At 40.2% G+C, this 72,089-nt stretch overlaps 1 protein-coding gene and 2 long non-coding RNA genes across 6 annotated transcripts; 2 read left to right on the top strand and 1 right to left on the bottom strand.

The window, feature by feature from the left end:
- Positions 1–9,822: 9,822 nt before the first annotated feature.
- Positions 9,823–18,675, bottom strand: LOC122235047. 3 transcript variants are annotated; one of them, XR_006213139.1, is made up of 3 exons: positions 18,603–18,675; positions 14,448–14,723; positions 9,823–10,161 (listed from the first exon to the last, which is right to left on the bottom strand). It is a non-coding gene; the product is annotated as an uncharacterized LOC122235047 (long non-coding RNA). The 3 variants fall into 3 exon arrangements; XR_006213141.1 differs by having other exon boundaries at positions 14,442–14,723; XR_006213140.1 differs by lacking the exon at positions 18,603–18,675 and adding an exon at positions 18,246–18,529.
- A 47-nt stretch (positions 18,676–18,722) lies between these two features.
- LOC122235018 lies at positions 18,723–22,492 on the top strand. 2 transcript variants are annotated; one of them, XR_006213095.1, is made up of 2 exons: positions 18,723–18,764; positions 20,797–22,492. It is a non-coding gene; the product is annotated as an uncharacterized LOC122235018 (long non-coding RNA). The 2 variants fall into 2 exon arrangements; XR_006213096.1 differs by having other exon boundaries at positions 18,725–18,764; positions 20,801–22,492.
- Positions 22,493–28,673: 6,181 nt separating this feature from the next.
- On the top strand, positions 28,674–36,901 carry CCN3 (cellular communication network factor 3). Its single transcript, XM_042973030.1, has 5 exons — positions 28,674–28,822; positions 28,950–29,175; positions 30,216–30,467; positions 31,677–31,891; positions 35,238–36,901. Exons 1-5 carry the CDS (start codon positions 28,751–28,753, stop codon positions 35,532–35,534), a joined length of 1,062 nt encoding a protein of 353 aa, XP_042828964.1. The 5' UTR covers positions 28,674–28,750; the 3' UTR covers positions 35,535–36,901.
- The last annotated feature ends 35,188 nt before the right edge of the window (positions 36,902–72,089 follow it).

Below are 72,089 nucleotides of genomic sequence, written 5' to 3' on the forward strand. Positions count from 1 at the left end.
AGTTTCTTTATGAACACTAGAATCTGATTTTTGTATAATCTCCACACATCACTAAATATTATTCTTTTAAAAAATTTTAAAACTATTTACAAACCTAAAAACTATTCCTTGCTCATGGACCATCAATAGTCTACAAAAATGGGCAACAAGCCAGATTTGGCCCACGGGCCATCGCTTGCCCGTCCCTGCTCTACATTATTTCTCTCTCACTGCTTAAAAGACTATTGACAACTATTTTATATGCTCTGGTGTCTTATATTCTTAAAAACTTTTATCTTCTCTTGATTCGTCAAGTGTTTCTAGCCAGCATATTATTTCTCTGTTGATTTTGCAGCAAAACTGCTTAAATTTTTTTCTACACATTCTTCCACGTATTCATCTCTCAATTATTCTTCATACCATTCTAATGTAGTTTTCATTCTGCCACTATAAAAAAGAAATCTTCTCTTGTAAAGGTCACCAATTATCTCCATGGTTTCAAATCTAAGGATACTTTTCAGTCTACATTTTATTCCACTTCTCAGCAGTTTTCAACACAGCTGACCACTCCCTCCTTGAAACATTCTCTTCTTACATATGAAAATAGCTGTATGCTTAAATCATTGAAATTACACCGGGTGTAATGCATCGTTCAACTAACATGTTCTTTCATTAACATTTAAAAAAAAAGAAAAAGGAAAAAAGATCACCAGAGATATAATAATATCACAGTCTCAAACCAGGGAAACCTCTCCTCTTGCCACTGCCTGCTTCACTCCATCTAAAGATGCTTCAACCCTGATATCAAAAATCTTCTCAATTGGCTACACCCAGAACTCAGAAACTGGTTTATAATTTACTACACTCATTAACCATTGTTTTTCATTTACCTCTATAGAAATACCTGTAATTTAATACATGATTACTTGAACCAATGACCTAACTTTGGGAACACACCTGCATCACCACCTCCTGAAATAACTTTAACCAAACTGACCCATTGTCAGGACTAAGAACTGATTCCATGATATAGAACAAATTACCACCACAGCTTTCAGGATGGGAATCTTCCAGGAAAGTTTTAGAGAGGGAACTCTAGGGTCTTTGGGGGGGTCTACCACAAAATGTCCCACAGTGGTATATTGATTATTTTGAATTCAAGTTACTTAAGAAATGTAAGTACTTGCATTAAGAAATGCAAAAAGAACACTTACCCCTCCTTTGTCTCCAGAAAGAAGGAAGTTAATTTCCCATATGAAAGGTACCACTTCACACACCAGAAGGTAGAGAGACATTCCCATTGTCAAAGAATTCAGTTCCAAGAGTTTTGTATAAATAACTTTTGTTACTTTTATTAATTTACAACCCTAGACCCAATCGTTTCTAAAACTCCTTACTAATTTTAGCTCCCAAATATTAAAAACAAAAACATAATTGTCTCATAAATTATCAAAGATTTATACTTCTTTGTCTAGAAAATACAAAAGCTGCCTAACTTGGACATTTTTTTGTCTCAATTTCATCACTGAGAATTTGTGTTCAAATAATAAATCTTTGGTGTGTTTCTCCTGGAAGAAGAAGAAGAAGAAGAAGAAGAAGAAGAAGAAGAAAGAGAAGGAGAAGAGGAGAAGAGAAGGAGAAGGAAAAGAGAAGGAGAAGGAGAAGGAGAAGGAGAAGAAGGAAGGAGAGGAGAAGGAGAAGGAGAAGGAGAAGGAGAAGGAGAAGGAGAAGGAGAAGGAGAAGGAGAAGGAGAAGAAGGAGAAGGAGAAGAAGGAAGGGGAAGGAGAAGGAGAAACATTCTATTTTACTTTTAGCCAACTACCCCACTGGTCATCCCTTCTCAGTCTCTGCAGCTGACTCTTCCACTTAGGCCACAGTTCCTGGGTCTTCTTCTTCCCTGTTTTCACCCACTCTTTCAGCATCCCTGTAGCCTTAGCTATAACCTATATTTTGGCAATTCTGAAAACATATACCTCTTTTGCCCAGGCCATACCTTTGATCTCCAGACCCCTCTAACTAATTATCTAATTAGTATGTCCCTGCATGTGTCAAAGAGGTATCTCAAAGTTGACAAGGACAACCTGAGTCACTGTTTTCTGACTCCTCTTCTTCCTCCAACCTTTACCAATAAATGGCACCACGATCTCATCTCCTTGCTCAAATCATCTACCTTGATTTCTCTTCCCCCCATCCACCATATGCTAAATAAGTCCTGTCAATAAACCTGTAAAATAGAGATTTTTTTAATGTTTATTTATTTATTTATTTAGAGAGAGAGAGAGAGCAGGGGAGAGTCAGAGAGAGTGGGAGACAAAGAGGGAATCCCAAGCAGGCTCCACGCTGTCAGCACAGAGCCCTACACAGGGCTTGATCCCACCAACCATGAGATCATGACCTGATGAGATCTTGACCTGAGCAGAAATCCAGAGTCTGATGCTTAACTGACTGAGCCAGCCAGGTACCCCCTAAAACAGATCTTAAATCTACTCACTCTTTTTCATTTCCACTGTGTAACTCTCACCCAAGCCACCACATCACTTAACTAAATTTCTACAACTACCTTTTCCCAAACTCCCTTCTGTACCGTGGCCTCGCTACATTCTCTCTACACAGAATTGAGGGTAATTTTTTTAAGTTGATTTATTTATTTTGAGAGAGAAAGAGAGAGCATGAGCAGGGGAGGGGCAGAGAGACAGGGAGAGAGACAGGGAATCCCAAGCAGGCTCTGCACTGCCAGCGCAGATCCCAACATGAGGCTCGAGCCCATAAACTGCAAGATCATGACCTAAGCTGAAACTAAGAGTCAAAAGCTTAACCAACTGAGCTACCCAGGTGCCCTGAGGGTATTTTTTTTTTGTTTGTTACATGAATTAAAACATGACACTCATCTCTTTTAAAGCTTCTTATGGCTTCCCATTGCCTGTGGGATAAAATCCAAACTGCCTCCTGTAATCTGCAATATCTTGCAAGACCTGCTCTGCCCTTGTTTTATGCCTCTTTTCCTTTAATTACTATCTCCGAGCCACTCCCATCTTCTGTCAAGTCCTCAATTGTAGCAAACTCTTTCTGACCTCCGTGACTTTGCATATGCTACCTTCTCTGCTGGGCACATTGTTCCTATGTCTATTTAAATGTTTGTCTTGAGGCTTGAGGTCTTTGAGGATGAGACTCAAACGAGGCCTTCCATCCTTGACGTTTACTTTTTAATCCAGCTTAACTCCTATTACTAGTTGTATTATCTACTTATGGATAAAGTGTAATGAGTTATCTATTTAGTGTTTCCTGTTTACTTCTTGTCTCTCTGAGCTCCATGAGGTCAGGGATCATATTTGTCTTATTCACCGCCTTATGCACAACATCAGACCCAGTACCTGATGCATAGCAAGTAGTCAATAAATGAACATCTGTGCTCATTAAAACAAAAAAAAAAAAAGTTGTTTTAGAATGTTAAATTTGACAAAGACTGCCAGAGACCTCCATTTAATCTGTTCCCCTTTTTACAGATAAATAAACTGAATGCCAGAATGTTGTTGATGAATTGAATAAAGTCGTAGCTTAAACAGGATTAGACTCTAGTTCTGGCATTTCCAGCCCAGGCTGTTGGTTCTACATCACAGAGGGCAAGACCAAGAGATCATGGGAGTAATCTTTGTTCTATATTTCACTCTCTTTTCTTTATTAAGGTTAATGTTTGCAAGTTTTAAATAAGTTCCTTTATTAAGGTTAATGTTTTCAAGTTTTAAATAAGTTCCTAGAGGAGGGAGACAATCCTATTAATTTGCCTAATGCAGCAAAAAGAGAGATAGCTGCACAAATTTTTCCAGACATTTTCTTTATAGACCTTAAGTTGGTGTCCAATAGAATTTAAATCGAAGTTAACCTATTTTTAATATTTCAAACCATAGTTGGTTCATGTTTTCCATATAAAATCTGCAGTTGCATCTTCGCCTTTTGCGTTTCCATCCTCTTTTTCCACCGTCAAGTGGTCTGGCTCTTCCCTGAGTGTGGCAGCCAGATGACAGCTGCTCTTCCAAAAAACCCCAGGAGTGGTTTCTCCTTCTACACTGGGCTCGGGCCGCCGGCTCGGAGAGTGGAAAGAGGGGTTAGAAACTGGGCGCCCCACTTTACAATCCTGGCTCTGCTGCCAATTCCCTGTGTCACTCTGGACAGTTTGCTTAAACACCCTGGCCACGGGCCCCTGATTTATAGAATGAAGAATTCGGAATCAAATCTTCCCAAAGTTTCCAGTCGACTCGAGTGTCCTATGTGTAACTTTCTACATGTATTTCTATTCATAAAATAAAACTTTGCACCTTAAGATTAATGCCTCTCATTTGCCTCTTTCTCTCCCGTTTATATCTTGCTTATTTTAGTCCTTTATAGTGTGAACTTCTTAAGGAATCTTAGGATTCTTAAGACTCTTAGAAATCCCTAGAATCCTTAGAATTCTAAGATCCTAAGATTCTAATCTTAAGAACCTTCTTTTTAAAATCCAAACTATTTCTGAGAACATTCAATTCTTTTTCACAGTTTTGCTCCAGCTGCCTCAAGGTGATGCCTTAAGCAAGAAAATGCTTGATGCGTGGGAGGAATAGATTACCCAATAGGAAGCCTCCACACCTGCTCGGGGCAACATTGAGGTCAACCTTTCTCCCCAGGAATTGCAATTTCTAAATATTTCTGGAAAATGCCTAAGAAATGCCTTTGCAGACCTCTGAGGTCAGTTCTTCCACTGCCAATGGCAGTCAGATATATATTCAAACATCTAAGAAGAACGAACACTTTTTCCTAAAGTATTCCCCTCCCTCCTTAAACTGAAGGTACTAAAATTACATACTAATCATCCTTATCCATGTCAGGGGCCACTCTATAGACAGGCTGCCATAAAGTGAAGTCATTCATCCTTCCATTCATTTACATATTTAACAAATATTTTGGTAATTACTACGTGTCAAGCATTGTGTTAGGTGCTGGATAAAGTACTAATCAATGCCCTCAAAGAAACCTAACCTCCTGCCAAAGCTGGACAAATAAACATGCAACTAAGTTCGAAGTAAGAATTGCTATAATTTCCTTTTACAGATTTTATGGCTATTTTGAATGATGTATTGGGGGTCAGTGGGTCTGGATGGCAACCCAATCTTTTGTCCCATAAGAACTGCAAGAAGGGTCCAGATTGGGAAGATGGGGGGAGTGGTGATTCCCCCATGCTGCTAGAGAGTATCATTACTCCTTGATGAGATGTTTTCCTTTGTTTCAGCCCTCAATTTAATGCCCCTCCCCCAAAATATTTTGGGCATAAAATAATACTCAACACACCATAAAGCTGAGTAATGAGAGATGAAGAAGCAAAAAATTATTATTTATAGTTATTTAATTTCTTTAAATAAAAAAATGTTTTTTAGGTTCAGAACCAACAACTTGAAAGACTCACTTCTCTTTGAATTAAAAAAAAAAATTAATGGCACAAAAACAGACACATAGACCAATGGAATAGAATAGAAACCCCAGAACTAGACCCACAAACGTATGGCCAACTTATCTTTGACAAAGCAGGAAAGAACATCCAATGGAAAAACGACAGTCTCTTTAACAAATGGTGCTGGGAGAACTGGACAGCAACATGCAGAAGGTTGAAACTAGACCACTTTCTCACACCATTCACAAAAATAAACTCAAAATGGATAAAGGACCTGAATGTGAGACAGGAAACCATCAAAACCCTAGAGGAGAAAGCAGGAAAAGACCTCTCTGACCTCAGCCGTAGCAATTTCTTATTTGACACATCCCCAAAGGCAAGAGAATTAAAAGCAAAAATGAATTACTGGGACCTTATGAAGATAAAAAGCTTCTGCACAGCAAAGGAAACAACCAACAAAACTAAAAGGCAACCAACGGAATGGGAAAAGATATTTGCAAATGACATATCGGACAAAGGGCTAGTATCCAAAATCTATAAAGAGCTCACCAAACTCCACACCTGAAAAACAAATAACCCAGTGAAGAAATGGGCAGAAAACATGAATAGACACTTCTCTAAAGAAGACATCCGGATGGCCAACAGGCACATGAAAAGATGCTCAACGTCGCTCCTCATCAGGGAAATACAAATCAAAACCACACTCAAATATCACCTCACGCCAGTCAGAGTGGCCAAAATGAACAAATCAGGAGACTATAGATGCTGGAGAGGATGTGGAGAAACGGGAACCCTCTTGCACTGTTGGTGGGAATGCAAACTGGTGCAGCCGCTCTGGAAAACAGTGTGGAGGTTCCTCAAAAAATTAAAAATAGACCTACCCTATGGCCCAGCAATAGCACTGCTAGCAATTTACCCAAGGGATACAGGAGGACTGATGCATAGGGGCACTTGTACCCCAATGTTTATAGCAGCACTCTCAACAATAGCCAAATTATGGAAAGAGCCTAAATGTCCATCAACTGATGAATGGATAAAGAAATTGTGGTTTGTATACACAATGGAGTACTACATGGCAATGAGAAAGAATGAAATATGGCCCTTTGTAGCAACGTGGATGGAACTGGAGAGTGTGATGCTAAGTGAAATAAGCCATACAGAGAAAGACAGATACCATATGGTTTCACTCTTATGTGGATCCTGAGAAACGTAACAGAAACCCATGGGGGAGGGGAAGGGAAAAAAAAAAAAAGAGGTTAGAGTGGGAGAGAGCCAAAGCATAAGAGACTTTTAAAAACTGAGAACAAACTGAGGGTTGATGGGAGGTGGGAGGGAGGGGAGGGTGGGTGATGGGTATTGAGGAGGGCACCTTTTGGGATGAGCACTGGGTGTTGTATGGAAACCAATTTGACAATAAATTTCATATATTGAAGAAAAAAAAAAGAAATATGTAGCAGAGATGATCAGAAAAAAAAAAATTAATTGAAAAGGGTAGAGTCATGTGGCCATGCCCAGACCACTCAAATGCCAGGAAAGTTGTTATAGCCAGTCACTAACTAGCATACTTTTCCTGATTGCCCTGAGTATTGGTGCTCTCTCTCAGAGGAGAAGAGTATGACAAATCTAGATAATATTCAATGACTTTTAACCTACTCTGGTAGGTTCAATAATGGTTCCCCAAAAGTGTCTATCTACATCATACTTCCCAGAACCTTGCAAACGTATTATTTTACATATATGACAAAAGGGACTTTGGAGATATTTTTAAGTCAAGATGGGGAGATTATTTTGGATTTTCCAATAGGCCCAGTGTAATCACTATGGTCCTTACAATAACAAAGCAAGAAGTTGATAGGAGGTAACGTGACCACAGAAGCAGGGATTGGAGTGACGTGGCCATGAGCCAGGAAATTCTGGAAGCCTCTGGACGCTGGACCAGGCAAGGAATGGATTCTCCTTTAGAGACTTTAAAACCGAGCTGCCCAGCTGACACTTTGATTTCAACCCCATAAGATGCATTTTGAACTTCCGACTTCTAGAACTTTAAGAGAACACATGTGTTGAAATATCTGTTCATGCTCTTTTCCATTTTTCTGTTGATTTTTTTTGTTTTCCGTACTTGTTTATTGGAGTCTCTTTCATGTTGCGAATATGAACGCTAAGACATACCACTTGCAAATATCATTATATTATAATTTGTTTTTTCTTCTTTAGTTCATTAAGATTTTTAAATAGACCATTTTTCTTCTTATAAGATTAAATCTTCTATCAAATCTTCCTTTGGTGACATGCTTAGAAAATGTTACTCCAAGGTCTCATGTTCATTTCTACATATTTTCCCCCCAAATTTGATGGCTTTACTAGCTAAGCTTCTGAGGATGTAGGACTGAATCGGGCACAGATCCTATTTTCAAGAACTGTATAGTTTAATGGTGAGACACACAAAGTAGAAACCGCAAGAGATTTTAGGTGCAGTAATAATATTATTTACAAAGATTTATTGAGCAAATGCCTCTCACTAAACTTAGTATTTCATAAACATCTCATTTCACCCTCAAGATGATGTAGGAAATATGCTGATTCTCATTTTTCATCATTCATTTTCCATTTGCTAGTGATTAAAGGAACAAATGTTTCAGATATTGGAATTGACCAGCATGATGCCATTTTTTAGTCCAACCCAGGAGCCTGTAGAAAATAAGAAAACTGAGCCACACAGAGAAAGTTGCTGGAATAAACAGGGTGAGAGAAGAGACCTGTAGCTCATCACTGGTGATGAGCCCCAGCACTAGACGATCTGCAGAGGTTAAACACTCAACCATAGACAATCACAACATTCAGAGAATTGCAGAGCTCTGTGGGGCAGCTGTTTTGCTCCAAAGGTCAGCGTGGGTGCCAGGAGTCACTACATCCATGTGCACTGTGTCTAGCTGTTGCCCATCTTGTTGGCAGGGAACAGCAGGCAGGCCTACAACTCCTCCTTCAGCTACTCAGTCCAGTGGTAGGTGTGTGTGCAGCTCCACGGCAACAAGCACCGGCTCCTTCCATTTCACCATCATTGTCAAGGTTGGAGGCAGTGAGGGATGGATGTATGTTCCTGTTTGTCCTCATTTCATCCCACTTCACGTCTGGATTGTGTTCTTGACTGCAATTTCTACCAACCAACAATGACTTCAAGCCCAGATGCAGAGGCTTCCACTTCTTCCACACCTACAACCACGTAAAATCAAATCCTCATCATAAATCCCTTATTCCACATCACTTGTAGTTGTTCTGTTTCTCTGCTGGAGAAGTAATGACACAATATGTTTGAATCTTTGAATGTTGAATAGGGGCGCCTGGATGGCTCAGTTGGTTAAGTGTCTGACTCTTGATTTCAGCTCAGGTCACAATCTCAGTTTGTGAGTTCAAGCCTCACATCAGGCTCTGCACTGATAGCTCAGAGAGTGCTTGGGATTCTCTCTCTCTCCCTCTCTTTGCCCCTCCCCTGCTCATTTTCTCTCTGTCTCTCTCTCCCTCTCTCTCAAAATAAACAAGCATTTAAAAGAAAAAAGGGATGTTGGATAACAATTATACGTTAGTGATAGCTTGGGGGGAAAGAAGGAGAATGAGCTGGCTATAATTCACCAAGGTCTTCAGTGTTGTTTATCTAATAAACTATAAATTCCTTCATAATTTATTTGTTATAATAAATAGTAAATTGTGTTATATTAAGTTATAAAACTATGTTATTTTAAATTACAAAATTATAAGTTTATTAAGCTGGTAGCTAAGTACACAATGATCAAATGAACAAATGTGTTATGTGGGCATATAACTACTCAACCCCTCTTCTTTTTAATGTATTCATCTATAAAACAATAAGATTAAATCATATTCATGTGCCTTGTAGGTCTAAAAATTCTTGAGTTGCTTCATTATGATCTGTTAATTTATAACATAGTGGGAAGTAAAGCACCTGTTTGCAAATATTTGAAGGCTATCACAGAAGATGGTGATCCACTCTGTTGTTTTTCAGAGTAATGGTTTATATTCAACAGGAGAAATAGTTTCCCACCAATTATAATTGCCCACCAAGGCAAGAAAATGACCTTAGAATTAATGTATTCTGTTCTCCTGGAACAATTTAGGCAAAAGACGATTATTTATCCTGGGGGCTACTGAGGAACTTACCATCTTAGGAGAATGACCAAGCTGGATGGCCTCTAACAACTCCCTGAACTTGAATTGGCTTTGATTTTTGTATAAATATTTTCCACTTAAACTATTAGCTTAGATGGTTACAAAAGAATAGTCCAGTTCCAATTTTTTCAATTATGACAGCTATAGCATTACAGTTTGTAATAGTCGATCACGGCATTAGCAATTTCGTGCTTGTTAATTTGAACATGTAGCCAGGAATAAATAGCATACAGTATGTGTAATACAATCTTAAAAGTGTTTTATTGGAACAATTCTTAGACCTCATACAAGGAAACGAAAAAAGAAGAAATGTAAATGAACGTGATGTCAGACTGATGAAGCAAATCTCTAGAGATCTTAGGAAGTTAGAATGGATTTTAAAATTCATTATGATTCAATTATAAAGTAAATGAAAACCAGCAGGGTTAAATATGAGGTTGCTGAGAGCACAAAAAGGAAGTTCTTTGGATATCCATGACAGGGAGAAAGCAAGTTCAGGTTCACCTCTAGGGCAGGGAGGAATTTTCTTCCAGGTTCATGTCTTTCAGTGTTAACTTTGTATGAGGTACCATACCAGTCACCTGAAATGCCAAGACGAAGAAAACACAGTTTCAACCATTTAAAAGCTCATGCTTTCAAATAGGTGGTAGGCATATACTCTACGTGCACATAATAATAATAATAATAATAATAATACAGTAAAAACTAAAACTAACCATGTGCCATACTTTTACATTTTACACATTTTACATATATTAACTCATTTCATTCTCACACCAACCCCATGAGGTAGGTACTGGTATAATACCTGTTTTATAGATACTAAAAGTGAGGCACTGATGGGTTAAGTAGTTTACCCACATCACACTGCTTGTACGTGACAGAGCCAGGATTCAGACCTAACCAACTCCAGATTCAGAGTCTGTGCTCCTGACAATACACCTTATTGCCTCCTCCACATGATGAGGCTTCAGGGCTAAGATGTCTAGGGACTGCTACTTTAAATATCTTTACAATTATTCTTATGGTTGTTATAACAACATTTTGTGTAATAGCTCTGAAAAAAGAGATTTCTAGTGGTGGAAATAAGTAGACAGGGACATTCCACACAATTTAACGGAGATTAAGGCAAGTGCATGTATGTGTCTGATAGTCAAGGCCCCAAGAAATTTATCAATGATAAAATTCAGGCTCATAACCCATTTCAACTTTATGTTGCAAATATTTATTGAATACCAAAACTGTACCAAACATTGCCTGGGTGAAGGTGGAAGAATAAAAAAAAAAAAAAAAAGTGCTTGACCTTAAAAAACTTAAACTCTGATAGGTAAGATGAACCAAGTACACAAATAATCATAGTATACAGCAGGTTGTGGTAAGTGCCATCAAAAAGGTATAAAGTATTTAAGAAGTTAGGAGGAAAAAAGTTTTCATTTAGTGGAAGTATCAGAAAAGTCTTCCTGGAAGAGGAGACACCTTGAAGTGTCTTCAGTACTAGGTAGGATCTTGAGAGGAGAGAAAGAATAGAGGGTTAAAGGCATTCTGACAAAGGAAATAGTGGAGTAAAAAATAGAGTGGGAACTGAAGATGTGTTCTTAGTAATGAATTAATCACACTGAATGGTTGGAGGAAGTTGAAGATATGGATGAAAAAGTGGGTTGGGCCACTGCAGAATGACTGCCAGGGAGCTAACAACTCAGAACTTTCATTATAAAAGGTCTCATTTCCTGGAGCCAGGTCACATTTAGGCCCATGCTAGTCTATTATTTTTCTAGCATTTGTGCTTAATTAACATTTCTTTTTTTCCTTTCCTTTCCTTTCCTTTCCTTTCCCTTCTTTTCTTTTCTTTTCTTTTCTTTTCTTTTCTTCCCTTTCCGTTCCTTTTGTTTTCTCTTCTTTCTTTCCCTTCTTTTCTTTCTTTCTTTTTCTTCTCTCTCTCTCTTTCTCTTTCTTTCAAGAGCCTAATAAGACCACTAAATACTTCCATTGAAATCTTGTGAAATTATAGTGATTCCTTTTTTTCTGTAGAACATACATAAAAAATATCTCTTTCATCAAAGATTAGAACAAAACTTTAAAAATGCACCTGCACATGGTGTGTAAGACCTTAAGATATATCCATAGCTGAAAATAGAATGTCATCTTAGAATCTCATTATTCATTTAATAAATCTTTACTGGAGTAACTACATACACACTGCATAAGAAGCTCTGAGAATATTGAGGTGTCTACATCAAAATTCATGCCTTCCACGTGCTCATAAAGTGTGGGGTATATAGGCAAGAATGAGTTATTAGAATACCAAAAGGTATAATGGAGCCTTGTGAAGGTGGTGAGGATGGTGGGGGAAAGGCTAGCTGCCTGAGTGACCTGTGAACACAAAAGAAATTTGCAGGGTATCCACGAAGGGAGATGGGCTTCTTTGCAAAGGGAACAGCATGTGCAAAAACACAGGGAGGAGGGTGTAGCTTATTTGAGGAGCCACAAGAAGCAACAGGGGCATAGGATGTAGGAAGGAAAGTACAGGAATATGACTATAGGGGGAAAAATGGAGCCAACTGGTAAAAGGTCTGGACTGGCAAATGGACACTGAGCTTTGTACTTGAGGCTGTTGGAAGCCAGAAGAAGAAAGGACTTACTGACTTCAGTGTTCAGGCAGACAACTGTGCAGGCAACATGGAGGATAAGTTGAACTGGGGAAAAATGCTAGGGTTAGAAAGTCAAGGTAGAGGTTTATTGGAGTAGTCCACATCATAGATGACAATGTCTAGGATTTTGAAATGAGAATCAATAAAAAGTTATTTAAAAATAGTCAATGTCCAGGGGCACCTGGGTGACTCAGTCAGTTGAGCCTTCAACTCTTGATTTTGGCTCAGGTCATGATCTCACAGTTTGTGGAATCAAGCCCTGTATCAGGCTCTGCGCTCACAGCACAGAAACTGACTGGCATTTACTCTCTCCCTCTCTCTCTCTCTCTCTCTCTCTCTCTCTCTGCCCCTCACCCCTCTCAAAATAAATAAAAATAAAAAAACTAGTCAATGTCCAATAGAGCGCTAAAGATCCAAAATTAACTACACCTCTCAAGAAAATGAACGGTGAACTGGAACTAAGCTGTCGACAGTGGGGAATCAAGTGATCATTCTGGGATGGGAAAGGAGGAAAATTCTTGGGGTTTCAGAGTGAGAGAATGAGCATTTATGGGTACCACTTACCAAGAGAGGAAAAACAGAAAGAAGGATGGTTTGGGGGCAAGGTGATAGGTTTAGCTCTGTATCTGTGCATGCCAAATTTTTATTGCACTATTGACAAACCCTTCTGAAATGAATTAAAACTTTAAAAATGCACCTGTGCATGGTGCATTGACTGGCATGGCTGATCATTAGAGTAGACAATCCCTCAGTAGTCTTCAAATGCCACTTCACCCATAAACTATTATCTGACCTTCAGGATAACACGTCAGTGACAGTAGCTCGAGATTTCATCTTATTGCAAAATTTCTCAATCAAATGCCAACTACCCGCACCTTTTCTTCACTTTATATTAAAGGTTCTACTTATCTAGATTTCTCTTTCTCTGAAAATTCAATATTCTTCAGGTGTCTTTATGGTCTTTCCTTCCCCTTCAATGTAGGGGTTGTTGTAATAATGTAGGCAAACGATGAGGAAACCTGAAACCAAGTTATAGGACTATAAATATAAACAAAAGGATTGATAATTTAAAAGGTAAATGCCATTTGCCTTGGGGACCGATGGGAAATATTGGAAAATGCGAAGCAAACAGTCTAGTGTACTTTCAAGTATGTTGAGAGTAGAATCATTCATCTAAATAAGGATTAACGTAGAAGCAATTTTGGAGTTGGAAGAAAAATATTTAGTTTTAGTTGAGGTCACAGTGACCTTGAGATGTTTATGGGGCCCCCTGGTATCTAAGAGACTGAAATATAAACAACTGAAACAGAAATTGGGGAATATAAATTGGGACAATTCTAGGTGGCACCAGAAATTAGTCGCTTGGATCAAATCAACCAAGGAGAGTCTCACAGTGAGATGTCTGGGGTACAAATCCTAAGGAATATAATAATCGACAAAATTGCTGCAAAAATAAGTATCTGAGAAGATTAGGAAGTACAGAGAGATGGGGGGGGGGGGGTGGCGGGAATAGGCATAAGAAAGCCAAAGCAGAAGAGCCTCAAGAAGGAAAGAAAAGCAAACACTGTCTGATGTTTTGAAGCATCCATCAATAAAGACTAAAAAGGACCATTGCATTTGAGAAGTTCCAAATTTTCCAGTGGCTTCCGAAAAGACAGCTGCAGAGGAACAGCAAAGTGAGGTTATACTGGGGCCAGGAGAAAACTGCAGGTAATAAATTGCAGCCTCAAGTGGAGAGGATTCATTCAATAATTTTGGTTTAAGAAAGGAGGTAAGGCGAGAACTGGAATAGCTTAAAGAAGGTATCAGATTTGGTTTCCAGAAAAATAACAGAAACACTGCTAGGAAGTCAAAATGCTTTCGTCCCTTTTCGGCATTAGGGTCTGTTTGTAAAGTGCTACTTTTTGTGCTTATCAAGAGATTTCTGAAGCTTTCTGTAAAATTTATATGAGAGCCAATGGTCACCATTTTGATTGATGTAAATTAGTATAAAATATCATCTCCCTGATTCCCACATGACTGAATTTGCTGGAATCCTAAAATTATATTTGTATTTAGTCAGCATATATTATTTACTTATTTATGTGAAATTTCTGTTCAGAGTATTTTTGAATTAAATATCCAGAAACATAACAGTAACAACCAAAAGTAACATTTTTCTTGAGCATTTACAATATGCCAGGCACTGTTCTAAGTGTATGTATTTAATTTACCTTTACCTCTTCTCCGAGAATCCATGAGGTAGGTCCTGTGTTTTATCTCCATTTCACAGAAGCACACGGGAGGCTCCCTTCCCAACACCGCACGCTTACCAAGTGGCAGATCTGGGTTCACACCCAGCAGCACCAGAGCCCTTGCTTCTAACCATCGTACCATCTTGTATCTTGGTCCTAAATTGTATCATTACATATAAAGAGACATCTCTGGTATAGTGTCCTGTCCTGACTTCCGTCTTCACTATCTTTCAGGAGCTTATTTCTCCCTTCTGAATTCACCTTGAACAATAAAAAAGGATAGCTAAGTCATTCATGTAATTATACTAGTACTCAGACAAATTTAAACTTGGATATGTTTATCCCTCTGTTTAAGAAGGTTCCTTAGCTACTCCAGCTCACTCTCCAGCTGGGAACTGAGGAAGGATCCAATTGGCAGGAAAAGGTCATGGCCATTAGTCCATTGGGCAGGGTATGTAATTGGGAGATTCTAAAATGATTGTCAGAGTTAGGACTGAGGTCCAGGGGGAAAGCAAAATTTATTTCACATGAAAACCATTCAAGACATTTATACAAAAAACACTGTGAAGAACAAAACTCTTCCTTTGGACTTGAAATCCAAATGTCGAGAACGTTTGAATAATACAAATAAAATAAAGGGGGAGCTACTTCTCTCCCAGCTCATATTAAATGGATGGGTCATAGTGTGTAACATGATTGCACACATATTTTTTTAATTTCCTTATTATGAGCTACACAGCCAGCAACACAAAATAATATAAAGTTTAAAAATAAATGAAAAAACACGAAGCCAAAATTCTCCAGTGGAACTGGAACAATACACAGAAAAACTGATGTATGGACACTATGATAAGAGAGGGAGTTAACGGCTTTCTAAGCTCCCCATAATTCCAAACGTACACTGTGCTAAGAAATATGGGTATTCCTATCGTCATCCATAGATACACCACATCAAGTAATTCGTAAACCTGACATCAAATTAGCAATGAACAAGATCTAATCTGAATACACGTTAGTTTCTCACTAAGTATTTAGAAACTAGTAAATAAAGAAAAAACATTTAATACTTTTGATTCACAGAACAATATATTGGCTTGGCATGACTTCTCACTAAAATTTTTGGAGACAAAGCTAAATGTACTAATTAGAAAAGGGGAACTCATACTTGTTATGAGCCTTTAGGTATCATAGTATACACTAGGAGTATTATGTACTGTCTCAGTATTCCTCACTATTCCTCTGTCTCTGAAAGTTTGTATTGTCACTCCCAATTTGAAAACAAACAATTGAGGCTTAGAGTTAAATAATTAGTCTAAGTTCACTGAGCTAGCAAGTAGCAGAGCTGAGATTGGAACCCAGTTCTGTCTGAGTCCAAAATTCCTTCCACTTCAAATGTTCCCTCTGTGAGTAATAAAAACCATAGTCTCTCAAAATTTGGATATAATGGAAAGGTAGAAATTAAATAATGGATTTAAATAGCAAAAAGTTGAACTCAACTTTATAATAAGTGGACAATAACAAATTTCAGTAACTTTCTTATTTTACATTGAAAAGTGAAATAAGCCATAAAATAAAAACTAATCTGTATGTAGAAATGTCTTTACCCAGTTATAGCCCCTGAGAACCACAAAATAATTATTAAAACAGTCACTAATTTTCAAAAGACCATATTGTCCTAGAGTTTAAGTTATACTGGAAAAAATTAATGAATGTACTACTTAATGGCATAACATCAATTGATTATTGCACTAATGGAATTTTTAGATAAAGATTACTAAAAGAATATTCTACTTTTGTCTGCATATTTAACATAAGATGGACATATTGCATTCTTAATAAAAATCATGTGTAAGTTAAGATTGTATATTGTAAGGAACAAAATCCCAACTTAAACCAGTTTAAACAATAAATGAAATGTATTAGCTCATATAATGCAAAAAGATCAGAAATACAACTAGTTTCAGGCAGGGCTGAATCCAGGGGCTCAAAAAAATATTACCTAGAACTTCATTCTTAAGCCTCTCTCTGTTCTGTCCTTTGCTTGACCCTCAGGATCTCCTTTAGGACCCTCTCGGCCATCCTTCTAGCAGCAGTGGCTTCCATTGATACAGACCTCATGACCTCACCTCTTATTATTGTGGGAAAAAGTGATGATCTCACGGTTTCCACAGAGGAGAGACAAAAGTCCCAAATTATTGTACATTTCATTGGCTCTGGTTGGACTCCCAGACTCCCCATGATAAGGGGGATGAAATACAAATATTGACATTAAGCCTTTAGGGTGGCTCCCCTGTAACTGGGAGCAAATATCTCCCTCGAAACACTGTGGACTCAGAATTAGGAAGGGCTAGCATCTCAAAGGAAAAGTCAGGATATAATTAAGATGGGGAAGGGTGTTTGGTGTCCTTCAACTTAAAGTGTCCAGTAAAAATTGTAAGATTTTTGTTCAAGACAAGGACATGAACACAAATAGTCTCATAGGCTGAAATAATACCCATAACAACAGTAAAATTAATAATTACATTAGGTAATAGGTATTGATTGACTACCAAATCAAAAGCTACACACTTTTATGTTTTACTTGATTGAAACATCACAACTACCTATGAAGTTGGGGTTATTATTATACTTATGTTTTACAGATCAGGAAAATGAGACCCAAAATATTTAAGTAATTTTTCCAATATAAAAATGGATGAAAGCTTGCATTACCTCTGTAAATTATGGAAGGGTGCCATCTAGAGGACAGAGAATTTGAAGGAAAATTGCTAGATAGAGATAAGGCTACATTCATTCAACAAATATTTACTGAGTACCTACTACAAACAGATACTGGCTTGGACATTGGAATCACTCTGCTGAATGATGAAGAAAAGCTAACTTGTGACTCCAGCCTGCAAATAGTGTGCCCAGTCTATACTTCTCATGGTGCCTCAAACGCACCAAATCTCTCCTACCTCAGGGCCTTTATACATGCTGTTCTTTGAATTTTCTAGAAAGTCTCCTCTCTTTACATATGTCTTCATCCTTAATATGCATGGTCCATCAATGTCATTATCTAATACCTAAACTCTTTGTGCCTGTCAATTTTCAGATTTGTACCATCATATATTGAAGTTTATTCATCCCAGTGGGCTCTCAATGTTACCTAAGTTCATACTAAGTCTCTCTCCTCAGACTCTCTCTTTCTGCAATTGCAATTTCAAACCTTAACCAGGCTCTTAAAATCTTTGACTCTATCACTTTCTCTTACTCTCAACAGTTACCTCCTCTACCTCTTTAGGAGAAAATAAAAATCATTAGATTTTTAACCCTAACCTTAGCCCCATTCAATATGGTGGGTGCTCAGAATCTTATTTTTACCAAAGAACTTCTCCCTGAATCCACTTAAAAAGTTTCAAAGTGGACTAACCTGGTTCACATTCTTGAAGAATTAGCATTGAAACTAAAGAACTAAAAATACAGTTTTGCATGTTTTCTTTTGAATAGAGATATAAATGGGGGCAATGTGCTATGGCCATCTTTCACCCTATGTCCATGGGGTAGATTAAACCAGTGTGCATAGATAGAGAAGGTAGTGAAAACTTAGAAATAACACTGAGAGATAAAAACAAGTTGCTTCTACTCCTACAATCATTATTGTACTATATGCTAACTTGGAGGTAAATTTTAACAATTAATTAACTAATTAATTAATTAAAAAACAAAAAAAAAATACTGTATGAGTTTTCTAAGATTGTCCATTTCTTGGTTCCAAGCACTTTCTAATCCTCAGCTATATACCTTCATTTCTGTGGAGGCATCCCCATAATCGTACCATTAGGCTTATTCTTCTAGTTTTGGTTGGTTTCTGTCACTTCTACTAAAAATCATAAATCCAGAGCATTTACTTTGTAATTGTTTCTGAAACATTTTCTCTTATCCCCATCTCCACTGCCAAACTCTGGTCCAGGCCATCCATCATCTCTTAGCTGGACAATTGCAGTGGTCTAACTAGTCTCCCTACATGTCCTCTTGGTCCACCCAGTCAACTCTTGAATTGGATTACAATAGTCACCACCACCTACCCTCCCCACCCTCACCCTCTACCCACCCCACCCCCTACTTATCTCCAGTTTCACTTTCCACAGTTTCACTTACCCATGGTTAAGCACCATGGAAGCAGATGACCCTCCTTCTGATGTAGCATCGGAAGGTCAATAGTAGTCTAACACTAGGTCACAATGCTTACATCATTCCCCTCACTTGATTTCATCACATAGGTACATCATTCTATCATCTCACATCATCATAAGAAGAAGGGTGCGTACAGAATTGTCAGATATTTGGAGAGAGAGACGACATTCACATAACTTTTATTACAGAATGTTGTTACAATTGTTCTATTCTTATGGTTCTGTTCTTATTAGTTGTTGTTAATCTCTTACTGTGCCTAATTTATAAATTAAACTTTCTCATAGGTGCATATGTATTGTGTATAGGAAAAACACAGTATATGTTGGGTTCAGAACTATTAGCAGTTTCAGATATCCAATGGGGGTCTGGAAACATATACCCTGCAGACAAGGGGACTATTGTATTTGTGGATCATTTAATTCCACTGCTTAACAATTATCAATACAGCTTTACTTAAATATAAGTTATTATCTTAAGTGTAAAGTAATACCTAGGATTTGAAAAATAGAAGATCCAACACAGCAGTGTAGCAAAAGGAGGCCCCAGAGGTAAGGAGGTCTCAGTGCAACAACTAATAAGCAGATTTGGAAAGTACCACTCCGATCTGGAATAAAAGATTGCAGGGTCCCAGGTAAGATGTAACCAAGGGCAAAGAAAAGGCAACAGGTCATTTATCTGAAGTTCTTGGCCATTTTTTGAGGAATTTTATAAGTTTATCATAAAATTTGAAGCTTAATTACTAATGAATACAAAGAAAAGCAAAAAGATGAAATAGTAATTCCAGGGAAAACAAAGGGTTTTATAAGAAAGGAAATGTAGTTATAGTACATTGTCACCTGTAACTCATATTACAGTAGTAGATGGTGTAGATAGTATTTATTTAAACAGACATTAGGACAAAAAACTGGAAAAATGAAGAAAGAATCGACAGGGGAGAAGGAAGCATAGGAATATGTTGTGGTCGTGATGTAAGAAACCTAAAACCTTCATCTTCCAAACAAGAAAGTCAGTGGGTAATATGAAAATTTGAAAAAGCAAAAAATAGCAGTATAAGCTATATTATGACTAAATACATGGACAAATATTTGAAGATAAATGCAGCTAAAAGATTTGGGGGGGGGGACGCCTAGGTGCCTCAGTCAGTTAAGCGTCTGACTTGGGCTTAGGTCATGGTCTCACAGCTCGTGGGTTTGAGCCCCACGTTAGGCTCTGTGTTGAAAGCTCAGAGCCTGGAGCCTGCTTTGGATTCTGTGTCTCCCTCCCTCTCTCTGACCCTACCCCGCTCACTCTCACTCTTTCCCTCTCTCTCTCTCTCAAAAATAAATAAACATTAAAAAAAGATTTTTTTAAAATATATATATAATTTATTGTCAAGTTAGCTAATATACAGTGTATACAGTGTGCTCTTGGCTTCAGGAGTAGATTTCCATGATTCATCGCTTACATACAACCAGCTAAAAGATTTTTAAATGTTTGACTATAAAGAATGAAAATTAATGTAGGGGTAGGGCAGAAGACTATTGTCCCTTACAATTGCATAGCACTTGTCGATATCTTTAAACTAAGTACTGTTTTCATAAAAACTAACTTTTAAAGACCACAAGATTTTCTGATAAAAAATTGAAATTTTTAAAAACTAATTAAAATAACTACCTGAATGAAAAAACACAAAGGGAATATCTACAAGTTTGTTGACTTAAACTTATAAACCTCTGTATGTCAAAAATCATGAAAAATAAATTTAAGGGTACAGGACAAACTAGAAAATTATTCATAGTATACAGACAGTAGGTTTTTAATCTATTTTAATATTGAACCTTTCTATCCACCTGGGGGGAGAGTTCCCACTTTGTGTGGTATTGATGGGATAGCAGAGGATGAAGGGGCAATCTCTTAGCGAAGTCAAAAGAATCTCATCCCTTCTCCTCTCTTTCAGCTGCAAGGCTGAGATAAACAAAACAAAACCCAATTTTTTCACAGTGGAGAAATGTCAGTGGAGTCAATATCTAAGCCTTAGCAGTATCCTGGAGCTAAGGAAAGTGTTGGATGCTGATAAGAGGAATTGAAATGGGGCTACAGATCCCTCTAAGAATAGCTTAGCAACAGAAGGAGCTCCTCTTTCCTTGTCTAATAAAGATGTTTTCTCTCTTACTTAAAGGCAGGCCTCCTCTTTACCGGAGACTCTAACCTTGCCCAGGTGGTCCAATTCTCCTCCTGTCCTAACTTCCTGTTCCTCAGAATCCAGAAGAAGGGAGTACAGATTTACAACTCATAAAATAATTGTCAAGCTTTGGACAAAAATATGGGACTGTGTTCATGAAAATGGATGCCGGTAATATCCAAGGAGGAAGGAAACATCATTTCAGAGCAGGCTGAATTTATGGTTGTGGTTGAAGTTACCAGAGATTCTGAATTAAATATTCTAGCTTAGGTAACTGGTGGTGAGTTATGAATAGCTGGAATCAGGGCTAAGCTGTACCAACCAAACTGAAACTTCTTGATCCAAGAAAAAGGAAGACATTCTAAGACGGAGAAAACAGGAATGCAGGAAGAGATTTGTTATATGTCACCATTCCCCTCCCCTAACCAAGGAGACACTCCTCCATCACTAAGAAGCTAAAACATGAGTTTATAGAGGATCATGACAAGCTTTTTCTTTAAATAAAAGAGACTAGAATAGCAAATATCTGGACACAGGGGATGTAGTAAAGACACATTTGTTTTGTGAAACTTTTTTTCCAATTACACAGCTACGCGTGTGAAATGATTTATATAAACTGGTATGTGTGTATGTGAACATGCATTTCTGCATATCTGCCAATGATGTAAATTTTCAGTATGTCTTACCAAGTGTCACGGTCAGAAATATTTGAGAACCGCTGTTCTTGCTGGTTTACACGTGACCTGGTACATATAGGCGAGCACCAACAGGAGGAGTTTCTTCTGAAAGAAGACTTGTAGTGTCTGGCAGGATGCTGGAAAGTCCAGAAAGACCATGAAAAAGAGAAGTTTGCTTGGTGACATCTTTTGGTCCATTTAACCTGAAGGACACATGACTTGAAGGAATGAACTGTAGCAATTCCTGATTCGTGACATGGGGAGGACAAAATGGGCGGGAGTGGGTAACGAGAAAAAAAACGGTTCCCGGTGTTGGCTGGTATTGTTGATCTCAAGCAACAGGAAGGAAAGAGTCTGCTAATACAGGAAGGAGGGAAGAGTACTGGCAAGGAATGAATATGAATGAGTCCTCCTCATGTGAGCAGCAAATTCAGCAGTAAAACCTCAAGAAAGAGAACAGGTAGGAAGAACCATTAAAAGCATCACAAGTTTGGGTCATTCTAATAAATCACGCCAACTACCCAGGGACTGGCTTTTTGGTAACTGTCCAACTTTTATCCTACTTTCATACACTGTTAGCAGAAGAGTACATTGACATACTCCTAGAAAGCAAATTGGAAATTTGTATCCCAAACCATAAATTACTCAAACTTTTGCTTTGATAAGACTACTTCTACTCCTCTCAAAGGGGGGGTGGGGGGAGGAATCAAAGCTATGCACAAAAAGAAAAAGAAAAAAAAAAGAGCAGCCCTGACTACTTAAAACTGTTGCTACCAACTAGGTTATGAGTTTCTGCTGCTGCAAATAATTAACATTTGATGGGGCCTCTCCATGACAAGACTCTATAATCATGTGTGACAGAAATTAAAATAAAGATATGGTGCGAACACAAAAATGATCGAGCTTCCCCTCACCCAGCTAACCTGAGCAACTATCATTTCTTCCTCCAAAACAATTCTATCCATACTTCATTTATCCTACTTTTGCAATAAAGATTAAGATAACAAATTGTGAAACTGCTTCCACTTTCTGTCAGTGCCCAATCCAGAACAGAATCCAAGTTCTTTGAACTATCCTCCATATCGTCTAACCCAAGCCCGAGTATTATAATAAGTCACTCCTAAGTTCTTTCTGAGATGCCCTGTGATTCCCCAGTGTGCATTCCATGCTAATACTGTTCCAGATGTGGAAGGAGAAGTTAAGTCATTGAAAGGGCTGCCTCATGGTGTTAGGGCTTAATTCTTTCACAGAGCCCCATTGAGAAGGGCCCTAGGGCTTTCCATCTACCCCTTATTCATGCAATCAGCAATCCTGGAAAGAAAGACCTATTATTATCATTTCTATCTTACAAACAGAGAAAGAAACTGAGGCACAGACTAGCCAGGTAAATAGTCTAAGATCTAAGAATTTGAACCCAGGTTGTCTGTTGGTAGAGGTGTTTCATCACAGAAACTATTTGTTTTCCACCAAAATGCTATCACAGCTACTTAGTCATCTAGAGTCAAAACCTAGACTCATACTTATATAAACACTACCCCAGCCTTCCACAGCCATCCAGAGCTCCATGGAAAGCAAATACTCTTTTATCTCAACCTCCACTTTCCATTCCCAGTTCCTGTCTGCTAGGTCCAGTCCTCACTATCTCTCCCTGAACTGTTGCAAAAATATCATTACAGCATTATTCACCCCTAGTCACCTTCTCCTGTGATCAAGCATACAATTTCTGAAGAAAATGTTCCTAAATATGGCTCTGGTCATGTAATTCCTTGCTGACAGATGGCTCATAGATAGATAGATAGATAGATAGATAGATAGACAGATAGATAATATATGGAGAGATATTTTTTAAAAAACCAACTAAACTCTATAGTTTGGCATTTATATCCTTCCAAGGGTTGGTGGCTGTGGTCCACTTTTCCAACCTTATTTCTCATTACCTTTCTCTCTTCCAGATAAATTAAGCTGCTCTTCATTTCCTGAAGAAGTTCTGAGTTTTTCTATCCTTACACTTTTCTTCCATTGTCTCTCTTCAACCCACATTTCCAGGTTGCAAAATCCCACCCATGCATTATCCAGCTCAATGTTATTTAGTCTTCAAGGCAATGTGGCTTCATGAAAAGATAAACAATGAACATGGAGCGATTAGTTTTCCCAACACTCATTCCCCAGCCTCCACTACTCCCATGACCTCACAGCAATTAATTTCATCCTCCTCTATGCTCCTCTGTTACTTTGCCTATATTTGTTTACAGAAATTACCACATTCTGCCTTACGTGATAGCTAATTTTTTTTACCTCATTTTCATACTAGGCTATAAAATCCTTGAAAGCACAAAACATCCTATTCCTTTTTGATTCATGCCATGAAGTATAAAAAGCTATCACTTAATAAATTAGACATTATGAACATTCACATTGTCAAGTGCAACACAGTTCTGTGGTCACGCCTCTCCTAAAAGTCTATACATTATTTGTTGTTGTGAATTCATAAACTGGGTAGGAGAGGCTGTACAAACTTTTCTGGCTCTGAGATATCATTTGGGAATAGGGACTCTCCCAAAAAACAATCTACATTTTTTTTCTTTCTTCAGAAACAATCATTTAAATTTATTCAGGACTTTGCCTATATTTAAGTGATGCTACTTCCCTTCTCTATGCTCACTTGGCCACCAACATTTATGAGTTGGGCCCGTGTCATCTAATATGGAGCCCTCCCGAGAGGCTGCTGACTAACCTGATATCCAGTCCATATACATGTGCCTTTGTCTCTGACACAAATTCCTGGTCCAAAGGATTCTGGTCCATGGAGCAGAACTGGTTATACTCTAGCTGGCTATTATAAGCCATAGAGGAGTCACATGGAAAGAACTGCTCATGGCCACTTTCCTCAGCTGGGGCTGGACATGGGTAGTGTTAGTGCCAGGGGGCAGGGAGTATGACATGTATATAAGTTTGATTGACTCCATTCCAGTTCAAAAACTTTAAAAAAAATTATTTCCTTTTCAAAGAGCTCGTTTCCCTATGAGGAGGTCATTTAACAGTGGGAGAAATTAACATATTTCTCACATTTCTAATTAATTTCTAGCTTGAGTTTCTTTCTACTCAATCTTCTGGACTTCTGTTTTCTTTAAGAAATACACTAAAAATTTTTTTTTACTAAAAAGCAAATTTTAAAAATGTGGGCAATAGCAAGATGTTTCCAAAAGGGATAGCATTAAACATTATATGCTTGCTATTTCACTTCCCATCACTGCCTCTCCTCTGCCCCTCATTGTTTCCAGAAAAGCAAGAACTCAAAAGATCTGTCAGAAAAGCAAGAGGGTGTGATTGAAATTAGCCATGTCACACTGTACACCATGTAGAGCTGGACTGCCTAACACATAATGGGCATTACCTTGTGTTCTACCAACTCCCGAGGGCCCCAGAAAAGGGACATATGAAGGAAATTCAGAAAAGAGCAACCAAATTATTAAAGAGCTGTGAGGGTGATTTACGAGGCACATTACAAGAGCTAAGGACATGTGGCTTCACTAAACAATGACTGAACGAAGATGCAATAAATGTCTATGAGTTTATGGAGAATGTAATCACTGAGGAAAGAAGAGGGATAGAGTTGTCCTGGAGGTGATAACATCATAGACCCTGCTTTTTCTTCACTTCATTTTTAATACGAGGTTCTGTGCTTTGTATTTCCTGCTACAGAAACCAGGGCCAAAATATTTTTAAATCTTTTATAAAACTGGAAAATATAAAACAACAACAGTGGAAACTTTTATAGAATGTAAGAAGTTTTCTAAATGTATTATAGGTAGGAGTATTGATTGATAAGTAATAAGAATATAAATCAATTAACAGATAGAGAAGAAGAAATGAGTCTGTGGTGTCACATCTGGGGTGAGGGAAAGGGAGGAGAAAGGAAAGGAAAGGAAAGGAAAGGAAAGGAAAGGAAAGGAAAGGAAAGGAAAGGAAGAAAGGAAGGAAAGGAAAGGAAAGGAAAGGAAAGGAAAGGAAAGGAAAGGAAAGGAAAGGAAAGGAAAGGAAAGGAAAGGAAAGGGAAGGGAAGGGAAGGGAAGGGAAGGGAAGGAAAGGAAAGGAAAGAATCCACCCAAGTACTTGCACCTCATAACCAAGGAGAGCTGCCATCTTGATAGGCAGCCAAGACCAGCCATTCATGAAGAGTTGCTGACCTCCCCTGACCTCCCCAGAGATCTCTGATGACACAGGGTCTATTTCAGACAGAACAATAACCAGCCTGTATGCCATCGGTTAGACTCATAGTGCCAGGAAAGATTGAGAGAAGGTGCATGTCAGAAGCAGATGGTGATGGCTGATAGGCTGCTGCTGAGGAACAAACAGCCCCCCAGTTCTTTCTTACCTCAACTTATGCGGAGCAGTAACAAGTCACAAAACTTAAAGTGAGGTGTGCAGTATCTCAGACTCAAACAAGTGGACTGACCACTAGTCCATCCTTGGGAGTGTTATGGGAACTATGACATTCTCCCTGTTCTCCTGGGCAGGAGAGGGAGATAGACCCAGAAATGGTCATATCATTGTTATTCAATGTATTCAGAGATAGAGGGGGAAAGCACCCAGTGTCAGGCCTACGGAGGACAAAAATCTATCCCAGCATGGAGGATTTGCCAGAAGATGACCTGGACACAGCAAAGCATGACCTGATAATCATCAGACAGCTTCACTTTCAGTTTCCCATTGTTGTAATGTGGAGATCCTTGTCTAGAAGCATTTACAGCAGATGGTAGGGTGGACATGTATGGCTTTGCCTGTCACACTTGCTTTCTTCTTAAAGAATAATCCCTTCTTTCCTAGGGAACTGTTCTCCCACCCCATTCCAACTATGTGGTGTTCGCTAATCCCCATTCCTCATTTTTCTTGTCTCCTTCACTTAACCCAGGGTGAACTCATCCAAATCCTCTCCTGGAACTTTCCAAATTGAGCCAAGGGAGAGGGACATTCCTTCTGTGGTGATAAGGTCACAATGTAAGAGGTTAGGAAAACTTTAAGATGGACACTTCCCTTATATGGGAGAAGCTGGTCTGTAGTGGGACAGAGTAAAGAAACTGACACCCAAAAGACACAATGAAAATAGATGGCAGACACTGGGTCTGATAGTTCCAAGGCCCTGATCCGAGCGGCCCCTGAGGCCTAGTAGCACCCTTCCTCTTCAGTTACGTGGGAAATACCACAGCATCCCTGCAAAAGTCCTCTTGCCGAAGCTGGTTCCAATTTGGTTTCTACCACTTGCAGTCAAGAGTCTCATGTTAGCCGCAACTTCTTGACATTTTCATCCTTACCTTTGATTTCACACTGCTCCTCTCCTCTTCCCCCTTTCCAAGAAGAGTCAGCCCAGCCTCAGTGCTGCCAATTTCTCCTGACTCTGGCTATTTATATTTTGAAAACCTGGCCAATATTCTTGCTTCTAGCTATGCCTCTAGTAGTTCTGGATCGATAGGTTTCTCAAAGCCAGCTCCCATTTCAAACTACAACCAGGAGCCCTCACCAGAGAATCCAACTGAGAGTAGGCCAAGAGTAGGGCCCAAGAATCTGTAGTTTTAAAAAATACACGCTGGTTGATTCTGATGTGCAGCCAGATGGAAGCATCACTAGGCCAGATGAGCCAAGAAGCTTGTCAACTTGAAGAGTATAGGAGTGTCTTAGACATGGCACAAATTAACTGCTCAATCTCTCGTCAAGCTTCGAGAACTGCCGAGTCTGGTTTACCTCACAGAAAGCAGAATGACTGCAGGCTTGGAAATAGGTAATAGCCGTTTCCAGCTGCTCTAAGAACTATCCTGCAGGGGCTTGGGATGACGTCACCATGGGGCACAGGCCTTACGGGGGCAGGCCTGGCCCTTTATACAAGCTGCCTTTGATTTCCTTCATGCCGGAGATGGATGATGCAGAGGAAATTCATTTCTTTTTAAAGTGTAGAGTTACATCACAAGACTGTACAGTATTTCTTATAAAGTGTCTTTCCAATGTGGCTATCTTCAAAGGAGCTGGGCATCATCATTCCCGAGGCAGCAGCCAAGCTGAAGTACAGGGGAGAAATTTTCTGTTACTCCATGGAGCAGTATCACCTTCGGAGCGGTCAAAACCGCTCTCCACCTCACGAGAGATGCCCAATGATGGAAATGGCACGGCGGCCCTTTTTTGATCGTGGATAAGGGAGAGTAGTGAGGGAGAGACTGGGTTTGCTGCGGGAGTCAGCCAAGTAAAGCAGCGACCTGCCTCACTCCTCACCTGATTCACTGACGTTTGGACAGTGGCTGAGCTGAACCTGCCTCGCCGATTCTCAACTTCTCTTGGATTTTGGCATGTGCTGATTCACATCAGGCATGACACGACAGGTGTTTCAAGGCTTTCTTCCATCAGGAAGAAAGTTTGTATTTACCTCTTACATTTTTATGTTATTATGTTTTGCTTTTATTTCTTCTCAGCCTGCAGAAATCGTGAGTTTAAGAATGGGGGGCTGGGGGGGGGGGTGCTGGGAATGATTAGAATCAAAGAAACTTTGCCATTTGGCCAAAAGTATCCCTCAACCCATAGCTGCGATGCTCTGCTTTGCTCTTTTTCTTTTCTTGCTTTCCCCTCCACTTTCTTGCTTCTCTCTTTCTGCTTCCCTCCCTTCTTTCCTCTCCTCCCCTTCTCTCAACACATTCAAAGAGTGCCCTAAACGGTGACAAACTTGCATGTGCTTCCCTTATGACTAAACCCCTGGGCCTCTCGCCAACCCCCCACAGATGGCCCCGAACTGCAGGCACCCCCGGAGGAGAGCCCCACGTGTGCTTGGAACGGCCAGCGCGCAGCGTGGTGGGGAGTGCCGGTGTCTCGGTCCTGGGGGAAGGCAAAGCGGCTTCCAGGAGGAAACGGGCGTTTCCTTCCCACGCGCTCGAGCGAGCCCTGGGTCCCGGCCCCGAGACTCCACCCTGCCCCTCCCGGCGCTTCGGGAAAAGCCAGTCGCCACACACAGGCACACGCAGGCCCCGGGGCCGCGCCCTAAGGAGAGCGGCACCCACGGCCAATTGCCATGGCAACCCCGGGGTTCGTTCCATTCCCCACCCAGCAGATCAACCCCCCCCTCCCCTTGCCGGCCCTGCAGCCAACCCGCGCGAGCGCGTCCCGGGAACGCGCTATAAAACCTGCGCCGGTGCCGCCGGGGGACAGAGGCGGGCGGCGGACCTGCAGCGGGGCCAGCCGGGCCGATCTGGGGCGCCAAGTCTCGTCTCGTCAAAGCGGGAGGGAAAAGCCCGATCATGCAGAGTGTGCAGAGTCTGTCGAAGCGGTGCTTTTGCCTGGGCTTTCTGCTGCTCCACGTCCTGGGACAGGTGAGTGGCGCGCCCCTAAGCTGCGTCTGGTTACTTTGCCCTAATGAGTGGCCCGCGCCCGGTGACCGAGTGGCTCTGCCTTCGATCTTTCCTGCTGAGAGCTTTCTCCTCGTCCCGCCTGCACCAGGTCGCTGCGACCCAGCGCTGTCCCGCCCAGTGTCCCGTGCGGTGTCCCAAGACGCCGCCAACCTGCGCCCCCGGGGTGAGGGCCGTGCTGGACGACTGCTCCTGCTGTCTGGTGTGCGCCCGCCAGCGCGGCGAGAGCTGCTCGCTGCTGGAGCCTTGCGAGGAGAGCCGCGGCCTCTTCTGCGACCGCAGAGCGGACCCCAACGCGGGAACCGGCATCTGCATGGGTAATCCGGCCCCCTGCGCCTCCTGCCCTCTGCTCCCGCAAGCTGCCTTTTCCTCTCCTCCTCTTCCCAGAGGGTGACGTGCAAATAATAATAATGGTGATGGTGCAGTAGGTGATGTTTGTGGAGCGCTTACTGTGCGCCAGGTATGGTCTGGGGCGGGGCGGGGCGGGGTGCGGGTGCTTGCGGCTTTGGGGAGCCGCCAGAAGCCAGAGAGGAAACCTGCCCGCAAAGGTGAGAAGCATTCGTCACTTGCCTCTAGATAGAGGGGCAGCGGAGCAGAGTTTAGAGCCAGTGAAATCATTTCCTTTGGACATTTCCAAGGGGATGCTTGTGGGTGACGGGATTCTGGGATAACTCCCATGCTCACAGTTCCCCAGCACGTTTGTTTTCACACCTGTAATGGTCCTGTTTGAGCTAAAACAGCCCCTGGTCTCCTGGGACCACTATGTAACCCCAGTTTGGACTGTGAATAAAATAAAATGCAAGCAACGGGCCAGTCCAGGCTGGTGAGACCTAATCGATGGGGGATCATTTTTCCACGTGGTGCACCATTTAGTCTGAGGCTGCCTGCATCCCTCCAACCCCACAAGAGGGATTGGAATAGGCTTCTCCTTTCTTCTCTAAGCTGGTGATGATTTATTGTGCTGGAGTGCCAAGGAATCCCAGCACCCTTGCCGATTTGACCAGTTAACCTGTTTGGAGAATACAAAGTGCACTTTTGTCTTTTTAATTCTAACCTGCTGGAATAGGAGAGGTCAAGGAGGTTCTAGCTAAATGACTTTATCATTGGGAGCAAGAGCTGTGGCACCTGGGGAGTGTCACTTCTTAGCTGTGCTCCTCTTTCTTCATCTGCAAAATAAGTGGCAGGATGAGATGGGTTTCTTCTTGCTTAGGGAGGCCTCCGGGAGGACATCTCTCTGCCAGAGATAGAGAAGAAACTAGGAAAAGAAGGACCCGAGGTTTGCATGTAGCTTTTCTAGCTGTGTTGTTGTTTATTCTCTCTGCCCTTCCCTCTGTGCCTTGCTCCCCTGACGCCCTAGCTGTAGAAGGAGACAACTGCGTGTTTGATGGGGTCATTTACCAAAGTGGAGAGACCTTTCAGCCAAGCTGCAAATACCAGTGCACCTGCAGAGACGGGCAGATTGGCTGTGTGCCCCGCTGCGAGGAAGACCTGCTCCTGCCCCAGCCTGACTGCCCAGCTCCCAGGAAAGTCGAAGTGCCCGGGGAGTGCTGTGAAAAGTGGATCTGTGACTCAAATGAGAAGGCAGAATTAGGAGGCCTTGCCCTTCCAGGTAAGATACTCAGGATACCTGACGGTGATCAGAGCCCAGGTTAAATGCAGGCAGGAGGCACGTATCCTCTTTGGGGATCTGCAACGAGAAACTGGCCTCAGTTTCTGCCCATTCAGTTGTGGATTCCAGATTGCCCACTGAGATCAAGCACATCACGTGTTGGAATCCTAGCCAAGTTGTTGAAGTATGCACACAGTTTCTCCTAAAGAGAACCTGCTGCATTCAGTGGTTCTTTTGAGCAAGGGGATTGATTTTGTCTTATTGGATGACTGCTGTTTAGATTTTCATGTGCCCCCATTTGACCCTTAAAAACATCACAAAGATAAAAGTAAAAAATATAAATTATCACTCTTTTCTGGATTCTGTGTATTACCTTGGGCTCTCAAGTAGCATCCGTAAAGACTGCTACTTTTCCCTGAACCGGTATCACAGAGACCTGTCACTTTTCCAGATGCTGGCGGAAGGGTGAAGGGTCTTTGTTTTGCTTTTCTTTTTGTTTTATCGTATAAAGGAAATTGTTTTTTGAAAAGAAAAATTCAAGAGTCAGGAGAGACTATTTTAGAAGCCATTAATCACCCAGATTATTTATACTGGCAGTACATGGAGCTTTACAGTTTTTCTGAGGTCAGAAATGATCAACCATGACCTACAGATAGGAAAACTGCCATGTAGAAGAGAGAGCCCCAAGCCATACATGCTAAGTGTTGGGACAGAACTTTTTGTAATCAAAGTCCAAGTGTCTATATCCCATAATCCAAACAACCAGTTTTACCAGTCTAGAGCAAAGTATTTCAAAGTATTGCCTTGAGTTGAGAGGTTCTAATTGCTCATCTAATTAAAATTCCATCATGATCCTTTTTCTGTACAAAATCACATGTTGAAAACGCTACAGTTTATGGAATGGCTGTTGATGCTATACTGTTCTACATTCTTGAGACTACCAGGCTTCTTTAAGACAGCGTCTCCCAAGCTTCTTAAGGACAATTCAACAGTCCTTCTTCAAAGCTTTCTTAAAGGCCTACACTGTGCTGGTATTGTGCTACCTCTTTAGGGTTTATAAATACAGAGATCCAGTTCTGGCCCCTGAAAGCACCTGAGTTTAGTAGGTACAGAATTGAATGAACCCTCTTTCCAATGATGGTTGAAAGGACCACTCAGCAATCCCCATGGTTTACTCAATATGGCCACCTTGATTTGTACATCCCACAGCCTACAGGACAGAAACCACTGTAGGTGTTGCAGTCTCTGACTCAAGCATCAACTGCATTGAGCAGACCACGGAGTGGAGCGCATGCTCCAAGAGCTGTGGCATGGGTTTTTCCACCCGGGTCACCAACCGGAATCCACAGTGTGAGATGGTGAAGCAGACTCGCCTCTGCATGGTGCGGCCCTGTGAACAAGAACACAAGCAACCGACAGATAAGGTAGGAGCCTGGAGGCAGCCAGAGGAGGTCATGTTGCCTGATGGGCATCTGGGCTCTAGACAGTCACCGTGACACTGTGATACTTATTGACTCGGAGGTCAGCTGTAGCGGGGAGTGAGCCCCAGAGGAAAGGCAGAGAGGTTCCTGAAATGAGTGAGTTTACCTTGTTTTTCTTCCTTCTCTTTAATGTATTGAAATATCCCAAGCAACTCACAGCCGGTCCACAGGTAAAGAGGGTGGAGCCCGAGTTGAGAATGATCTGGCAAATCTCACTGCATTCCTGGAGAAAAACTGGCAGCTCAGTTGCCGAGCACAGTTGATTTGAGAGAAGTGATTTCTGACCTCAGTTTTCTTCACCCCTTTAGGCTTGATCTGCAGGAAGCACAGGATAGAAACCATGTCTTCCTTACTCAGCCCTCAGTCCCCAACATCCTACCTGTACATATTGTGTGCTTGATACACAATTGTGGACGAATAAATGAATGGGTGTCTGGGAATTATTTTCAGTATTTTAAAAAGTCTAGTGGGAATAGTATATTTGCCAGCATAAGGCGATATGTGCCAAATAAAATAGCACATTTCTTTCCTTTTTTGCTGGAATTGTATCAACTCAGTATGTTAACACGGAGTATAAGGCATGTGGATCAGAAGCTCTGATTGGTTCCTGATGACATCACACGTCTTGTTACCAGAGCCCTAGATCAGATAAATTCAATACCCAAATTGAACCATTAGTTGGAAATTTGTACAAACTTAATGCTAAAATAAAACAGTTTCTAGCAATGAAAGATTTACATATCTCCACACTGAGGCAGTATCATCGAATGCCTAAGGGTGCAACTCTGGAGCCAGACAGCCTAAAACCCTGGCTTACTCCATGAACTAGCTGTGGAATCTGGGTCCATTTTCTTAACCTCTAAGCCTCAATTCCTTCCCCCATATAATGGGACCGTCGACAGTACCTACCTCAAAGTTGTCATGAAGATTAAGTAGAATGAATTTGCAAAGTGTCTGGGCATAGATTACTCTGTTAACATTAGGCACCATTACTTAACATTAGGCCTCATTTCCATTTGTTGCTAAAATGAGAGTCTCTAGTGGTCATATTAGTTAAATAGCTACTTAGCTATATGACTTGGAAGTCCATCCTAATTTATGTTTCTTCCACCAATTTTGAAATAACACCTAGAAGCATCTTATCTCTAAGATAAGCTAGAAGCTGCACCTTCCCACACTTAGGGGAATTCTATTTATTTAGTTATTTGTTTATTTATTTATTTATGTAATGTGTATTTATTTTTGAGAGACACACACACACACAGTGAGAGTGAGGGAGGGGCAGAGAGAGGGAGACACAGAATCCAAGCAGGCTCAAGCTAGAGCCTGATGCGGGGCTCAAACTCACGAACCATGAGATCATGACCTGAGCTGAAGTTGGACATTTAACCAACTGAGCCACTTAATTATTTTTTTATTAAAATTTTTTTTTTATATTTTTATTTATTTTTGAGAGAGAGATAGTATATGAGCAGGGGAGGGGCAGAGAAAGAGGGAGACACAGAATCCGAAGCAGGCTCCAGGCTCTGAGCTGTCAGCACAGAGCCTGACGCAGGGCTCAAACTCATGAACCAAGAGATCATGACCTGAGCTGACATCAGATGCTTAACCAACTGAGCCACACAGGTGCCCCACACACTTAGGGAATTCTAACATACCTATTGCACAGTTATGTAGATTCACCCACAAAGCCACCTTTGTCTCTCTTTCTCTGTTCCCCTCTCCTGTCTCTCTGCTTCTCTCTCTCTCTCTCTCTCTCTCTCACACACACACACACACACACACACACACACACACACATATCCACACACTCAGATGTTACTGATCTTGTACCTTTTTTGTGGACATTATCAAGAATATATGCTACACATTAAATATGAAAAGGTAAGAAACAAGAGACCCTTACTATTGTCAAGGACACACTTGCTTCTTTATTAAATAAGGCATTTCCATGTCATGCCTCTAAAATTTTGCTTTTTCTATTGTTTCTTTCGCCAAAATTTATATTTTTAATGTAACTTGCACCCAGTATAATATTAGGAAGTATTATATTTGAGATACATACATTTCATAAAGATTCAAAAATTTATTTGGAATCTAGGGAAATACTAGCATAATAATCATTACTTCCTAACACCAAGAGATGTTTCAGTGTGCTTCTCGAAGACCAGCAGCAGCATCTAAGAACTCGTTAGAAATACAAATTACTGGGGCTCACATCAGACCTATTGAATCGGAAACCATGGATCTAAGGCCCAATAATCTATGTTTTAGCAAACTTTCTAGAAGATTCTGATGTACAATACAATTTGAGAGCCACTGATTTAAGAGAATCCCAAGCCTCAGCTCTCCATAGCTGTGGGCTCTGCCTAAGAAGGTGAAAAGCAGAAGAGAATTGTGGCGAATTAGTATGTGAAGAAATCTAAGTGGAAAATAACCATAGAGTCAATGTTGTCCTGAATTATAAATATGGGGGGGTCCTTATCAACCATTACTAATGGCATATTGAATAAATTCTCCACTTACCTTGCCTTCATGGAAAATAACCTTAATATCTCATTGTCTTAGACGTTCCTGAGGTTATAGTATATTAGAAAGATTGGGCTTGTGTCATTCATTCATTCACTAACTAGATATTTCGGGTGATGTTAACCCTGTGAGACTCCATTTACTCATCTGTGAAACGTGGGTAGTTGTCCCTTATGTGAATAACAGATCCTTGTAGGGGTGAATGTTGTTAATAAGGTTAAGTGAGTTAATGCTGAAAAGTATTTGAAACATTAGAAGGCGTGCAATGTGGCCAGGTATATTTCCTTTCTCTTTATAACACCTAAGAATGCATTGGATAAAAAAACATCAAAGACTGTTTCAGTGCCTTGAAAAAATAGCTTTCTTTAGCCTATATGCACGTTTACCCTCATCGGCACAAGGTCAAAAGATGGTTGTGTACGATTAGGCCAGGTTTTCACATTCTAGGCAGGAAAGAAAATGAATCCAGGAAGCAATAAAGAACTGTACCTGTCTGAAAGGCAAAGGGTTTCCAAGAATCCCTTGGTTTATATATCATTGGCCAGAACTTTAGCACAAAGCCATTTCAAGCTCCCAAATACTCTGGGGAAGCAAATACTTTTACCTGACCAGATTGTCCAAACAAAACTAATGTATGTCAGCAAAGAAGAAAGCACAATGGATATTGGGTAGGCAACTAGCAATTTATTCCGTATCCCTAAAATGGTCCCACAGAGGAATGGTAGCCATTCCATGAATTGCTCCTTTTCTTCTTTCTTAGAAAGGTAAGAAGTGTCTTCGTACCACAAAGTCACTCAAAGCCATCCACCTGCAGTTCAAGAACTGTACCAGCCTGCACACCTACAAGCCCAGGTACTGTGGGGTCTGCAGCGATGGCCGGTGCTGCACCCCCCATAACACCAAAACCATCCAGGTAGAGTTCCAGTGCTCCCCAGGGCAAATCATCAAGAAACCAGTGATGACCATCGGGACCTGCACCTGTCACAGCAACTGTCCTCATAACCACGAGGCCTTACTCCAAGAGTTAAAGCCAAACACCAGCAGAGGGGAAATGTAAGATGTGTTCCTTGAGGAGGATACCTACAGAGGCAAAGTGTAGCTACCCAACATCAAATGAATATAAGAAAAATTAGGAAGAATTATTACTTTACCCCTGAGTCCTATGTATTGCCTGTAGTCATATGAGGTCAGTTATATCTGTCTTGTTTTTTTAATAAAAGATCTGATTAACTGTAAACTTGAAATCAAGTTAAGCTCAGGATAGTACTTAGGGGTGATTTACTTTTCTGTGGTATTGGCTACAAATGAAAATTTCTATAAATGTAAGAAATCAGATACATGTTTTTACTGTGTAGATGATCACATTACACTCATCTTACTTTGTTATACACTAGTGGAATGTCAAGAAAATGTCACTGTCACAAATGTCAGTGATGTTTAATATCATACTGAACACGCTGTCATACAAATATCTTGGCATATATCTTTGACTTGACAGGCCTCTGTAGAGCGCTCTTTTTGAGCAGCTCAACTCTGAACTTCCAAGTTCAAGATCCGAGGACACGTGTAGCTGTTCAATTTGAAATCCAGAGACCATTAGTCTTCTGTTTCGTTGCATACTAGGAAGCAGACTGTATCTACAGGAATGGAATGTTTGTTAGTTAAGTGGACTGGTGCGATAAACTTGCTCCATTTCACACGAGTTGACTCCTTTCCAAAGAAAGAAGCCAACAGAAAACTCTGCTTGATGCAGAGGAGACCAGGCCGCTCAGCCCTTCCATTTCTACACGCTGGAGGCTGCTGGAGCTCCCCACTTTTTCATTCAGAAGAAGCAGAACATATCAGCAGAGACTTTCTCACCTTACTGATGAGGAAACCGGGGCCCTCTGATGACTTTCAAATGTGCTGGTAGTAGATTTTGAAAAAGAAGAACAAAATCACCATGACCGTGGTGGTAAAATACCATAAATTTTATGGGAGTTCAGAATTATTGTAGACATGCCCAAAACTTATCCTTGGGCCCTAATTATGCAAACTCACAAACAAGATAGATGTGTATACATATGTGTATCTAATTTGTCAAGCTATAAGATAGCCTGCAAACTTAAATGTATACATCCTTTTAATGTCACCATATGTGTTCAGCTTTTCTCTTTTAAAGTATTTATATGTAAATTATACATTTTTTAATATTCTTTTTACTTTCTCTATTTGTCAGACATCACTAAATAAACACGATTTTATCAGTGTGTGACTATGCCATTACTTATGGGCTTATGAGTTGTTCATTGAAAATATAAATAATGGATGGACCTAGAGAGCACAGTGCTAAGTGAAGTAACTCAGACAAAGACCAATGCCATATGATTTCACTCACATGTGGAATTTTGGGAACAAAACAAAGAAAAAAAGAGACAAACAAAAGAAGCCAGACTCTTAAATACAGAGAACACACTGGTGGTTGTCAGAGGGGATGTGAGTCCGGGGTTGGGTGAAATAGATAGAGGGGGGTAAGAGCACACTTCTCGCGATGAACACTGAGTAATGTAACGAATTGTTGGCCCCTTATATTGTACACCTGAAACTAATATAACACTATATGTTCATTATACTTCAATATTAAAAGGAAAATATAAGTAAAATTAAAATTAACAAATTCAATCAGACACCAAGTGACAGCATCTATTGAAAGCAATGTAGCTATTTTTAGATGAGCTTGCAATGTCTTAGCAGCAGGGAAGCAAAAGACAGTTCTTGCTGAGTTAGGTGATCTCTATTCCTAAGGCCTCAGATATTCTCCACACTGTTTACTCAAGCCAACATCTTGAGCCCTAATATTTTTTTCTGGACAACCTGCTAGACACATCTGTGTATTAAAAATTAAACATGGATCAAACAAAACTTGCCTCTCTGGCTTCATTCTCTAGTCAAAGGGCTCTCCATCCTCCCAATTACCCAGCTTAAACCACCAGCATTATCTCGATCAACCTGCTCTTACCTTGTGCCCAGAGAAGCATATATCCAGGGGCAATGCAAAGCCCAGCAGGGACCAGGGCTGCCATCTGGGCAGGGTGAGGGTCAGAGTTAATATAACCTTTATGTTAAAGTCCTGGTGGTTGCAATGGGTCTATAGTTCTCTCATAATTAAAAAAAAAAAATCATATTCCCAACTTTACTTCCCCTTACCTGCAGCCTCCTTCCTTACCCATTTATCTAGGATGTCTCTATTTGTCCCTTAAGATAGATTGGAAAGCCAATTGGATTTCTAGAGTTTAGTCAAAGGAAATTATTGAGGATAGCTAACATTTACTGCACACTTACTTTGTGCTGAGCACTTACCTTCATTAAAAGCCTTTAATTTCCCAGTGGCCCTGTGAAGTAGACACTCCTCCCCATGTTACACATGAGTAAACTCAAAAATTTTTAAACATATGGATCTAGAACTCAAACCAAAGTCCTTTTGTTTCTACTTTATCATGTGGATCTGTCAAAGATAATCTATCTATGAGGCTGCTCAGTCCAATATTGTCCATAATGGCAAGATGGGGACATCCAAAGGTCCAATGATGTAGATTTGTTTAGATAAATCCCGGTACAGCCATTATGATGAAGAACAAAGTTACCTTTAAAATGAAAATGTCAGAAAATACTTACGTCCCCAAAAAAGGTGTAGAACTATGAAAAAAAGTGGATTTTGTTCAAGAATATTTATGGACACAAATGTAAAGAGAACTAGAGACAATGGGCAGTAAAGCAGTATAGTGTTATGCCAAGTTGGGCCCTTTTTTTTTTTTCTTGTATTTTCTTTTTTTAACTGAAAACATACCTTTAAGAGCAGGGGGTGGTGGTCAGGTGGTGAGGGGGAAGGGCAAAGCTAAATTCAGAGATCCCTTCAAGCAAAGTTCCCCTCCTACCTCTACTCATTGAGTTGGCTGCCCTTTCCAGCATCCAAAACACTTGTTAGGGCATTCATTTTGTTCATTCAAAAAATACTTACTGACTGCTTCTGGGTGCCTAGCATTGTTTTAAGTTCTGGGAATATCGCCATCAGTAAAAGAAACAATAAAATAAACAAGTTATCTCTCCTCCCTGGAATTTCCATTCTCCCTGTTGGCACAAGCAGGCAAAAAGCAGTAAACGGTCAAAGAAGATGAGTATCAAATAGTGATAAATAAATCCTAGAAGATCATCAAAACAGGGTGAGCTAAGAATTTCTCAGTGGCCAATTTAGCTGGAGGTGGCAAGGAAGCTCTTTCTGAAGAGGTAACATTTCATCCTAGATCTGAATGACGAAGATTAGGAGAAAGAATCTGCAAGGCAGAAGTAACAGCTAGTGCAGAAAACCTAGTGTCAGGAATAAGCTTGTAGCTTCATTACAGAAGATCTGCATGGCTTGAGTGTGCAAGGGGAGATAGGAATGATGTAGGCTTCCCTCTACCATCATAATCTCCCAGTCTTTTACAACCAATTCTTTAAATTCCTTTACGCTGAGCATCTTGAGGCCAGCATCTTAAGTCTTCTTTGTATCTGCCCCAGTATCTGGCACACGGTAGGACTTCACTATATATCTATTAAATGAATGAATGAATGAATGAACAAAAGGTAGAAATTTCTTTGAAATCAATGTTAGGCTTTTAAACTATCAATTTCATTATTACTATCACTTGGAGAGCAATCCCCCACTGTCTGACACACACAAGCACACATGCATGCATGCAATCCTGAAATAACTGAAGACATTTGAAAAAATGTGATCTGATCTACAAATATCTGTTAAGTCCAGAATGTTCTAGTAATACAGCAAGGAAAGCAACATTTACTGAGCAGGGTTGAAGGCTGCAGAAAGAGTGCAGGTTTGGGAGCTGTTCAAGCCTGGGTTTGAATACCAGGCCTACTCTTTCCTAGCTGTGGGATATTGGACAACTTGTACATACTCTCTGAGCCTCAGTTTCCACACCTGTAAGAGGAGACTATAATATTGATTGAGTGGCCAACCACCCTTGTTTGTCCTGGACCAAGAGGGTTTCTGGGACTCAGGACTTTCGGTTGTAAGATCGGACAGTACCAGGCAAACCAGGTCACCCTTAGTAGCAACCACACACTGTTGTAAAATAATACACGTTCATAAGCACTTGACTGCGAGGCACATAGTAGGCCAGCAAATGACAGCTATTCTAATAGTAAGTATCCAGTGGAGCCAAGCTCTGTTCCTTATTCATTGCTTGTCATGTTCAGAGGTAGATACTACTGACCTCATTTTTACGGGGAAAGATGGAGAATATAAAGGAAGCTAATGACCTATTAAGGACACAGTAAATGAAGGAGGTGGGGTTCAAAGTCAGGGTCTGCCTGAGCTCAGAGCCAAAGCTCTTTCCCTCCTCAGTGCCGCAGCCATGAGGCCAAGTATATTTTCAGCAACCAAAACAATTCCAGCAGTTTTCATTTTTGTGCTATTTTCCCAAACTATAAATGTTCTCTTTTAGAAACAGCATTGCAAAGTAGTGAGATTGTTGAGATCATTCTGTGAATGTGAAATTTTGAAAGCACTTAATTGCTGTTTAGTGATAAGGCACACTTCATTGAAAATTATTTGGAAATTTTTCTTTTACCACACAAGGGTTCAGTTCAAGAATGTGGCAAGGACGTTTTTGTACAAGGAAATAATTGGCCACAGACATATCTCTGCCTGATGAGATTATCAATAGAACTTTCCACAGAGATTTCTAGGAAGTACTGGATTTTTCTCCCAGGATCTTCCCGCAGGTACACATTGTCATCCTTCCACATGGCTTCGATCCAAAATGCTCAGTATCATAAGTCAAATTATCAAAACAGTATGTCCTTTTGGCTGTGTGCTATCAAGCCTAGTTTGAAGGTTCATTATTATTGGAAATGTATTCATCTTAACCACACTGCATGGCTCTTGCCGGCAGTGCTATGCTGTCTGGACCACAGAGGGTTCACCAAATTCAATTACCACTTCAATAACACTACTGGCACTTGCTGAACTCTGAATAATGATGAATTCTCTGCAGCCATCCAGCTGAGGACTGTGAATTACTGTTACATTAAGCCAGCTGTTCTGGGGATAATCAAGAGGTGCAAAGGGTAAGGATGTCAGTGTTGTACCATTCTTCCTAAAGGATGTGTATCTCTCCTTAGGACAAGAAAAGGAAGGTCTGAATTTCAGCCCAGGGAGCTCTACAAAAGAATATACAGTTCCATTCAAATGGCAGTGTTTCACAGAACGAACTGTCTGCTGGCTCTACTGGAAGGATCCTGGAAATGAATATTTTATAATCCAAGAAGAGGACATTGCTTGGACTTCTATTTTATTAGCAAAATCTGAGAAGCGGGCTCTGCTTGTGGCAGAGGCTCAGAAGTCTGGAAGAGGTTACAGAGTTCTCTGTGTGGGTTAAATAAGGGTCAGTATGCTCCAAAGGGACCCAGATTTGTCCTGCTGAAGCAAGGCCACCCCCAAGATGCTCAGAGGACCTTGGCAGAGTTGATGCCAATAAATGCAAGTTCTAGTTCTAAAATTTCAGCCATGAGGATCTTCCCTGATACTTTGCAGAGCATCTCAGCCCCCAGAAAAAAAAAGGACAAAGACTACAAGGATCCTGTTGGGTGGGCTCTGTCATCTCCCCAAACAAACTCCATATCCTTGTTCAAGAATCAAATGTAAGTTCACCTTCTCTAAGATTTCTTGACTGGCACCCATTTGCCGCCAGTGGAACTGACCACACCCTGCTTTGTGCTCAGCTGCTTCTTGTCACAATGACTACCGCAACAGCTAAAGCGCCCCGCCCCTGTTACCAGTTTTGAAGTCTGTCCCCCACTAGACTTTAAGCTCCAGGAGGGCAGGGACTTTGTCTGATTATCTCACCACTGCTTCATGCTGTACTTCTCACACTTTTCTGTCACATGACTCCAAGCAGCAAAGCATAATGAACACCTACAGCAGAAATCCAGTATCTCAGGCCAAAGTTTCTATGGCACGCCACATTTTTCAATAAAAAATTCAGGTAAATCTTGACTTCTCTTTCATATATCCATGTTTGTTAAATATAAAAATAACATCTAAAATTTCTTTTTTAAAAAAAATTAATATTTATTTTTGAGAGACAGAGAGTGAATGGGGGAGGGCAAAGAGAGAGGGAGACACGGAATAGGAAGCAGGCTCTATGCTCTGAGCTATCAGCACAGAGCCCCATGCAGGGCTCAAACCCACAAATTGTGAGATTGTAACCTGAGCCAAAGTCAGACACTTAACAGACTGAGACACACAGGCAACCCCAAAATATTTCTCTTTTTTTAAGTAGGTGCCACACCCAGTGTGGGGCTTGAACTCACTACCCTGAGATCAAGACCTGAGCTGAGATCAAGAGTCAGATGCTTAATAGACTGAGCCACCCAGGCACCCCTAACATCTAAAATCTCTAATTGGCTGGTGTATTTGACCTTTCCCACCCAAATCTTCAAGTAGAATTGATGCCCCCAGAATGATGCACAATGTCTACCCTGAAGCTTCGTATCTCCTTGTGTACCTCACATAGTCAAATTAGCAGTAATAACAATAATTTCAATTTTTATCTTATTTTAGATGATGTCAATTGTAAAATGTACCATTAATTTGTGTATCAAAAAGAAATAAAAACTATGATAATTTACCTAGGACACACCATCAATTGTGAGATTTATCTTACTTTCATAAATATGAAAATATTTTAAATGTTGATTTTAGAGTATATAAAATTTAGAAATTTTAAGGGAAAAGTAGAGGAAAAAGAGAAATAATACTTACAAGATTATTAAGTGCCAGGCAATAGGCAAAGTGCTTTACATAGATTACTACATTTAGTTCTTATAAATATCCTATGAGTTGGGTACTACTATATCTCAAAATTACAGATGAGGAAAACAAAGCTTTGGGGAGATAAATAGTTTATACAGGAACATAAATTTATTATATATCAAAGCCTGGATTCTGAATCAAGAATTTGTGCATTTAATCACTCTGTGCTATTGTCTACATTCTGAGTTACATATAGTCCAGTTGGGAAAGTAGGTAATACATGTTCAAGACAGTCAAATAGATGAAGGGCTACTACTAAGCTTGGAGAAATTGTCCTCTGAGTACTGGTCACCACCTAAGGAACTTCCCTAACAGGAGGCATGGGGGGTATGTGCAGCTCTTTGCCAAGAAAAACCATTGAATCTGGGTAATAATTCTGAGACCAAGAACTGTGAGGAATGTGGTCTTGAGCTTTTCACCAACCATTGGGATGAAAGCAAGTGTTCCTTCTTTTATGTCTTAATAAATTAAGTAATAAATCAATTCAACAAATATGGATTGATTACCTACCACATTCCAAGTAATGTGCTGGAACTGGGAAGCAGTGAACAAAGCAAATGCAGTGCTTGCCTTCACGAAGCTTATAGTCTGGGGTATTGTGTTAGTTTGTCCTTAGACCTCAGGTTTTCATATTAAATTATCAAGACTTTCCAGCCTTTCCTCTTCTGCTTGTCATTTTGACTATTTTCATGAGAGTGGACTCTCTAGAGCTCAGTCCCATGTTGGGTGCCCCCAAATTCCAGAGAATTTCCAGAGAAAGTAATGTCCCAAAACTAAGTCTGAAGCAGTTCAGACCTCTGTTCTTACCTAAGCCAGTTTCACATCTGAAGGTCAGCTACTCACAGAGATCTCTCTATAGCAACTATGGGAAAAGGGCATCTCTTAAGCCCAATAAGCACATATCTGGAAGATTTCAAGACAGTGATGTAGGAGTTTGTGAGGCCTCCCAGTAACCCCTCAATCATTAAGAGAACTATCTATCCTCCAAGCCTATGTTTAATAGTTTATTTAGAGGGATCATGTGTTCTTTTCTCCCTTTGGCGTAAGGGCTCAAGTTTTTTTGTGTCCAGACTCTTCTTGTTGCTATATCATCTACCTGGATGTCCTTCTCCCATTAGCTTTACCTTTTGAAATCTTACCTATGATTCAAGGCCCATCACAAAATGCTATCTATTAAGTTTTACTTAATTTTCTCTTACCCAATCCTCCCTTACACCCTGCCATTGTTTTCACTGATTTTCTACCACTCTTTTAGTTTTGTGCCTTTCTCTTCTTTGGTGAGCAAATAGCTTTGAAAATGTCCAGAGAAGACATTTTATTGTATTCTGGGGGAAAGGAAGATAACATTATTTGGCTTGGATATTCTCTGAACTCTGCAGTCTCACTCTGAAATATATAGTAACAGCCAGGACCCCTTGATTTTTGCTACAAGCCTTCACCCCACCCTGGATAGCTAGGTGTATGTAGCATGTTGTACATGGGCAGTAAGCCCAGAGGCAAATGTGCTTTTATTGGTTATATAGAGCTCTTCTAGGCAATTGGCCAAATTTTAACCTACTCAGGATTTGTGTATTTTATAGAACAAAACCTATGTAGGTGGTCTTTGTAATTTCAGATTCCCCTACTAGTTACATGATTTGGTTTTAAGGAATAGTTGATACATCACAACTCATGAGGAACCACCTAGAGGAATATTGAAAGGGTTCTGCTTTGTTTCCAAGCTTTTATGTTTGCCTCTCTCTCTCCAAATTACAAGTTTCTTGCTTTCTTTTCTTCAAAAGATTTTTGGAAAGTGCAGGCACTCTCTAGTCCATTGGTCCACTGGGGTGACATTAAGTTGTAACATTTGCTCCGTGGGCCACTGATGGCCTCTTTTCTAGGCTAAACTTTCAAATTGCCTTTATTGAGTTTACAAACCCATCTTTGGGATTACCTCTAAACATAAGAGGTGGAAAGCAAACACAGAATAAATCTCTACATAAGCACAACTAAGGAAAAGCCTTTATTCATCCATAATAGAGTCCATTGAGCCACCTCAGCTCCATCTGAAATTATCATATGCATTATTATGGGTCATAGATAATACCTTACGGGCTATGTTTAACTCTATTCACTCCTCCATGAAATACCAAGCAATAATTCTGCACAAGATGGGTACTCAATAAAATGTTGGATAAAACATAAAAGAATAAGTTGATGAAAAGATGGAAGTATGATTAGATAAAAAGAGTAGATGGGTGGATAAAGTTATTAATTGATGAGTAAACAAATAGAAATGGAATTTTATGACTGCCATTCCCTAATCCTTTAAAAAAACAGTTTACCTTTGTAAAACTGATACTAAAATTCTGGAAAGTTCCATCATCAATGATGTCAGGAATTTTTCCAACACACCTGCCCACACATACTGCCCTATGCTTCCTTTCCTGGTTCGCAGCAACCCTCCTTTTATTTTTAAAAAAAAAATTTTTTTTAACGTTTATTTTTGAGACAGAGAGAGACAGAGCGTGAACAGGTGAGGGGCAGAGAGAGAGGGAGACACAGAATCTGAAACAGGCTCCAGGCTCTGAGCAGTCAGCACAGAGCCCGACGCGGGGCTCGAACTCACGGACCGAACTCACTGAGATCATGACCTGAGCCGAAGTCGGACGCTTAACCGACCGAGCCACCCAGGCGCCCCAACCCTCCTTTTAGTTATATGCCTTAGTTTGCACTGCTCCTGCTGATTCTTGCTCCCAGCCTTAACCTGGCCCATTTTTCTGATATACGTCCTCCAATCATGCTCTCCCTAAATTTGTCCTTTCTGTCTCCTTGAGCCTGGCCAGAGAGTTTGGACTTCCATCTCCCAAACTATCCATCAAGACATAGAAATTGGATAGCTTACTTAAACTGTTAGACTCAAAATGAGCACAGTTTTAAATAATGTTGTTGATTCCCTTTGTCCTTGCCTGAATAACAAAAGACTCTAACATCATTGTGTATTAGAGATTCTTCTTCACCACCAGACACCCAATTTTTATCAGGATTAAGTCAATAGTGTTTTAAAGAAGGCAGTACTCTCTTCAGCTCTAGGGGGGGAAATGTGTGTAAAAGTAATCTGTAAATTCTAAATTCCCACTTGGAGTAAGTTACTATTAGGGGTCATTAGCTGTCTATGTAACTCTAAGACATTTGAGTATAAATTCAAATTTTTCATCATCCAGATGCTTGTATTTGAAAAAGCCCATTTGACATTCTAGTCCCAACCCTCTGGATGATTAATGGAGCAATAAGGAGGAAAAGTCAATGTTTGTCATCTTGTAGACATTTTCCCTATAAAGTTTAAGTATCTTAACTGTGCTGCAGAGAAGGAAATATTATAGCTAGGTTTTAAAATTTTTGACCATATGCAAAAATGGTCAAGCAATGTGAGTCATTTAGCTAAAAGAATAAATGACCACTAGCAGACAAAACAATTACCTTGGTTTTGGATATGTTTCTGTACTTTGCAGACGATCATATCAAATGTTTTAGAGTGCAACGTCTATTACAAGTATTTTTCATGATGGTAAGAAGATGATGTGTCACAAATAATACCTCTCTATCTTGATTCAATTTAACAAGACAATGTTTACTAAGCAACCAGTTAGATAAGATTATTCTCATGAAGGTGATAGGCAAAACTACCTGTGATTTTGTTGTTTTGAACTCTAAACTTAATTCCATGAAAACATAGTATATCATTATGTGAGAATCAATTAACCTAACATTTACTGAGCACGTATGAGACTCAAATACAGCAAGATCCTCCTTTCCTATTGCAAAAGATACTCATTCCTAACTTATGCAGGGTACTCAAAGAATTCAATTTTATTTTCTCTCCAGCCTGGAAGGAACGTTTCTGCTGATATTACCAGATTCTGAACCTTTTACCTGCTCCATCATGCCGATACTTAACAATAGCTTCATTTGGTAATCTACCATAGGGTGAGGGATAAAATAGGGGAAATATGCTCTCCCAATTACGTGACCACAAGAATCAACAAGATGCCTGGGAAACTAATACCTTCCCTTCCCTGAGAGCCACCTTACCTTTCTTCCTTATACCTAACATTTACTAGGCTATGATGGAAACATACAAAGGGACAGGTAGTGTAGATCTCAAAAGAAGAGTACAGGGGAATAAAGGAGAGGTTAACTTTGTCCAACTTCAGGCACTCCTTTGTGCCTCACTAGTGAAGGAAATTCTTGAAAGCATGCTCCAAATGAATTTTTATATTTTCTTAATATTCCTTTTCTTTTTCACATAACATTCTCCCAAGCCCTCTACTCCAAAGTCCAAAACGGTCTCTCAGATAACTTCATCCCTTCCCAATAAAGTCCCTTTAGTGCTACTCAACTCCCTAACTCAGGTGCCTGGAGAATTAGCCTCAGGCTGATGGGAGGCCTACTCAACTGGACCTGTTTGACTTAAGAGATTAGGGCTGGATCAGAGTCCTGTGAATGAGGCAGAGAATGAATGTTTGAAGTTCCATATTTTGTCATCAAGAGATTCAGCTGATTTCCTCATGAGTTAGCCCAAGGAGGGAGAATATCTCAGGGCAAGGATTGATTTTTTTGTCAAAAACAAAACAAGCCCAAACCAAAAGGGAAAAAAAAGTCTATTCTGATACATGAAAAATGATATATGTCCTCTCAGCATGATTTTGACCTCACCCTTTGTGGAAACAATTGACCGTGGAATTATTGAGGGAGGAAACTTTGATTCTTAGGTCTGATATATGCTTCTCCATCCTAATGAGATAGCTCCAACTTTAATTAGGGTGGTTTTCATTCCAAATTATCCTTACACACATTATCTCATTCAATTCTCATAACTGCCCACTGAGGTACTGATTTTTCTGCCCATTTTGCTTGTTAAGATCCCTTAGAGTTCTAGTGCTCTCACATTTTAGTTAATGATCTTGGCATTTGAGAGAAAAATATGCAATCTGTAAGCTCAAAAGAAATAACTTATAATAAGTTCATTTGAACCATCAGTCATGTTTCCCGCAAATGACAAAAGCTTTTAATTGCCTAACTTTTCCAAAGGAATAGTTAAGAATCCTGCTGGTTTTGTGGCTTACAGCCTTTTCTAGAAAGCTCTTAAACAGTATCCATTAGAGAACATGGAGAAGACAATCTTTATTAAATGGATGTCACCCCATGATCATACACTGGGAGTTTGCCTATTTCCTATGTATTGCAAGGGATAGCAAAAAATGTTATACAACACTATTCTCATAGACTTTATAAATCACAACCCATTTTGCAGATGACAGATACAGCCAAGAAAAATAAAGAAATAAGGGTGAGATTTCTATTCTTTCTAAATCATGCTTCATTCCAATTTATCCTCAATATCAGAGAAGAATAACTGATGCTATTTGGATGAGCTCATTTAAACATGTCAACTCTTTCCATAAAGATTAATTAGAGCAAGTCAGCTACCCTGGTGGCAAAGCCATCTTGTTTTAAATCTGAAGGAAGGAATATACAAAGTAGGATTACAACTGCTCAATCTTTAGCATGACATGCATAAAATCAATATTTCAAGTTCCTCTGGGAGTTACAGCCCAACATGCTACTAATGAATCGTCATAATGACCTCAGCCAGCCCCTCCTGTCCAGTGGGGAAATGGGATTACTCAGCCTTCAAGGAGGGACTCAAAGACTGGGAGTTCACAGGGGCTGTGGACAGGCGGATGGTTTTCCAGAAGACAAATATCAGATGTACAAGTTTCCTAGATGCCATGCCATTATCAATCCCACCTGCCTGATCCAATCTCAGTCATTTGAAAGGCTCAGGGGACAGCAAAGCGGGGGCATGTTCAGAGACCATCCTGAAAGACTTCTCACTAAACAAGAGATCTCGATTGCAGGACTTCTAAATAGTCCATACAGAAAAGACCCCAAAATATCCTCTGGGAGATCTTATCTTGTTTCTCACTGAATGAAAGCAGCTCCTGTTGTGTGATCTCTCTGGGTTCATCATCAATGTTTTAATTTCTGAATTTCCTAATTTTGTGAAAGACTGAAGTTCTCCTGTGCAATTTGAAAAATCTATAATTTCCACAGTTTCTCCCATTAGTGTTTTGCAACTCCAGCTCTATTTGAGGATGCTTTAAGAATAACCTGAAAAGAAATATGGTTTAGCATTTACTAGCACAATGTTTTCAACTGATGATAATTTTGCTACACAGGGAATGTTTGGTAATATTTGAAGACATTTTTGATCCTCATAACTGGGGGGCTGCTACTGGCAACAAGTGGATAGAGGCTAGGGATACTTCCCAACACCTTGCAATGCACAAGACAGCCTACGCAACAAGGAATCATCCATCCAAAATGTCACTAATTCCACCGTTAGGAAGCCTTGCACTAGCGTAATGACAAAAGCCCGAGTTTAATCAGTGACAAAATCTCAAATTCAACCACAGGTTAAAAACTCCCTCAGACCACACTGCAGGAGACAACTAAAAAGGCAGGCTAATTATTCCAATGTTGACTAATAAGAAATCTCTGAAAGGAGGTGTTGCAGAAACCACTTCTGTGAAAAGAGCAGGCAAGCCAAAAACTACATGTGGCCTTACACTTGGCCATGAGAACACAATGCAGAACAGTAAATTCCAGGGATAACTGGAAAAGAGAATTGATACCCAGATTTCCCCCTTGTGACATATGCTAGCTGACTTAAGGGCCCCCAAGTCCCCAAAGTGTTAATTTTCCAGAAAAGCTGAAAGAGGAGTTAAGATAAACATCAGCTGTGAGTTGTTCTTAAGCCGCAGTTGAAAAGGGATATTGAAATATATTTTTCATTCATATTCTCTGTGTCTCTCCCCTATGTGAGAAACATGGCACGCACAATTGGCGCCTATATTACCCTTTGGCCAATACTTTATCCCAGTTGCCTTAGCAACTGTCAATATTTGTCTGGTATGTCACAGTCCCAGTTGGCTGATGTCTGGTTCAACATTTACTTGTAAAGTTTAGGGAAGAGAGACACCCAGTGGTGTAAATTCACTGAGCTACTGGAAAACATCTTCCACTTCATTTTATTTTCACTTGGAAGATGTTTCTTGACTCTTAAATCTGATCCTCTTTTAATGATTAACATTCCCCACTGTTAAACATATGGAAACAGCAGAAGAACGAGGTTGGAACACTTACTTTTTCTATAAAGGATGGAAGAGTAAATATTTTAGGCTTTGTGGGGGATGTGGTCTCTGCTGCAACTACTCAACCCTGCCACTGTAGCAGGAAAGCAGCCTTAGACAATACAGAAACAAATGAGCATATCGGTATTACAATATAATTTTATTTACAAAAGCAGGCAGCAGACCAGATGTGGGCCACAGGCAATAGTGTACCAACCTCTGCAAAGGAAGATAGTATTTATGTGCTTTTTTTTTTTTTTTTTTTTTTTAGTGTTTATTTATTTTTGAGAGAGAGAGCGAGGGAGGGGCAGAGAGAGAGGGAGACAGAAGATCCAAAGTAGACTCTGCGCTGACAGGAGAAAGCCTGATGCTGGGCTTGAACTCATGAACCATGGGATAGTGACCCGAGCCAAAGTCGGACACTTAACTGACTGAGCCACCCAGGCGGCTCTATGTGCTCCTTCAATCTGCACAACAACTGCCCCACCACACCCACGCCCTCCACAAATTTCAGGAGACTTGAAAGAATCACTGCAAAAAGAAGGAACATCAACATTTAGTCAATAATGTTGGTACAACTATTTACTGTATGTGTTCTAGGTTCCAGTCACGTTCTAAATACCAGGGTAACAGCAAGGTACAAGACAGTCAAAAATCCCTGTCACTGTGGAGCTCACATTTACCATCTGTAATATAATCTATAAAATAAAATGTCCTATGGGGCACCTGGGTGGCTCACGTGGTTAAGCATCTGACTTAATATCCAGTCAGGTCATGATCTCACAGTTGGTGAGTTTGAGCCCTGCGTCAGGCTCTGGGCTGGCAGCCTGCTTGTGATTCTCTCTTTCTCCTCTTCTCTCTCTGCCTCTCCCCCACTCTTTCTTTCTCACTCTCTCTCAAAATAAATAAATAAAGAGGGGCGCCTGGGTGGCTCAGTCGGTTGAACATCTGACTTTGGCTCAGGTCATGATCTCACGGTTTGTGAGTTCGAGCCCCGCGTGGGGCTCTGTGCTGACAGCTCGGAGCCTGGAGCCTGCTTCAGATTCTGTGTCTCCTGCTCTCTCTGCCCCTCCCCTGCTCATGCTCTGTCTCTCTGTCTCTCAATAATAAATAAACATTAAATAAACAAACAAACAAACATTAAAGAATGAAAATGTCTTATAAGGGAAATGACAGTGCTATGCAGAAAATTTCAAAGGTAAGAAAGGTAAGAAATACTGTGTCAAGGAAGTGTTATAGGGTGAACTGTGTCCCCCAGCAACGTATGTTGAAGTCCTAAGTTCTGGTACCTGTGAATGTGATCTTCAATTCTATCTTGGAAATAGAGTCATCGCAAATGTAACCAAATTAAGCTGAAGTCATTAGGGTGGGCTCTAATCCAATATGACAGGAGTCCTTATAAGGAGACAAAATGCCAAGTGAGGACAGAGACACACTGGGAGGACCCTGGCAGACGCAGATCCTGGAAGGATGTAGCTGCAGGCCAAGGAAGCCAAGCACTGCTGGCCACTGCCAGAGCTAGGAAGACGCAGGAAAGGATTCTACTCAGAGTCTCAGAGGGAGCAAGGCCCTCATGACAACCTGACTGCAGGCCCCTAGCCTCCAGAACTATGAAAGAATAAATTTCTGTTGTTTTAAGCCACACAGTTTGTGGTACTAAGTTACAGCAGCTCTAAGAAACTACCATACAAGAAGGGAGGGAATTACCATTGGAAAAGGGACGGGAAGGAAAAGCTTCAGTGAAAAGGTGAGGGAGTGATTCACAGGGCTAACTGTGTGAAGGGAATCCAAGCAGAGGGAACAGTGAGCGTGAAGGTCCCGAGGCAGGAGTGAACACAAGGATGCCTAGGGCAGAGTGGGCCATGAGGAGAAAGGAAAGCAATAACGTCAGAGAGGTAAAGGATCAGGATAATAGCAGGTCTGTAGGTCCCTGCATGGAATTTAGGTGTTATACTGAGTGAGATATGATATTAGAGAATTTTGAACAAAAAAGTGACATATAACATGACTTCTCTGTGAAAAGGATTGCCCTGGCTGTTCTGTTGAGAATATATCCTACAGAAGCAAAGATCTATTTTGAGGATACTGCAATAATCCAGGTGAGAGATACATGCACAAGTAGTGGAGGTGGTGAGAAGTGTAGGGTTTGCTGGTAGAACAGGATCTGATGACATATTGAATGTGCTATAATGAGAGAAAATGAGGCTCAAATATTAGATCAAGGTGTTTACTTCCTGCAAACTGTAGTTGGTCCCTATGACAGGGAAGATTGGATAAGTGCAACTTTTTGTGTCGGAGTAGGTCAAAACTTCACTTCTGGACATGTCATGATTTTGATGCTATCAGGTAAATAGATAGATATAGGAGTCTGAAGGTCAGGGGGAAATTCTAGGATAAAGATTTAATTGTAGGCACAATTAGTATGTAAGTGGTGTTTAAAGCCATGAGATCAAATGAGGTTAACAAGGGAATAAGTATGGAGGAGAAGAGAAGAAGGGGGTTCAAATGATTGATCCTGAGGGCACTGCAACCCCCACTAATGGGGGAGATGAGAAGGAACCAGTTAAGGATGCTAAAAGAAGCTACTAGAAAGACAAGAGGAGGACCACGTGAGATCCTGGAAAACAAGTGAACAAAGATGGGATAGATAGGATGTGTGAAATGCTATCGGTTTAAGTATAATGAGCACTGAGAAGTGCTGTGGTTAGCTGGATTTACCAATGTGGAGGTCATAAATAGGGTGAATATATAATTTGTCATCCAAATGAAGACACTTTGAGAGTGAAAAATTATCCCTGGAGAACAGGCTGAGGCCACAACTGTCTGTACAAACTGAGACGTGAGTCACCCTATTGGAAATGTCGACCAGAGCAGTTTCATGGGTGTGATGGGATGATCGCCTGAGTAGACTGGGTTCAGTAGAGATAAATCAGAGACAGTGATTCCAGATAACATTTCAGGGAGCTTACAATAAAATGAAGTAAAAAGAATGACATAGGGTCAAGAGGTTTGGTTTGCTTTGGTTTTTAATATGGAAGACACAGAATTTTTGCATGCCGATGGGAACGAACTAGAGAAAGAGGGAAAAAATTGTCGGAATCAGGAGCTGGAGAGAAGAGAATCGCTGCAGCTATGGCATCTAAGACACAGAAGAACTGGCCTTTGCTATATGTAGACATTTTATCCATAATAACAGAAGGTAATGCAGAGAAAGTAAGCACACAGTAAGGCAGGTGGAGAGATGGTGTGGTGAGAGTTTGTTGAATTTCCTCTCTCGTGGCCGAAAATTTCCCACCCTGATAAAATTGGGGGGGGGGGGGCGGCAATAAGAAGGAGGAAGTGGACATTAGTGGTAGACCAGGCAATACAAGAGGACTTGTGCACAGCACTAAGACTGGTTGGATTCAGTAAGGCACCATTTATTGCATTGGGAGTGTGGTCGACCCAACTTGAGGCAACCCACGAACTACATGTGGGAAAGCACTGATTTCCCAAGAACAATTGGAAACTGAAGTAATATTAGATAAAGATGGAATGAATGTTAGCAAGACAAGCTTAATAGGCCATACGTTCAAGTCCTGTCTCTTCTATTGATTATCTGTGTAAGTTTGTACAAGTTCCTTCAACTCTTTGGGCCTCTGTATTCTCATATACAAAATACGGATCATCATACCTACTCCAGAATTGAATGAGGTAGTGTATGTACAAACATCAAATACTGGTTTTCCCATAAATCTTTTTTAATTTGAAAGATTGCCTGATTCTGTTGCTTATAATGTCAATAATAATGACTATCCTTATCATTATTATTATAAAGCAACAGAATTAGGTGATGTTTCAAATTCAGAAGATATGGAAACTAGTATTATGATTAATTCATAATCAAATTATGAAATTGTTATAATGTATATAACTACTATTATTATCATTATTATTATACTTCCAAAATATTAGGCCACTGTCTATAAGCTGAGTTTTTATCTCATATTCCAGGTAACGTCAGAGAAATGTGTGAGAAATGTTCATAAAATATTTGCATTCTGTAATATTTGCATGTGAACTATTTCAAAAGGTTTCTGACTAATCTTCCCATTTCTTCCCTAACCCTCTAAGAAAGCTATATTTTTAAGGAAATATAGAATATACTTCTTTTATCATTCCCAGGCCAGTATGAGGGAGATGATTGCCTTTCCTACTAACAGAAGTGTTCACGTTTGAGCCAGCAGCTAAAGTATATGACCTCTAAGAGTCCTTCTAACTCTAAGCTTCTATGTTTAAGTCTACTCAGGTTTATTCAAATCGATGGCTTATCAGTTCTGCACAAATTACTCCCTGGATCAGGCACTGCTATAACTCAAAGTCACCAGATCCTTCTTGTCTGCAGATAAAAATGAAGTGACCTTTACGTCCATAATAAAAGTTTCTGTTCTTGACCTCGAACTACATCTGCAGAATACACACGCACACACACACACAAATTTTTCCCTCAAGCATTTTGAGAATCCTCCAAAGTAAATGTTCATGTATCCTCACATTCAGTCTGTTAGCTACTGACACCATTTGAAAATCTTCTGTATTCTATCTCGCTCTGATTTCCCTGAGTCAATTCTTGTCCACCAAATTGCTTGAGATAGGTTTTCCATTGTCATTGTCAACAACCATTTTGAGAATGTGAATATAATATCCAAGGGAGCTGTCTCTGGATGCTCCAAGCTGGCCAGGTTGGAAGTGTCAGAGAGGTGCTGGGTTCTGAGCAGAGGTGGGAAGAAATGCACTTAGTGGTTAAGCGTAAGGACTTTGGTGTCAAACATACTCACATTCAAATCCTACTCTGGCGTTTACAAGCTTTGTGAACTTGGTCAAGTTCCTTATTCTCCCTGAGCCTGTTTTTTTTTTTTTTCCTGCAAAATGTAAATCTAATGGACTTCTCTCACAGGTTTGCTATGAGAATTACATGTCATGATGTATGTAATGTTGGCACCATGATCAAAATACAGCAGCTCTCATTCTCATTTAGGTTCCCGATGTGTTTGGTCCTGGGGATGCAAACCTGTATTACATCTGTTGCACTGGGTTGTCTTAAACACAGCAGCACATGCACTCATAGACCAGATCAAAACCAATCACGGAGGTCCAGAGGTAAATTTGAGAGGGGCTCTAGCATGTGTTCTTTACATTTATCTCACACACTGGCTTCATAAGGTCTTCGTCTTGTGGGGCTTCAGACTTTGGCCTCTCCTCTTTGCCTGGACACTTTTGGGGAATGGTGAAAACTTTAAATCTTTCTTTAGTCCTCTCATCTTTCCTACTTCTGAAATAACCTACTTCTGTCTCCCAATTGCCTCCGCCCAGGTTCAAAGCAGAAGCAGGTCTTGCCTGAACTACTTCAAGAGGTTTCTGACTCATCTTCCCACATCTTCCCTAACCCGGCTCTATTGTTTTCATCACAAATCACTGGAATAGTTCACTCCTCTATTTAGCAGCTTCCCATTGTATTTTAAATAAAACCCAAATTAGTTGCCCTAGGCTGGGGAAGACAACTCCACTGCCATCTACTGAAATCTCTTCTCTTCCTCTCTGGTAAGAGTTGTAGCAGAGATGCAGCTCCCCAGCCAGGGACACTGTCCTCCTTGTTTGTACCTGCATGTGGCCTTATGTGCTAGATGTCTAATGAGGCATAACAAATTATCCCCAAACCTCGTGGCTTAAAATAATGCACATTTTTTTATTATTATTATTGCAGAGTTTTCGTGGATCAGGAATTCAGGAGCAGCTTAGTTGCAGGGTATTTCATGAGTTTGCAGCACAGATTTTGGACAGGGCTACAGCCATCTGAAGGTTTAATTGGGACTGAAAGGTCCTCTTCCAGTCTCACTAATGAGGTTATTGACAGAAAGCCTCAGTTCCTTGCTATCTGATGGCCAGAGAATTTACTGCTTTGCCATGTGGATTTCATTATAGGTGAGCGTCCTTATAATGTGGCAACTGGCTTCCCCCAGAACAAGAGATCCAAGGAAGAAAGCAAGCAGAAATCCACAATGCTTTTATAACCTGGGGGTCTGAAGACACAAACTATCATTTCCATTCTTTTCCACTCATTAGATGTGATCACTAAATTAACTACACTCAAATCAAAGGGTGGGAGATTCCCTCACAAATGTAGAACCACTCCAGACCTCTCTCTCTTGAGCTCCAAATTCCTATCTCCAAATGCCTAGTAAAAGCTCTCTCGACATGTGTTGTCGATGTCTCATACTGAACTTACCCCCAAATAAATTCATTATCCTTATTATCATTGACCTCTGCCCCAGTCTGCTTCTCCTTTTATATTTTTTTCCTCTGGATTAATTGTATTTCCCCCATGCAGACAGGTAACAGCTTTTACCATTATTCCCACCTCCTGCATTCAGTTGGTCACCAAGTCTGTTCAATTGTCTAACAAAGCCTCTCTGGAATTTTTCTCCTGCTCTCCATCACTACTGCAACATTCTTGATAGGCATCTCATAATTTTTTTTTACTGGATTGTTATAATAGATTTGTACTAATTCCTCTCCAATCCTTCCTTCACACTAGTACCAGAGATCTTTCACTAAAACTGTCCAGATTAAAATCTGTGATCTTCCATTTCTGACACATTAACCCAAATTCCTTCATACTATACTATACTACACTATACTATACTATTTTTGCATTGTTTGACTCCTGTACTCATCTCCTGCCAGTATTTTCTGCTTGAGTCCCACATGTAGCCTATGTGCAAGCCCCTACCAGGAAGTGCCTGAGTAGGTGGTATGTTTTCCTCTCCAAGCTTTTGTACCACGCCCGTCATCTGCCTGGAATGCCCTTCTCCTACTGCTCTAGCTAATAGATGCAAACCTACCCTTCAAAGCATAAATCAAAGATTACTTTCTCTTTAGACCATCGTCAATCTACTCCCTCTCTTCCCTTTGTGCAAACCCATACTATTGAATTTATCTCAGTGAGCAATGGTTTTTATTTATATCTGTATCCTCACAAAATTCTAATCTCTTTGGAAGCAGAGGTCATGAGTAATTCAACTTTTTGACTGTCAGAGAGCAAATGTCCATATGTTGCTGGGGGGAAAAGATTTTAGTATGTAAAATGGTTTTTTTTTTTTAAAGGAGGAGTTTTTATTCTTCAGCCAAGATTATATTATTTTATGAGTAATTGGTATGTTTGATAGAAAAAGGAAAACTTTTTTAGATTTCTGCATGGGCAATTTTGACTTAAAAATATTATAACTGTCTGTTAACTAACTAGAATTTAAATAAAGACTTGAAAAATATATATATAGTCTTTGCATTTCAGAATATCCAACACATCTATTTGTTGAATGCTAAAATTCTGTTCTTTGCTTTGGCAGAAAATAGCCACTAGGGAGCATTATAGTTACATATAGTTTGTATCTTTCAAGTAATTTACTTTAGGGCAAAAATCAGTTTTGAAAATGAAAATTCTTTTCTGGCCCAATTTGTTTAACTATTCATGATTTTTCACAGAAAATTAGCATGTAAACTTCCTAACCCATATCTCCATTCTTCATACAACTCAGAAATCTTTCCACAGTCCTCTTTCAAATATTTTCAAAGAAGAAAATTCAACTCTCCACTTTTCTCTAATTCTAGCAAACTCTTCATGAAACAAACATCTCCAAATCTCCAACTATGTGCAAGCTACTTTAATAGAAAATATGGAGGGTAGAAAAATTTCAACCAAGATTTGTCAGAGGTAAGGCACTGTACTGGAGTGTAAAGATACAAAAAAAGTAAGAGGTGGTTCATATTTACCTTTAGTAAAAAAAGATAAAAAGCAAATAGCTTCTTACATTTGCAAGAGGTGAGCAATATAATAGAATATATATGCAAATAAGGCAGCAAAGAAGGAATTTGGAAACAAATGGGTTGAATCCACTAGAGTTGGCCAAACTTAGGGGAAAGGAAAGCCAATCTAGAAATTTAAAAGAACGAGGCATGGATTTCAACTATTTAAGGCCTATTTTCTAAGAAAAAAAAAATTCTGTACAAAATGTGCTTTCAAAATGAATGAAGAAAAGGAAACTTCCAGAGAGGAGCCAAGATGGCGGAAGAGCATGGAAGCTTTTTGTGTGTCTCACATCCATGAAATACAGCCAGACCAACAGTAAACCATCCTACACACCTAGAAAACCGATTGGAAGATTAACACAATAATCTGCACAACCTGAACCACAGAATTCAGCAGGTACGTGACACGAAGAGCTGAACTTGGGGAGCAAGAAACCCCGAAAGGTAAGAAAACCCTTTTGTGGGCGGAGAAAGGACAGAGACTGGGGAGGGGGGAGCATACAGGAAAATCACCCCTCCCCAAAAGCAGCTGGAGAGAAAGTGGAAAATTGGAAACAGCCGCAGGAACTAAACTAAAAAGGGAGAAAGGAGAAAGGAGAGGGTTTCAATTCCATTAACACTGTAGACAAGGGGAGCGCAAAGGCTGCAACTCCGCAGCTCCATACCTGGCGGTGCTGTGGTGGGAAAGGTGAATCCCCAGGAACAGCGTGGGGTCCGGGAGGTTCTCAGGCCACACGGGGAAAAGCGGTTCCACTGCTGGAAGAACATTTGGTAGAGACTCTTGAAGCCACCTGGTCCCAGCAGACCCCGGAAGGCAGCCACATTCGCTGGTGCTGGGGCAAGGTTGTTGAGGGTGAAGCCTAGTGCCAGATGTGTGTTGCAATTTTCCATGGTCCTTGAAACGCTGAGGCCACACTGTCTTGCAATTTTTTTTGTGGGGGGCAGGCTGGCACCTGGCCGCAGTCTCAGGGCACCGGCAACAGCAGGGTCCAGCAACATTTGCTCATTCAGCCATTGCTCGGTGAGACCCTCCTGCAGAGGGGCGGAGCGGGTCAAAGCTGCAGTCCTTCAGAAGTAAGGGGCCGAGGAAAACAGCCGCATCTGAGACAAAACTTAGGAGAAAGGTACTGCCTGGGGCCTGGTCACTGAGAGTGGAAAAGCGGGGAGTGAATGAGAGCTGAAGACACAGGACCGGTATGCGACTGCTGATCCGGGAGAACAGACTGGGTGGCTGGGTGACGCCATTTTTCACCACTCCTGCGCATGCGCATGTGCACCAACGAGCACCACAACAATCCACCCCAGTAGGCTAGCAGCGCCATCTAGGGGAGAGCGGAGATGTTACACTGAGCCCTACCCAACTGGGCCAACTTCGCTCTTCAAGAACACAAACCTCACCTCCGGCTTCATTTATGGACTATAAAGAGCTACCTGGACTGACCTCTAAGGGAAAACGAAGCAATTTCAGTCCTACTTCGATCTGTTAGCAGGTTCATCTATTCAATTTTTTTCCTCTCTCTTTTTCCTTTTTCTCTTTTACAATTCTTTTCTTTTTCTTGAATACAGAAAGGGAAAAAAACTCATTTTTATTTTCAATTTTTATTAAAAAATATCTGTCTTTAATTTTTATTACTATATTTTTTACTTTTGTGTAAATTTTTTCAAATTCTACTTTACTTCCATCATTTTATTTTAGTCTGCTTCAGTGTACTCACCTTTTCAAATTTTCAAACAATTTCCTTTTTTCTTTCTTTTTCTTTTTTTCTCTTTTTCTCTTTTCTTTTTTTTGAATGAATAAGGAGAAAAACTTCATTTTTACTTACAATTTCTTTTAAAAATATTTTTATTGGGGGAGTTCCGGAAGATGGCAGTGTAGGAGGACTCTGGGCTCACCGCGCGTCCTGCTGATCACTTAGATTCCACCTACACCTGCCTAAAGAACCCAGAAAAACACCAGAGGATTAGCAGAATGGAGTCTCCGGAGCCAAGCGCAGATGAGAGGCCCACGGAAGAGGGTAGGAAGGGCGGCGAGGCGGTGCGCGCTCCACGGACTGGCGGGAGGGAGCCGGGGCGGAGGGGCGGCTCGCCGGCCAAGCAGAGCCCCCGAGTCGGGCTGGCAAAAGCGGAGGGGCCGGACACACTGTGTTCCGACAGCAAGCGCGACTTAGCGTCTGGGAGGTCATAAGTTAACAGCTCTGCTCAGAAAGCGGGAAGGCTGGAGGACAAAGGGAGGGAGAGCTGCGGAGCCGCCGGATGGCAGAGCTCAGCTTGGCGGGGAACAAAGGCGCTCATCAGCGCCATCTCCCCCGCCCATCCCCCAGCCAAAATCCCAAAGAGAACCAGTTCCTGCCAGGGAACTTGCTCGCTCCACGCAAACACCCAACTCTGTGCTTCTGCGGAGCCAAACCTCCGGCAGCGGATCTGACTCCCTCCCGCTGCCACAGGGCCCCTCCTGAAGTGGGTCACCTAAGAAGCGAGCTAAGCCTGCCCCTCCTGCCCCCGTGCACCCTGCCTACCCACCCCAGCAAATACCCAGATCCCCAGCACCACAAGCCTGGCAGTGTGCAAGTAGCCCAGACGGGCCACGCCACCCCACAGTGAATCCCGCCCCGAGGAGAGGGGAAGAGAAGGCACACACCAGTCTGACTGTGGCCCCAGCGGTGGGCTGGGGGCAGACATCAGGTCGGACTGCGGCCCCGCCCACCAACTCCAGTTATACACCACAGCACAGGGGAAGTGCCCTGCAGGTCCTCACCACTCCAGGGACTATCCAAAATGACCAAACGGAAGAATTCCCCTCAGAAGAATCTCCAGGAAATAACAACAGCTAATGAACTGATCAAAAAGGATTTAAATAATATAACAGAAAGTGAATTTAGAATAATAGTCATAAAATTAATCGCTGGGCTTGAAAACAGTATACAGGACAGCAGAGAATCTCTTGCCACAGAGATCAAGGGACTAAGGAACAGTCACAAGGAGCTGAAAAACGCTTTAAACGAAATGCAAAACAAAATGGAAACCACGACGGCTCGGATTGAAGAGGCAGAGGAGAGAATAGGTGAACTAGAAGATAAAGTTATGGAGAAAGAGGAAGCTGAAAGAAAGAGAGATAAAAAAATCCAGGAGTATGAGGGGAAAATTAGAGAACTAAGTGATACACTAAAAAGAAATAATATACGCATAATTGGTATCCCAGAGGAGGAAGAGAGAGGGAAAGGTGCTGAAGGGGTACTTGAAGAAATTATAGCTGAGAACTTCCCTGAACTGGGGAAGGAAAAAGGCATTGAAATCCAAGAGGCACAGAGAACTCCCTTCAGACGTACCTTGAATCGATCTTCTGCACGACATATCATAGTGAAACTGGCAAAATACAAGGATAAAGAGAAAATTCTGAAAGCAGCAAGCGATAAACGTGCCCTCACATATAAAGGGAGACCTATAAGACTCGTGACTGATCTCTCCTTTGAAACTTGGCAGGCCAGAAAGGCTTGGCACGATATCTTCAGTGTGCTAAACAGAAAAAATATGCAGCCGAGAATCCTTTATCCAGCAAGTCTGTCATTTAGAATAGAAGGAGAGATAAAGGTCTTCCCAAACAAACAAAAACTGAAGGAATTTGTCACCACGAAACCAGCCCTACAAGAGATCCTAAGGGGGATCCTGTGAGACAAAGTACCAGAGATATCACTACAAGCATAAAACATACAGACATCACAATGACTCTAAACCCGTATCTTTCTATAATAACACTGAATGTAAATGGATTAAATGCGCCAACCAAAAGACATAGGGTATCAGAATGGATAAAAAAACAAGACCCATCTATTTGCTGTCTACAAGAGACTCATTTTAGATCTGAGGACACCTTTAGATTGAGAGTGAGGGGATGGAGAACTATTTATCATGCTACTGGAAGCCAAAAGAAAGCTGGAGTAGCCATACTTATATCAGACAAACTAGACTTTAAATTAAAGGCTGTAACAAGAGATGAAGAAGGGCATTATATAATAATTACAGGGTCTATCCAGCAGGAAGAGCTAACAATTATAAATGTCTATGCGCCAAATACCGGAGCCCCCAGATATATAAAACAATTACTCATAAACATAAGCAGCCTTATTGATAAGAATGTGGTCATTGCAGGGGACTTTAACACCCCACTTACAGAAATGGATAGATCATCTAGACACACAGTCAATAAAGAAACAAGGGCCCTGAATGATACATTGGATCAGATGGACTTGACAGATATATTCAGAACTCTGCATCCCAAAGCAACAGAATATACTTTCTTCTCGAGTGCACATGGAACATTCTCCAAGATAGATCATATACTGGGTCACAAAACAGCCCTTCATAAGTTTACAAGAATTGAAATTATACCATGCATACTTTCAGACCACAATGCTATGAAGCTTGAAATCAACCACAGGAAAAAGTCTGGAAAACCTCCAAAAGCATGGAGGTTAAAGAACACCCTACTAACGAATGAGTGGGTCAACCAGGCAATTAGAGAAGAAATTAAAAAATATATGGAAACAAACGAAAATGAAAATACAACAATCCAAACGCTTTGGGACGCAGCGAAGGCAGTCCTGAGAGGAAAATACATTGCAATCCAGGCCTATCTCAAGAAACAAGAAAAATCCCAAATACAAAATCTAACAGCACACCTAAAGGAAATAGAAGCAGAACAGCAAAGGCAGCCTAAACCCAGCAGAAGAGAAATAATAAAGATCAGAGCAGAAATAAACAATATGGAATCTAAAAAAACGGTAGAGCAGATCAACGAAACCAAGAGTTGGTTTTTTGAAAAAATAAACAAAATTGACAAACCTCTAGCCAGGCTTCTCAAAAAGAAAAGGGAGATGACCCAAATAGATAAAATCATGAATGAAAATGGAATGATTACAACCAATCCCTCAGAGATACAAACAATTATCAGGGAATACTATGAAAAATTACATGCCAACAAATTGGACAACCTGGAAGAAATGGACAAATTCCTAAACACCCACACTCTTCCAAAACTCAATCAGGAGGAAATAGAAAGCTTGAACAGACCCATAATCAGTGAAGAAATTGAATCGGTTATCAAAAATCTCCCAAAAAATAAGAGTCCAGGACCAGATGGCTTCCCAGGGGAGTTCTACCAGACGTTTAAAGCAGAGATAATACCTATCCTTCTCAAGCTATTCCAAGAAATAGAAAGGGAAGGAAAACTTCCAGACTCATTCTATGAAGCCAGTATTACTTTGATTCCTAAACCAGACAGAGACCCAGTAAAAAAAGAGAACTACAGGCCAATATCTCTGATGAATATGGATGCAAAAATTCTCAATAAGATACTAGCAAATCGAATTCAACAGCATATAAAAAGAATTATTCACCATGATCAAGTGGGATTCATTCCTGGGATGCAGGTCTGGTTCAACATTCACAAATCAATCAACGTGATACATCACATTAACAAAAAAAAAAGAGAAGAACCATATGATCCTGTCAATCGATGCAGAAAAGGCCTTTGACAAAATCCAGCACCCTTTCTTAATAAAAACCCTTGAGAAAGTCGGGATAGAAGGAACATACTTAAAGATCATAAAAGCCATTTATGAAAAGCCCACAGCTAACATCATCCTCAACGGGGAAAAACTGAGAGCTTTTTCCCTGAGATCAGGAACACGACAGGGATGCCCACTGTCACCGCTGTTGTTTAATATAGTGCTGGAAGTTCTAGCATCAGCAATCAGACAACAAAAGGAAATCAAAGGCATCAAAATTGGCAAAGATGAAGTCAAGCTTTCGCTTTTTGCAGATGACATGATATTATACATGGAAAATCCGATAGACTCCACCAAAAGTCTGCTAGAACTGATACATGAATTCAGCAAAGTTGCAGGATACAAAATCAATGTACAGAAATCAGTTGCATTCTTATACACTAACAATGAAGCAACAGAAAGACAAATAAAGAAACTGATCCCATTCACAATTGCACCAAGAAGCATAAAATGCCTAGGAATAAATCTAACCAAAGATGTAAAAGATCTGTATGCTGAAAAGTATAGAAAGCTTATGCAGGTAATTGAAGAAGATATAAAGAAATGGAAAGACATTCCCTGCTCATGGATTGGAAGAATAAATATTGTCAAAATGTCAATACTACCCAAAGCTATCTACACATTCAATGCAATCCCAATCAAAATTGCACCAGCATTCTTCTCGAAACTAGAACAAGCAATCCTAAAATTCATATGGAACCACAAAAGGCCCCGAATAGCCAAAGTAATTTTGAAGAAGAAGACCAAAGCAGGAGGCATCACAATCCCAGACTTTAGCCTCTACTACAAAGCTGTCATCATCAAGACAGCATGGTATTGGCATAAAAACAGACACATAGACCAATGGAATAGAATAGAAACCCCAGAACTAGACCCACAAACGTATGGCCAACTCATCTTTGACAAAGCAGGAAAGAACATCCAATGGAAAAACGACAGTCTCTTTAACAAATGGTGCTGGGAGAACTGGACAGCAACATGCAGAAGGTTGAAACTAGACCACTTTCTCACACCATTCACAAAAATAAACTCAAAATGGATAAAGGACCTGAATGTGAGACAGGAAACCATCAAAACCTTAGAGGAGAAAGCAGGAAAAGACCTCTCTGACCTCAGCCGTAGCAATCTCTTACTCGGCACATCCCCAAAGGCAAGGGAATTAAAAGCAAAAGTGAATTACTGGGACCTTATGAAGATAAAAAGCTTCTGCACAGCAAAGGAAACAACCAACAAAACTAAAAGGCAACCAACGGAATGGGAAAAGATATTTGCAAATGACACATCGGACAAAGGGCTAGTATCCAAAATCTATAAAGAGCTCATCAAACTCCACACCCGAAAAACAAATAACCCAGTGAAGAAATGGGCAGAAAACATGAATAGACACTTCTCTAAAGAAGACATCCGGATGGCCAACAGGCACATGAAAAGATGTTCAACGTCGCTCCTTATCAGGGAAATACAAATCAAAACCACACTCAGATACCACCTCACGCCAGTCAGAGTGGCCAAAATGAAGAAATCAGGAGACTATAGATGCTGGAGAGGATGTGGAGAAACGGGAACCCTCTTGCACTGTTGGTGGGAATGCAAATTGGTGCAGCCGCTCTGGAAAGCAGTGTGGAGGTTCCTCAGAAAATTAAAAATAGACCTACCCTATGACCCAGCAATAGCACTGCTAGGAATTTACCCAAGGGATACAGGAGTACTGATGCATAGGGGCACGTGTACCCCAATGTTTATAGCAGCACTCTCAACAATAGCCAAATTATGGAAAGAGCCTAAATGTCCATCAACTGATGAATGGATAAAGAAATTGTGGTTTATATACACAATGGAATATTACATGGCAATGAGAAAAAATGAAATATGGCCTTTTGTAGCAACGTGGATGGAACTGGAGAGTGTGATGCTAAGTGAAATAAGCCATACAGAGAAAGACAGATACCATATGGTTTCACTCTTATGTGGATCCTGAGAAACGTAACAGAAACCCACGGGGGAGGGGAAGGGAAAAAAAAAAAAAAAAGGTTAGAGTGGGAGAGAGCCAAAGCATAAGAGACTGTTAAAAACTGAGAACAAACTGAGGGTTGATGGGGGGTGGGAGTGAGGGGAGGGTGGGTGATGGGTATTGAGGAGGGCACCTTTTGGGATGAGCACTGGGTGTTGTATGAAAACCAATTTGACAGTAAATTTCATATATTAAAAAAATAAAAACTAAAAAAATAAACATTGATTCTGAAAACCAAAAAAAAAAAAACAAACAGAAATTGAAACACCAAAAATAAATAAATAAATAAATAAAAAGAAAAAAATAAAAATATTTTTATTTAATTTTTTATTACTATATTTTTTGCTTTTATGTAAATTTTTTCAAATTCTATCTTACTCCCATCATTTTATTTCAGTCTACTACAGTGTATTCACTTTTTCAAATTTTTAAATGATTTCTTTTTTCTTTTCTTATCGTTTTCTCTTTTCTTTTTTCTTAAATACAGAAAATAAAAAAATCATATTTTTTTCTTCTTAATTTTTATTAAAAATATTTTTCTATAATTTTTTCCACTATATTCTCTACTTTTGTGTATTTTAGTCTACTTTAGTGTATTCATTTTTTCAAATTCTCAAACGATTTCCTTTTTTTTCTCTCCCCTTCCTTTTTTTTGTTTTTGTTTTGTTTTGTTTTGTTTCTCTAATCTGTCAAACCACTTTCTACACCCAGACCAAAACACACCTAGGATCTAGCATCATCTATTCGATTTGTGTGTGTGTGTGTGTGTGTGTGTGTGTGTGTGTGTTTAATTTTTAATTTTAATTTTTCTACCTCATTAATTCCTTTTCTTCCTTCAAAAAGACAAAACGAAGGAATTCACCTCAAAAGAAAGAGCACAAAGAAACGACAGCCAGGGATTTAACCAACACAGACACAAGCAAGATGTCTGAACCAGAATTTAGAATCATGATAATAAGAATACTAGCTGGAGTCGAGAATAGGTTAGAATCCCTTTCTGCAGAGCTAAAAGAAGTAAAAAATAGCCAGAATGAAATTAAATATGCTATAACTGAGCTGCAATCATGGATGGATGCAGCAGCGGCAAGGATGGACGAGGCAGAACAGAGAATCAGCGATATAGAGGACAAACTTATAGAGAATAATGAAGCAGGAAAAAAGAGGGAGATTAAGGCAAAAGAGCACGATTTAAGAATTAGAGAAATCAGTGACTCATTAAAAAGGAACAACATCAGAATCATAGGGGTCCCAGAGGAGGAAGAGAGAGAAATAGGGATAGAAGGGTTATGCGAGCAAATCATAGCGGAAAACTTTCCTAACCTGGGGAAACACACATCAAAATCCAGGAAGCACAGAGGCCTCCCATTAGATTCAACAAAAACCAACCATCAACAAGGCATATCATAGTCAAATTCACAAAATACTCAGGCAAGGAGAGAATCATGAAAGCAGCAAGGGAAAAAAAGTCCCTAACCTACAAGGAAAGACAGATCAGGTTTGCAGCAGACCTATCCACAGAAACTTGGCAGGCCAGAAAGGAGTGGCGGGATATATTCAGTGTGCTGAATCAGAAAAATATGCAGCCAAGAATTCTTCATCCAGCAAGGCTATCATTCAAAATAGAAGGAGAGATAAAAAGTTTCCCAGGCAAACAAAAATTAAAGGAGTTTGTGACCAGTAAACCAGCCCTGCAAGAAATTTTAAGGGGGACTCTCTGAGGGGAGAAAAAAAATGAAAAAAAAAAAATATATATATATATATATACATGTAAATACCAGAAGCAACAAAAGATTAGAAAAGACCAGAGAACACCACCAGAAACTCCAACTGTACAAGCATCATAATGGCAATAAATTCATATCTTTCAGTACTCACTCTAAACGTCAATGGACTCAATGCTCCAATCAAAAGACATAGGGTAACAGAATGGATAAGAAAATAAGACCCATCTATATGCTGTTTACAAGAGACCCACGTTAGACCTAAAGATACCTACAGATTGAAAATAAGAGGATGGAGAACCATCTATCATGCTAATGGTCAACAAAAGAAAGCCGCAGTAGCCATACTTATATCAGACAATCTAGACTTTAAAGACTGTATCAAGAGATGCAGAAGGGCATTATATCATAATCAAGGGGTCTACAGACCAAGAAGACCTAACAATTGTAAACATTTATGTGCCAAATGTGCGAGCACCCAAATATATAAATCAATTAATCACAAACATCAAGAAACTCATCGATAGTAATACCATAATAGTAGGAGACTTCAACACCCCACTCACAGCAATGGACAGATCATCTAATAAAAAAACCAACAAGGAAACAATGGCTTTGAATGACTCATTGGACCAAATGGACTTAACAGATATATTCAGAACATTTCATCCTAAAGCAGCAGAATGTACATTCTTCTCCAGTGCACATGGAACGTTCTCCAGAATAGACCATATACTGGGACACAAATCAGCCCTAAGTAAGTACAAAGAGATCGAGATCATACCGTGCATATTTTCAGACCACAATGCTATGAAACTTGAAATCAACCACAAGAAAAAATTGGAAATCTAACAAATACTTGGAGACTGAAGAACATCCTACTAAATAATGAATGGGCTAACCAAGCAGTTAAAGAAGAAATTAAAAAGTATATGAAAGTCAATGAAAATGATAGCACCACAACCCAAAACCTTTGGGACGCAGCAAAGGTGGTCATAAGAGGAGAGTATATAGCAATCCAGGCCTTCCTAAAGAAGGAAGAAAGATCTCAGATACACAACCTAACCTTACACCTTAAGGAGCTGGAAAAAGAACAGCAAATAAAACTCAAAACCAGCAGAAGACAGGAAATAATAAAGATTAGAGCAGAAATTAATGCTATCGAAACCAAAAAAACAGTAGAACAGATCAATGAAACCAGAAGTTGGTTCTTTGAAAGAATTAACAAAATTGATAAACCACTAGCCAGTTTGATCAAGAAGAAAAAGGAAAGGACCCAAATAAGTATAATCAAGAATGAAAGAGGAGAAATCACAACCAGCACAACAGAAATAAAAACAATAATAAGAGAATATTATGAGCAATTATATGCCAATAAAATGGGCAATCTGGAAGAAGTGGACAAATTCCTAGAAACATATACACTACCAAAACTGAAACAGGAAGAAATAGAAAATTTGAACAGACCCATAACCAGTAAGGAAATCGAATTATTAATCAAAAATCTGCCAAAAGACAAGAGTCCAGAGCCAGATAGCTTTCCAGGGGGAATTCTACCAAACATTTAAGGAAGAGTTAACACCTATTCTCTTAAAACTGTTCCAAAAAATAGAAATGGAAGGGAAAATTCCAAACTCTTTCTATGAAGCCAGCATTACCCTAATTCCAAAACCAGACAGAGACCCCACTAAAAAGGAGAACTATAGACCAATTTCCCTGATGAACATGGATGAAAAATCCTAAACAAGATATTAGCCAACTGGCTCCAACAATACATTAAAAAAATTATTCACCACGACCAAGTGGGATTTATACCTGGGATGCAGGGCTGGTTCAATATTCGCAAAACAATTAATATGATTCATCACATCAATAAAAGAAAGGACAAGAACCATATGATCCTCTCAATAGATGCAGAGAAAGCATTTGACAAAAGACAGCATCCATTCTTGATAAAAACCCTCAAGAGAGTAGGGATAGAAGGATCATACCTCGAGATGATAAAAGCCATATATGAGTGACCCAACACTAATATCATCCTCAATGGGGAAAAACTGAGAGCTTTCCCCTTAAGGTCAGGAACAAGACAGGGATATCCACTCTCACCATTGTTATTCAACATAGTATTGGAAGTCTTAGCTTCAGCAATCAGACAACACAAAGAAATAAAAGGCATCCAAATCGGCCAGGAGGAGGTTAAACTTTCACTCTTTTCAGGTGACATGATACTCTATATGGAAAACCCAAAAGATTCCACCAAAAAACTGCTAGAACTGATTCATGAATTCAGCAAAGTTGCAGGATATAAAATCAATGCACAGAAATCGTTTGCATTCCTATACACCAACAATGAAGCGACAGAAAGAGAAATCAAGGAATCAATCCCATTTACAGTTGCACCAAAAACCATAAAATACCTAGGAATAAATCTAACCAAAGAGGTGAAAAATCTGTACACTGAAAACTATAGAAAGCTTGTGAAAGAAATTGAAGAAGACACAAAGAAATGGAAAAAGATTCCATGCTCCTGGATAGGAAGAACAAATATTGTTAAAATGTCGATACTACCCAAAGCAATCTACATATTCAACGCGATCCCCATCAAAGTAACACCAGCATTCTTCACAGAGCTAGAACAAATAATCCTAAAATTTTTATGGAACCAGAAAAGACCCCAAATAGCCAAAGCAATCTTGAAAAAGAAAACCAAAGCAGGAGACATCACAATCCCAGACTTCAAGCTATACTACAAAGCTGTAATCATCCAGACAGTACGGTACTGGCACAAGAACAGACATGAAGCTCAATGGAATAGAATAGAGAACCCAGAAATGGACCCACAAACATACGGGCAACTAATCTTTGACAAAGCAGGAAAGAATATCCAATGGAATAAAGAAAGTCTCTTCAGCAAGTGGTGCTGGGAAAACTGGACAGGGACATGCAGAAGAATGGACCTGGACCACTTTCTTACACCATGCACAAAAATAAACTCAAAGTGGATGAAAGACCTCAATGTAAGACAGGAAGCCATCAAAATCCTCAAGGAGAAAGCAGGCAAAAACCTCTTTGATCTTGCCCGCAGCAATTTCTTACTCAATACATCTCTGGAGGGAAGGGAAACAAAAGCAAAAATGAACTACTGGGACCTCATCAAAATAAAATGCTTCTGCACAGCGAAGGAAACAATCAGCAAAACTAAAAGGCAACTGACAGAATGGGAGAAGATATTTGCAAATGACATATCAGATAAAGGGTTAGTATCCAAAATCTACAAAGAACTTATCAAACTCAACACCCAAAAAACAAATAATCCAGTGAAGAAATGGGCAAAAGACATGAAGAGACACTTCTCCAAAGAAGACATGCAGATGGCCAACTGACACATGAAAAAATGCTCAACATCATTCATCATCAGGGGAATACAAATCAAAACCACACTGAGATACCACCTCACACCTGTCAGAATGGCTAACATTAACAACTCAGGCAACAACAGATGTTGGCAAGGATGTGGAGAAAGAGGCTCTCTTTTGCATTGTTGGTGGGAATGCAAGCTGGTGCAGCCACTCTGGAAAACAGTATGGAGGTTTCTCAAAAAACTAAAAATAGAACTACCCTACGACCCAGCAATTGCACTTCTAGGCGTTTACCCAAAGGATACAGGTGTGCTGTTTCGAAGGGACACATGCACCACCATGTTTATAGCAGCACTATCAACAATAGCAAAGTATGGAAAGAGCCCAAATATCCATCGATGGATGAATGCATAAAGAAGATGTGGTATATATATACACATACAATGGAGTATTGCTCGGCAATCAAAAAGAATGAAATCTTGCCATTTGCAACTATGTGGATGGAACTGGAGGGTATTATGCTCAGTGAAATTAGTCAGTCAGAGAAAGACAAAAATCATATGACTTCACTCATATGAGGACTTTAAGAGACAAAACAGATGAGCATAAGGGAAGGGAAACAAAAATAATATAAAAACAGGGAGGGGGACAAAACAAAAAGAGACTCATAAATATGGAGAACAAACTGAGGGTTGCTGGAGGGGTTGTGGGAGGGGGGATGGGCTAAATGGGTAAGGGGCATTAAGGAATCTACTCTTGAAATCATTGCTTCACTATATACTAATTTGGATGTAAATTTTTAAAAATTAAAAAATAAAGTTAAAAAAAAAAAAAGGAAACTTCCAAGATTGCCTTTATAGAATAAAAAAGAAATGTAGAATAGCCTCAAAATAATTGACGGGCAAGTAAGTAAAGACAAAAGCTAAGGTTGCCTTAAAGCTATATTTTCAATGTAAATAAGAAAAGTAGCTTTGGAACAGAAGGAGGATTCCAAAGAGGGAGATAAACTTTAGACCCTACACTTACCAAGGATCATGGAAGATCCCAAGTTGGAATCAGCTTTTGCTTTTGAGCCAAAGCAAATATAAATAATCTCTGGAGGGCAACACCCTTAATTCCCACAAATTCACAGCAGCCCATATACGAGCTTATAATCAAAGGTCACCAAGCACAGAAAATAAGCCACCATGGGTAAAAGCTACCAGCAACAGACAATTTAGATTCCCTAAGACTTTGGAGCACAGAATGATCAAGCTCAGAATATAAAATAGCTATAAACTGTTTACATAAAGTAAAGCTTGGTGTGAATCCAATAAAACATGTCTGGATCTGTATTCTGAAAACTATAAAATAAATTGAAATGAGAAGGAAAAGTGGGAACAGCAAGATAAAAGAGGCCAGCCAGATGTCCCAGGTCGGATACTCCCCTCGCATGCTTTTGGCTTCTGTAATCTTGCTTGCCTCCTGCATCTGCCAACTGCCTTTGTAGTACAACTGATAAGTGCCCCCCTTTTTTTCTCTCTCGAGCCCCTGCAATCCCACCCATAAAAAGAGGCCGATGCCAAGACTCGGGCTCAGCCTTCAGAGGTGACTCCACTGGGCAGGCACCAGTGCAAAATAAACAGTCTTCCCTGATTCCCCAAGTGCATGTCGTTTGTCTCTTCCTGGGCACCAAGTATTTGCTGTAACAGAGAGACATATCATGTTCATGAATTGAAAGGCTTAATATAGTAAAGATATCAAGTCTCACCAAATTGATGCAAAATTTTAATGTAATTGGTATCAACATCTAAGCAAGATTTTTTTTTGTACATATAAACAGGATTACTCAAAAAGTTATATAGGAAGGCAATGGAAACAGAGTAGCTAAAACAATTTAGAAAACCAAGAATATTAAATACAGAAATCAACACCATGTGGAACCAGCAGAGGAATAGGTATATAGAACCAATTTTTTGCAAAAGTGGAAAGGCAATTCAGTGGAGGAAAGATGGCCTTTTAACAATGGTGCTGGACCAAGTGGACATCAACAGAGAAAAAGATAATCCTTAGCCTAAACCTCACACCTTAAGAGAAAAAAAA

The sequence above is a fragment of the Panthera tigris genome, chromosome F2 (assembly GCF_018350195.1).
Source record: "Panthera tigris isolate Pti1 chromosome F2, P.tigris_Pti1_mat1.1, whole genome shotgun sequence".
Lineage (NCBI taxonomy): Eukaryota > Metazoa > Chordata > Mammalia > Carnivora > Felidae > Panthera > Panthera tigris.

What these genes read in the sequence shown, in the direction of transcription:
- CCN3 (XM_042973030.1), top strand. Translation starts at nt 28,751, where the DNA reads ATGCAGAGTGTGCAGAGTCTGTCGAAGCGGTGCTTTTGCCTGGGCTTT. An exon ending in GGGAACCGGCATCTGCATGG is followed by an intron (nt 29,176 to 30,215) that starts GTAATCCGGCCC and finishes CTGACGCCCTAG; the next exon opens with CTGTAGAAGGAGACAACTGC. An exon ending in ACAAGCAACCGACAGATAAG is followed by an intron (nt 31,892 to 35,237) that starts GTAGGAGCCTGG and finishes CTTCTTTCTTAG; the next exon opens with AAAGGTAAGAAGTGTCTTCG.